This window comes from Ziziphus jujuba, chromosome 12, assembly GCF_031755915.1.
Source record: "Ziziphus jujuba cultivar Dongzao chromosome 12, ASM3175591v1".
NCBI lineage: Eukaryota > Viridiplantae > Streptophyta > Magnoliopsida > Rosales > Rhamnaceae > Ziziphus > Ziziphus jujuba.
In genome coordinates this window covers 6,689,659-6,761,747 of record NC_083390.1, presented here as the reverse complement: position 1 = coordinate 6,761,747, position 72,089 = coordinate 6,689,659, and the positions used below count along the sequence as shown (strand labels likewise).

The 72,089-nt window shown below is 30.9% G+C and overlaps 6 protein-coding genes across 12 annotated transcripts in view; 2 read left to right on the top strand and 4 right to left on the bottom strand.

Moving 5' to 3' along the window:
• Window positions 1-3,354, bottom strand: part of LOC107428744 (threonine--tRNA ligase, mitochondrial 1) — a 7,568-nt gene extending 4,214 nt beyond the window's left edge. Inside the window, exons 1-11 of the mRNA XM_016039332.4 lie at window positions 3,016-3,354; window positions 2,657-2,894; window positions 2,503-2,562; window positions 2,255-2,344; window positions 1,831-1,905; window positions 1,591-1,719; window positions 1,384-1,473; window positions 965-1,053; window positions 754-850; window positions 588-674; window positions 214-298 (exon numbers count right to left, since the gene is read on the bottom strand). Of these exons, the coding sequence (XP_015894818.3) occupies window positions 214-298; window positions 588-674; window positions 754-850; window positions 965-1,053; window positions 1,384-1,473; window positions 1,591-1,719; window positions 1,831-1,905; window positions 2,255-2,344; window positions 2,503-2,562; window positions 2,657-2,894; window positions 3,016-3,302 (1,327 nt within the window). The 5' untranslated portion in view covers window positions 3,303-3,354. The remainder of the gene's footprint in view (window positions 1-213; window positions 299-587; window positions 675-753; window positions 851-964; window positions 1,054-1,383; window positions 1,474-1,590; window positions 1,720-1,830; window positions 1,906-2,254; window positions 2,345-2,502; window positions 2,563-2,656; window positions 2,895-3,015) is intronic.
• Window positions 3,355-18,719: 15,365 nt separating this feature from the next.
• Window positions 18,720-20,845, top strand: LOC107428740 (RING-H2 finger protein ATL47). 3 transcript variants are annotated; one of them, XM_048461925.2, is made up of 2 exons: window positions 18,720-18,999; window positions 19,725-20,845. In XM_048461925.2, the coding sequence occupies exon 2, from the start codon at window positions 19,735-19,737 to the stop codon at window positions 20,617-20,619; it is 885 nt and encodes a 294-aa protein (XP_048317882.2). In that variant the 5' UTR covers window positions 18,720-18,999; window positions 19,725-19,734; the 3' UTR covers window positions 20,620-20,845. The 3 variants fall into 3 exon arrangements, with proteins under 3 accessions (XP_048317882.2, XP_048317880.2, XP_024934147.3); XM_048461923.2 differs by having other exon boundaries at window positions 18,728-18,999; window positions 19,322-20,845; XM_025078379.3 differs by having other exon boundaries at window positions 18,728-18,999; window positions 19,260-20,845.
• Window positions 20,846-26,589: 5,744 nt separating this feature from the next.
• Window positions 26,590-39,170, bottom strand: LOC107405640 (AP-1 complex subunit gamma-2). 2 transcript variants are annotated; one of them, XR_007237540.2, is made up of 19 exons: window positions 38,796-39,170; window positions 37,069-37,371; window positions 36,755-36,896; window positions 35,708-35,881; window positions 35,002-35,181; window positions 34,035-34,189; window positions 32,867-32,957; window positions 32,208-32,371; window positions 31,645-31,699; window positions 31,443-31,565; window positions 31,232-31,327; window positions 30,621-30,748; window positions 30,165-30,269; window positions 29,738-29,997; window positions 28,228-28,470; window positions 27,970-28,145; window positions 27,457-27,561; window positions 26,965-27,190; window positions 26,590-26,870 (listed from the first exon to the last, which is right to left on the bottom strand). XR_007237540.2 is itself a non-coding variant. In XM_048462466.2 (18 exons), the coding sequence occupies exons 1-18, from the start codon at window positions 38,825-38,827 to the stop codon at window positions 27,095-27,097; spliced, it is 2,628 nt and encodes an 875-aa protein (XP_048318423.2). In that variant the 5' UTR covers window positions 38,828-39,170; the 3' UTR covers window positions 26,590-27,094. The 2 variants fall into 2 exon arrangements, 1 of the variants encoding a protein (XP_048318423.2); XM_048462466.2 differs by having other exon boundaries at window positions 26,590-27,190.
• A 3,898-nt stretch (window positions 39,171-43,068) lies between these two features.
• LOC107405642 (protein SUPPRESSOR OF QUENCHING 1, chloroplastic) lies at window positions 43,069-45,089 on the top strand. 2 transcript variants are annotated; one of them, XM_016012719.4, is made up of 6 exons: window positions 43,069-43,229; window positions 43,348-43,518; window positions 43,617-43,781; window positions 43,941-44,147; window positions 44,263-44,366; window positions 44,456-45,089. In XM_016012719.4, the coding sequence occupies exons 1-6, from the start codon at window positions 43,169-43,171 to the stop codon at window positions 44,966-44,968; spliced, it is 1,221 nt and encodes a 406-aa protein (XP_015868205.3). In that variant the 5' UTR covers window positions 43,069-43,168; the 3' UTR covers window positions 44,969-45,089. The 2 variants fall into 2 exon arrangements, with proteins under 2 accessions (XP_015868205.3, XP_048319284.2); XM_048463327.2 differs by having other exon boundaries at window positions 44,452-44,709.
• A 10,031-nt stretch (window positions 45,090-55,120) lies between these two features.
• LOC107405641 (uncharacterized) lies at window positions 55,121-59,245 on the bottom strand. Its single transcript, XM_016012718.4, has 7 exons — window positions 58,765-59,245; window positions 58,573-58,653; window positions 58,285-58,461; window positions 57,247-57,417; window positions 56,826-57,038; window positions 56,590-56,678; window positions 55,121-56,066 (listed from the first exon to the last, which is right to left on the bottom strand). Exons 1-7 carry the CDS (start codon window positions 58,847-58,849, stop codon window positions 55,398-55,400), a joined length of 1,485 nt encoding a protein of 494 aa, XP_015868204.3. The 5' UTR covers window positions 58,850-59,245; the 3' UTR covers window positions 55,121-55,397.
• A 2,447-nt stretch (window positions 59,246-61,692) lies between these two features.
• LOC107405644 (probable alpha,alpha-trehalose-phosphate synthase [UDP-forming] 10) lies at window positions 61,693-66,821 on the bottom strand. 3 transcript variants are annotated; one of them, XM_016012723.4, is made up of 4 exons: window positions 66,516-66,821; window positions 62,960-64,873; window positions 62,600-62,873; window positions 61,693-62,466 (listed from the first exon to the last, which is right to left on the bottom strand). In XM_016012723.4, exons 1-4 carry the CDS (start codon window positions 66,797-66,799, stop codon window positions 62,143-62,145), a joined length of 2,796 nt encoding a protein of 931 aa, XP_015868209.2. In that variant the 5' UTR covers window positions 66,800-66,821; the 3' UTR covers window positions 61,693-62,142. The 3 variants fall into 3 exon arrangements, with proteins under 3 accessions (XP_015868209.2, XP_015868208.1, XP_015868207.1); XM_016012722.4 differs by having other exon boundaries at window positions 62,960-64,969; window positions 66,516-66,785; XM_016012721.4 differs by having other exon boundaries at window positions 62,960-65,046; window positions 66,516-66,658.
• Between the last annotated feature and the right edge of the window lie 5,268 nt (window positions 66,822-72,089).

Below are 72,089 nucleotides of genomic sequence, written 5' to 3'. Positions count from 1 at the left end.
ATAAATTTTACATGAATCAAATTGACTTAGAGTCTAGAACATTTACAAGTTTCAACTGCTCTACATTAAAGTTTGTTTCAACTTTGATGAGAAATGTTCAACTAAAATAATTAAATAGTGGCGTAGTTTTTCATAAATAACATAAGTGACTAAAGTGGAACAAATAAATAAATAAAATATTTCAGGAAAAAGGGTTGATATACTATAATTTACCTCTATAAGAACGAACTCTGTGTTGAAACATCAAACAGTGCCCTGGGCAATTCATTGGTTTCAGTCCAAATTCCTGTTTTTCAATCTGCACAGGAACTTGATATAATCATACAGAAGACCATAAAATGCAGTACCTTGAGCTTTATGGATATTTAACCAAAAATAAATGCATCTAGACATGTAATTGCCCACACATGCACATGCAGATTAGCATATTGAAAAGATTAGTATCTTATTTATATCCTTCTAATGAATTTTCTATAGTATTTTCACTCTTTCTCAATTGCCCTCCGTTGATTTCAGCTCATGAGTTAAAGGTCCTTCATTATTGAAAAGTATTTTCATATATCGTATGATACGGCTCAAAATCTCACCTCAAATAAAAACATGTTCTCCTTGTAATTCGCAGCATGACCAGATGTTTCCCATAGTTGCATATTATACATGTTTGGTGATATAACCTGCCAAGAACGTGTAAATGAGGTGCACCAAAGTTGAAATTATATCATTGCCATTACAGCTCAAAAACTGAATGCCAACCTCTTGGTATCCTCTCTCTCTATATTGATCGCGTATAAACTGCGTCAATTTGTTGTAAACTCGTGTTCCAAGTGGAAGGAAGAACCAACTTCCTGGGCTGAAATGTAAAGCAGAAACATAAAAATCAATACGGTTTGCATGAACAGGTAAGATCAGACAAGACCAGGAAAATATACATATATAAATAAATAAATAAAAAAAGACAATGCACCTAAGTGGATGGCAGAAGAAAAGCTCCTGCTTTGTACCCAACAATCTATGGTCATACTTCTTCGCTTCTTCCAGTCGTTGGATGTATTCCTGCAGAAGGGTAACATACCAACACTAAATAAGAAAATAAACCATTCAATAACAACACACAAAACATATGGAACTAACAGAATTTTCCAGTCCATGCAAGAGAAGATAAGTTGAATTCTTCATATGAATTTCACCACCAAAAACTTGGCAGTCGCATTCACAATGGTTTAGAAACATAAAATGACCTACATAAGATATATTACCATCCAAAATATATAATTTTCAGAAAATTTTAAACTCATGATAAAAAGATATGGAAAAGCAACGTCTTTTTAAACTTTGATTTGCAAGACTTAAAAGAACTTACTGCAAGTCCTAAAAGTAAATCACCTTCAAACGTTTTTGATCAGGATAAGATATTCCATAAACCCTTTGCAAACTTTCACGATCTTTATCCCCCCTCCAATAAGCTGAAGAAGCCTGGAATCATAAATGTATAAGTTATGCCTATAAGTATCACATTGCATTTGTATAAATTTTTGAAAAATAAAAGTTTTAGAAACTACAGCTCAAATAGAAAATGAAAAAACACATCACCTTCAAGCATGCAAAAGCTTTCACGAATGATGTGCTTGGTATATGGGGCCCACGACACAAATCAACCAAAGGGCCACATCTATATACTGTTATGGTTTTGTCTTCTGGAAGATCTTTAATAATTTCAACCTGATTAAATCAGTTCATAGAGAAAAATATAAGAAATATGTAATGTATACAGGATTAGGAGAAGCATCTAACACTAATTTGTCTGTGTCAAAAGTAAGCAGCTTTACTTGCCTTGAAACTATTGTCAGAAAACATCTCAAGTGCCTGTTCTCTTGACACTTCAATGCGCTCAAAGGGCTGCTTTTCCTGAATAAAAGCCATGGAGTCTCAATGTGAGAAAATAAAATTTTCAAAGTCGTTGCTTCGCTCTAACTTCACATAGAAAGATAAATGACATACTTGGTATCTTAGTGACTGTACACATGCCACATTTATGTCATACTAACCGTCTTTACTTAATCATCATGACTGGAATCACTAATCAGTATGCTAAACTAATACCAACTGGTACAGGCATGGCTCTTTAACCATAAGCAAAAGCTTATCTTTTTTCCATTTCTTTTTTTCTTTTTCTTTTTTTATTTCTTATATTTGCTTGCTTAAAAAGAAAACAACAACGCCCCCAAAAAAAGAAGACAGAGAAAATGAACAATACCGCGGCAGCCTTGCTTGCCCCTGACTCAATTCGCTTGAAATGATCTTCATTCAAGCCCAAATCACCATAAAATGCATCATAATAGAAACCCTGCCATTGCATTAGAACATTTCAAAGGCAGAAACCGACCAACTGCTTAAGTAATAGCATAAATACGTTGATACACCAAGGTGGCATTACAAACTATTCAAAGCAATCAAAGCATATGAGCATGATAACAAACACTAATCTTGTGTAATATAACCCACCTCTCCTCTGGTGGTACAGGGTCCAATGCAGAGCTTGCATCCATACTCAAGCTCAAGTGACTGCATCAATTACAAAAATCAATCCAGTTGAATCCAGAGACTTTATTTGGGGGAAAAGAAAAAAATTACGAAATGAATAAAATGGTGGTTAAACCTGTCCAAGAATGTGGGCGCTAGAATGCCAGAAAGTGTCACGCCCTTCATCAGAATCGAAAGTGAAGAGCTTGAGTTCACAATCACCCTCTAAGGGCCTAGTCATGTCCCATAAAACACCATTCACCTGAGAAATCAAAGCATTCGCGGCCAAACTCTTCGAAATCTCCTTAGCGACATCCAAAGGCGAAGTCGTCCATTTCTTCCCCTCCTTCACGGTTCCATCACGCAAAGTTATCCTTAAAAAACCAGCAAACTATCAAAAAAAGAAAAACTCCATAACCAGCAAACAATCACAAACAAAAACACGCATTTACTAATGGAAATGGAGGAAAATTAGGGATTTTTTTTTTTTTTTACTTGATGGGATCAGAAGGAAGGGACTGGTAATGAGTTTTCTGCTGAGCTTGAATGGTCTCGAAGAGCTGAATACGTTTAGGAATAACCTCTTTGAGGTAAGCCTCATCCTTGGGATGAGCCGCCGCCGCCGCCGCCATGGCGGAGTGAGATGAAGGAGGTTGTACAGAGGAGGAGGAGAATAATCGGAGGTAGGGTTTTGTGAGAGAGCGAGAAGAGGATGAAAAATGGCGGCGAAGACTGAAAGGGAAACCAGAGAAGAAGCTCTTACGACATGATAGTAATAGCATATACGCTTCTTTCTCTCTTTCTCTCTCTGTCGCGCCCTGTCGTTTTGAAAGTATTGCTTCGTTTTAGGGAACGACGCTTTTACTGTTAGCGTGGAGAGCAAGTAGATTGACCAATTCACCCTGGGCCCAAATTATTGTTTACCATTTTTATTATTTTTTATGATGGCCGGCCGTCCACAAGTGCTTCTTTATACACCACGTAAATTTCTATTCCCACTGCATTAGTATAAAATTCCTAAAATAGCCTTTAATTGAGGATTCTATGATTAATTGGGGTGACAAGTTAAATTTTTTTAACCCCCTAAGCAAGGACAAGAAATATGGTTCTCATCTCGTAGCTCATTCTGTTTTCATACATATATATATATATATATAATAAAAAATATTATTTTTATTTATTTTCATAATTTATATTGTTCTATTTGAATATAAAAAAATAAAAATAATAACAAAGTCTTAAATATATCTTTCAAAAAAAATTAAAAATTCTCAACTCCCTAATATACCGGAAATGAGGAGGGGATGGGGATGAAAAACCTCCATAGGGTAAAGAAGGCTTGATTTCTACTCCATTTCCAATTTTGGGTCTATAACTTCGTCTTTTTTTTTTTTAGGAGGGGACACTATAATTTATGATTGCTCTCATTTGAAAAAAAAAAAATAATAATAATAATAAATTATTTATTTCTCTGAATAATAATGATTAAAATATTTAAAAATAAAAAAGAAAAAGTTAGTGGGTTTTTTGGTCATTTTATGTAGAAAGCAAGTGGGAGAAGAAATTTTGGCATTGCAAAAAGAAGCACCATTTGATTTGTCATACGACTAATGGTAACATGGGCCTTTTTTTTAAACTTTTGCTGGTCTGAGTCTCAGTCCACTTAAAAATAAACTAAGGGCCTAAGTCTACATATCATAATGGGCCAAGCACGGAGAAGTCTATAAAATAAAACAAAATTGTAACCGCAGAGAAAATAAAAAAAAATGTTATGTGCACTAGGTGTTTATTACTCATATGACAAAATGAAATGTTATTAATTATATTATTTCAAAAAAATAATGTTATTAATTATTATTATTATTATTAAATTATTTTGTATTAATTTTCATTTATTATTTTAAAATTTTACTCATTCATGTTTAGTTTATATAGTAAATTTGATGGTTATGAATAATTATCTCTTATAAATCTCTCGCATATATTAAATTTGTTTATTTTATATTATAATTTTAAATCAATAAAATAATTTATCTTTCTTTTAATAAATAAAAAAGATGTTTAAATCCATTAGTTTATATTATATTTTTAAATTAATAAAATAATAATGTATCTCTTATTTTATAAATAAAAAAGACGTTTTTTGATAGTGTCATGGGCTTCGGGTCAAAATCTTATACCATGTATGGGACGATCTAAACAACTTAACGTTGTAACTCGATTGAATCTATATGTATATTATACTGAAGCGGAAGGATTTAAATTTCGATCAATGTCTTTATACCACTAAATTGTTCCTAGGGACAACTAGAAGCTATTTAGGTTGCTTTTGCTTTATTGGTGTTGTACCTGCTGGTAGTTTTCCATCCAACTATGTTATTAATCTTATTTGAATATTGCTAAATTTACGTACCTACTATTTCATTGATCAATATTTTAAATACAAATGTGACAATATATAAATACTTTACACACATTAATAAACTTTGATATATAAATAAATCATAGACAAACCATATCCTCGTTAATAAACAAATTAATGCATGTACATAGTAATATTAATCAATGTAGATTTTATTTACTAAAAAACGTGTACTATAAAATGATATAGCTTACTTTATTTGATATCTATAAGACTCACATCATCTACAGATTACGACCAATTATTATATATAAAACTTGTCTAAGCAAAATTTTATAAGATTTTGTAAGCCATTACAAATTATAGCTACAAGTTTGTAAGTGCCATGTTATTTAATTTTACGGATTACACCCTAGTATATGAGTTTGGCTTGACCTAGTGGGATGTTACAATACCAAAAGAAAATGACCCTCCAAACAAGCGCATGCAGCAAGTGGCTAGATTGGACAACCAGCCCACTAAGCTCCAATTGCCGACTTCTATTTTCTCTAATTAACCCAAAAAAAAAAAAAACTGTATTATTTATATTTCTTGCTCTTTTTTTTCTTTTTTTTTTTTTAATTCAGGCTGGAGTTTTTTCATTTGTTGCACGAAATTCGGTGAGCTTGAAAATTGTACAACAATTCCATCACTGTGGTCATGAAGGAAGACCCTTCATATGTCTCCTTTCAAGCAAACATAGAATCATGTTTCTTTACCCTTGTAGTACAAAAAAATTATGAACAGAAAACAGGTGAGAAATATTAAAATTACAGCTTTTCATTTTGCTATATCTTGTGACAAAGAAAGGATAATAAGTCAATGCCGACTTGTAGATAGAAATTCAATTTTTTGGTAAAGATAAATTTGGAGAAAAGGAAAGAAAATTAAAAAGATACCAATTTCCAAAAAGGTATATATATATATATAAGGCAGCCAAATGACCTCAAACAAAAAGTAATCACGAGCTTTTTCAGTTTGGATTTACCACTGTAAATTTTGGTTCAGTTGAATCGTACATAAGTCTTTTACATAACTAAAATATCTATTAACACAACTAATAATTGTCCCTTTGAAAAACACATATCTAATGTTTTATTCAGTTTTTATTTATCAATAATTTTAAATCTAGTTTGGAGTTATATATATTCAATTTAAAGATGCTCAATCGTAAAGTTCCATAATATGTCTAAAATACTTGGCTTAAAGAACCAAATATACTCGAATGAAAAAATTGATCATGTATAAAAGAATTTTAGTTGTCTAAACAGAAGCTTTTCTTCGTGTTGTTGATGATCAAAATTTATTTAGATTGCATAAAAGTAAATAATTATAATTCTTGGTGTCCAATACACCCTTAAAATATATATATACACTAATGTCCTTTTGGACAACAACTTATATTGAACATACATATAATTGCATGTAATTCATAAAATATATAACTTAAAACAAGTAAATATTTATATATACTTATACTATATATTAGTGTTCTAAAAGGCATGCCTTGACACTCCGAGGCTTTAGGTTTAGAGAAAGCTTCTCGTTTTGGAACAGGGTTAAATAAAAGATGGCTAACGATGTATTAATCGCCTAATATGCACCATGCCTTCATAATTCATTAGTATTTTTCATCATTTTTTTTAAATTAATTTTTAAAAAAAAGATTTTATAAGAAATTAGAAATTTTTTTTTAAAAATTGTGTTAAAAAAAAAGCAAAAAACCTATTTGACAAATTCCTGGGCACTACACTGCCTGGTTCACCGGTTCAAAAGTGAAAAAAATAAAAGAAAAATTATAAATATTAAACTGCATATTTTCAAAAGGGAATGAATTGGAGTTCGGTAAAAAGATAGATAATAAGTTCCATTATATTATATCTAAATTTTAGATTGTAGGAATTGTTAAGTAATTATAGACTTGTATTATATATGAGACTAATTTTTTTGTTATAAACTTTGAAAGCTTGAAGTTTTCATGAATCTACTATGAATAGATGTTTATTAATTTTTTGTTGGAAATTTAAAATATATTGAATTTCCATGAATTTAATATGAATAAATGTTTCTTAGTTTATGTTAATTACATGTATTATAGTAATATTTTATATGTATTTTGACTTTCAAACTATAAATTACTTTATTTATTTAATAGTTTCAAATAATAATAAAAACAACGAAACGCTTTATTACATTTAGATTTCGCTAGATTCGTAAGACATAACTACATAATGTTGTCATGTTTTATGTTTTTTAAAACCTTGTTATATATATAATTTTCCTATCTTGTCCATCAATGTTCATGTTATGATACATAAAATATATGTATTTGGTGCTGACCCTCATACCATAATGTAAAGATTGATGCATATGGAATAAAACTATATGTATATATCTAATTTTACTATAATGAATTTGCATATTTATTTTTTTATAATAGATGTCTCAAGTCTTTTCACATATGTAAAGGTGTAAAAAAAAAAAAAATAATAATGATAAAAAAATCATACATCTCTCCACATGTAAAAGGGCATGAATAATGAATAATTGTGAACCAAAAAAGTATGCAAGCTCACTAACAAACTATAACAAAACTGTATATATATATATATTTATATGGATAAAATTTTATTCTACTAGCATAGACCACATCATGTATCTTACATTGTATATATAACCCATAATAAAATATCTCATAAATTACATAATATGAAATTGAGGTTTATCAAACAACTTAAAATGCACAACATTGTCAAATAGAATATTACTGTTTATATATAAAAGGACAAAGGAAAGAATGCAAGAAAAATGAGGGGGGACCTGACAGGCAATTACTTAAGGGTTAGGGCAGCCAAAGATTGGGAACAAGTTGGGTGGATTGTGGGACTGAACGGGGTAATGTTATATCATAATACATGTGCAATCATGTGCGTTCCGTTCCCACCACTCACTTCTCACACGCCCTTATATAATTTGCTATTTCTGTTTTCAACCACACTTTTATTTATTTATTTACCTATGTCTGCAAACATTCCCTACTAATTTCATATGATCCACACATCAACACCTTCCATCACTTTGTATCTTCCATAGCAACTTATGATATTCTTCGTCATTCACATGTCTTACATTTTTTTTTTTTTTGGGTGAATTTACTTGTCTTTGAATTAAAGAATTGATATCGAAAATTATATTAATGGTTTTTTTGAGTTTACATTCACTTTATCCTTTTAATTTAGAATTCCACACTTTTAAAATAATTCATAGACTGATAAAATGTTTATCCGAATTATTTACTCATAAAAAATTACTATATGTTATATATATGTGTGTATAATTAGTGTAATTAGGACCGCTGAAATTATGATGTTGACCTAAAAAGTTTAGTTATATTTGAAAGTTCATCATAATTTTAGTGTGTTTCACGGTTTTTTGGCCAAAAAACTGATTGTAGAAAATTATATATATATATATATATATATATAAGAAAATGGAAGAACCCTCTATGAAACGTACATGTCAGAGATATCTGATACATATAAACTAAACACCAAAAAAGATAATTAAATTATAAACTGGTCAAGTAGTCCTACTGTATTTTCGTTCTTGACTACTCCCTCCACATATATAATGTCTACCTAATGAATGGTCCAGATCAGTGAGTTGGCACATATAACGTGCACGGTATGGGGTGTAAGGTGTCATGGATCCACCGTTGAATTGATTATATATATGTACTTCCTATCATCATGAAACCTAATTAGCTTATCAATAACATATATACAAGTAATATATATGCATAAATATAATATTATATTATATGGTCTATTTCTATGTGGTCATGCATTATTAAAACCCTAGTCAAACTCAACGCTCAACATGAAAATTGGCCACCACTACAACCAAAAAAAAAACTAGAATGGCTACGAATTTAATTCCTTTCTTTTCATTTCTTTTCTTCTTTGAGCAGAAATCTGCAGATGATTGCATGTATGTTTTTGTAACCAGAGAATTTATAACAGCAACTACCTGGTTTTAATAATTACAAGAACAAATAAGTAAAACTTAGAGAGAGAAACAAAAAATTAAACATCAAATAATTAAAAACACGAGCTAGCATGCAGCAGAGAATATTAAACATGTATAATTAGCGACTGGGACATCGGACAAGCCACATGCAAGCACAATCTCTTTCCCTATCGGTCCACTCTATTGTGCATTAACTCAGAAGCCCTGGAGCCATACATATATATATATATATATATGAAGAACATGTCCGCAGATACTGTATACAATAGAGCACTATGGCCATGACCATGACCATGCCATGAATGATTATCTGCATGCATTTATGTCCATGTACGTGTATATTTGTTATATATGTGCATGCGAAATTTATATATATGCATATATAGATATATGTACATCTGTCAAATGTCATCATCATCTCACATGGACTGCCTTTTATTGTCTTCACAAACCCTGGAATTTTCTGAGCTACTAAGTGGGGACCCTAATTAAGCTACCTCATCCATGTTACAACGTATTCCGCATGCATATGCCATATTTAAATTTCAAATGCGTATTTGTTATTTGTATGCAATATTATTTTCCATATTAATTATATATATTGTGGGGTTGACCCCTATATCTCTGCAGCTATACTTTCCACTCGTCTAAGTCCTAGGGTCTTTAAGATTTTTTCTTTTTGCTCAATTAATAATATATATATATATATATATATAAGCCGACATCGATTTTTATTTCAAAATTAAAAGTTTTTAAGTTAAAAATATAAATTCTAAATAGAAATGATTTATTAGGTTTCACCAACACAGGTTTTATTATGTACTATATAATATACATATATATATATTTATATAAATTCCCAATACAATCCAATAGAGATTATTTATGATATATATTGGTCTAATTAATTAAAAATTTAAAATGTTCGTAATAATATTCATGAATATTTTATTATACATGACTCACGTGTGATTGATATATGAATTTTGTGTTAATTGTTTAAGCAAAGAAAGGTTATTGATTTGACTATACTGTTATTCTACAAATAAAAGCATCCCATGTGTATTTTGCTGTATCAGCATTATTTAGAGTTCCCGATTAGCACGTTATATCATACTTGAGAAACTCATCATAAAGGAATGTTTAATTTTCTACAAAATTTTCCACACCCTCAAACTATAATTAATTAATGTATTCTTCTATGTACACACTCGATGTTTATTACTTTGTGCCTATATCCTTTACTGTTTCAACAACTTTAGTATATATGTTAAACACAAAACAAGGATTACATTTATAGCCATGGATTTAAAAAACAAACCAATCATGAATCTTTCAGTCCATGTTGGAATTTGGAACACAAAACAAAAAATTAACAAATATAAGTTTTTTTTTTTTTAACATATATTCATATATATGTATATATATATATATATAAGTTAAATTTATTAACTAAACACATCTCCTCATTATAGATTATTTAGTAAAAGATACATTTTTATATTATTACAAAATATATGGTCATGTGGTATTCCTTTTCCATTTAATTATTGAAATGTGAGACGAGTTCACTTTCTTATAATAAATAAAGTTATAGTATTAGATAAACTACTAGTCAAATATTAAATCGAACGTGATATTAGGTACTACCAAGCTCGCACATTAGAGAAAATATTTGCATCTTGTGGCAAAAAGATAAAAACAAAAACAATAAACCTTCAGATATTCATTTGCATTAGGTACAATTGATGATAACATATATCCAATAATCCAAGACATTCCTCATCAAACTATTATTTAAATTCATTTTTAGTTTTCTATTGCAATCCTTTAACTACATGCATGCTTATATTCTATTTTATATATATATATATATTAATTTGTAAGACTTAAATCAAGAGGATTTGAGAGTTTTAAGGCATTTGGATTTGCTTAATTGGATTTCTTTTTTCGGTATTATTGCTTAATTGGATTGAACTCTTTTAAAAACAAATTCAAAATAATAAAACAAGTCGTAACTTTAAAACTATAATTTGGATTGTTTTATTTGAAATTTGTTATATATATTATATAAAGAGATCTTAATGTCTTATCACGATCTTGAATTTAGTTAATAAACTATAGATCCACGTTTTTATATATATAGTAAAATGAAAGATTCTCTTATTAGAGAACTCTTTTTTTTTTTTTCTTTTTTGAATAAATCAGATTAGAGAACTCAATTGTATATATATATATATATATACACATCCAAATGCCTTGATCTCGGACTTTGTCGATGCACAATAAACGTAAGACGTATGGCATAGAAGAAATACAAAAAGAATATATGAGATCCTGCAATTGGAGTAGATATGATCCAACACTTTCCCAAAACATAATTGTATGGAACATGCATAGTACTAATGACCATCCTTCCTCATTATTATGAAGCATTGGACAACTAGGCAAAATGGTGCCCATACTCTTTACATTTCTTATGCGGTTAGTAATTATATATATATATATATAATCATAATTCTAAAATTTCAATCATTGCTTCCCCAAAGAAGAAAAATATGGTATTTCTCAAATTATATAATTATAATCTATTTAAAAATAAACAATACCATAATGGGACCAATCACATTACAAACCACTTGATCAAATTATCCACTCAAATTTTGTTACATATTCAAGTCAATCCAATATTTGCCAGCCAATAAAATGATAACCAATTATATATTTATTTATTTTTATGGAACAAATATTATAGAGCATACCCTTTTGAAGGCACTGCAAGGGTATATCACCAAGATCCAACGGTCAAGACGTTGCCCAACTTGTTAAGTGGGCCAATGTTTCCGTCCTCTCTTTTAAGATTTGATTACATCAGGCACGGTGGTGGGTGCAGCTAAGCAGTTCTCTCTCTCTCTCTCTCCTGGAACTCGGTTGGACAACACTAAAAGGAAAACCATTACATTACGACGACCACCACCACCACCACCACAACGCGCATGTGGGAAAAACCAACAGTGGCACGTGTAAACCCATAATTTCTGGTTGTGGGTCCCAAGTGAAAAATCCTCATCATAGGTTGATTCATTAAGAGCCCTATGATGTGGCGGGTTTGGATAGGAAGTGACGTAGGGGATCAGATCTGGACACGAATGGAGAGGGCAACTGTCGGGATTCGGGGATTACGAGGACAATTCATATATCATATATTATATATGTGTTTGAGAGTGAAAATTATATTTTTTTCTTTTATTAACGCCCAAAAAAAAAAAAATATATATATATATATATATTTAATGTCCTTTTTAAATCAAAAGAAAGCGTCGCAGGGGAGAAAAAAAAAAAATTATATATATATATATATATATATTTGTAACAGAAAGCATTAGTGGCTGGCGTGAGCGTGCGAGAGAGCTGTCAGACACGTGCGTGGGTCGTTTTAAAGCTAGGCAAATGAGGGGGTCCCACATTTCAACCGATGCCCCACTTAAACAAAACGACAAGTAGTTTTGTGCTCGTGAGAGAAAATTCAAACACACCACGTTAAGCCGAAAACAAACCAACCCCTCCACCATCCCCCGCGGCCCCCAACCCCCCCAAAAAAAAAAAAAAAAAAAAAAAAAATTTCAAATCGGCTCGGCTTGGCTCACATGGCCCGACCTTTCTTTGCCATAATTTATAGCCCTCCCACCTCCCCACTTATTCGTTACAACATTTGCTTGCGAACCCACTCTTCTTCAATTCTCTTTCTCTCATTTGCGAAAGAAAAAACAGAAACGACATCATCCGCAGTGTTAGTTTGGGTGTCGTACCAAGAAAAGAAAAGACTATGAACGGTTGCAATGCGGTGTCGTGCAAAGGGTCTAAGAAGATGGTGAGATGGCAGAGGAGGAGAAGGCGGACGGCACGAAAAGCATCGTCGTCGTCGTCGATGTCGACATCGACATCGACATCAACAACGAGGAGGAGCGTGGAAATGAAGGTGAAGAAGCTGCAAATGCTGATTCCGGGAGGGAAAGGGTTGAAGGCCGACCGGCTTTTCCTTCGGACCGCCGATTACATATTGCATTTGAGGTTGCAAGTTAATGTTTTGCAAGCACTTATCCAAGATTTTTAAAACCTTGAGCATATTATTCACTCTTTATTTTGTAGTTCTTTTTTTTTTTTTTAATTAATTAATTAATTACTATGTTATTTAATTTATCACCAATTATAATTATCTTAGAGACATGAATTCTACCTATATATATATATATATATATATATGTAAGTCTTTCATTTATGTGTAATATTGCAGTTGTATTGTTAATTATTTAGTTCTTCTTCTTCAATTTGCAAAAAAAAAAAAAAAAAAAAAAAAATTTCTTCTTCTTCTTCCTTTTTTTCTTTTAGATTTGCCCAAATTGTATATATTCAAAATGCCTTCTTTTTTTATTTTTATTTTTTTTAATATGGTTGGTGAATTACTGATTTGAGTATGCCTATCACAGTGTTTTATACTAATGGGGGTGTTTTAACATTTCTAGACACCACTTTTAATTTCAATTAGTTAGATTGATTAGCTATATATTGTCTTTTTCTCTTGATCTCTCTCTTATGGTGTCTCTTCAAGCTTATCTTTTACTCCAAGAAAGAATACTATATATTATAATTGCATAACTATGAAGTTCATTAAAATATGTATAATGCTTTTCGTTTTTTTTTTTTTTTTGTTTTTGCAAAAAAAAAAAAATTTGTTTTTAATGTGTCTATTTATCTATAAATATGATTAGCTTCATCTCAAATTTATTAAGGTTTAATATTTTTGCTACTCTGCTTTGGTTTGATTTCAATTGAAGCGTTCAAAATTTTCTTTTCTTGTAAATTTTCAATTTGATTCTATATGGGAAAAATTTTCAAATTGGTAACAGAACATAACTCCCACCATCATGTATCATAGCCTCTATCCGACCTCTGTTTATCATATTGTTGTCAAATATCAGGTTCATGAAGGGTTGGTTTGCAAAATCCAAGCTACCATTACCCTCGAACCAAAGATGAAGCTACACCATACACTGTCATAACCTTTATTATTTGTTGTCTTCTCCACCAATGTTAAGGTGACCTAAAATTATCAAATTAAATTGACCCTTTTGAACTTAGTTGATGGTAATGTTTGAGAAATAAAGGTTCGAGAAGGGCTATGGTGGATGGAGGAAGTTCAAATTTTAACTATAAAGCTTCAATTAATTTGGGTAACAATTTATTTACTCGGATTCACTTGCTATATATGTGTGTGTGTGTGTGTGTGTGTGTGTGTGTGTGTATGTGTGTTCGAATTATAAGAAGTAATTAGCTAGCTTCTCGTAGCCAAAGAAGACAAAAGAAAAACCCTAGATTTTCTAATTATTGACTTCAATTCAAGAATGGAACTTAATTTTGTCGGACATCTATAATATACGTAAATACTTCATCATATATAGTAATAATAGTGGGCTAATTAATATAAGAATTTTTTTTTAATTTTAATTTTTTAATACTAAAAACGTAATTACCGAAAGTGATTTTTTTTAAATAAAAATTAATGTAATTATGATATGGTGTTTCAATAATATTGGATTTTCTTTTCAAAAAATTGAAAATTTTATGCATTTCCTTTTTTATTCCTTCTATTTTTTTGCCATATCAATATCTAGCATCATAAAATATTGAAATTCCATCATATATATATATATATAATTATACACTATTTTATTTATTGAAAATATTATATTAATTAGTACTCTTGTTGTATAATATATACTTCATCATATCCTCTCAAATTTCCCCTTTATTAATTTTAGATATATGGGCAGGGTAATTAACAACCATATTCTTAGAAAGACCATTATGTTCTATTTTTAACAAGGCCAACAAGGAATATTAAAGGTTTCATTCAGGGAAATGATGAATGACAAAATACAAGATTTTCACATGTTGGACATTGTAATTCAAAACTTACAATTATTAGTTGAAGTATTACAAAACAACTTGTTTTAGCTTGGCAAGATTACTCTTTATGTCCCTCTAACACTTCATCTACACTTTTTTCTTCGCAAACACATCTATATGATGAATGCTCATGCTCAATACTTGGAGATTAAGCGTGTTTTGTGGTCTTTGGATTCTTACCTTAGTTCTATTAAAAACCACATACAAAAAACTAGTAGTTAAAACCTATATTTCTATAGATATCTCATCTTGAAATCCATCCCAAACACAACGGTTGACTGACCCAAAGAAAAAATAAAAATAAATAAAAAATAAAAATCCAAGGTACAGATTTTTAAGGCTGAGCTTTATTCTTATATTCACTCAACAAAATAATTAACCAGAAAGTAAAAAAACCTGCTACATTTATTAGATAACACATGCACATATCTTATGAAAGAACCTTGTTAACTAGTTGGATCGAAGTTGTCCTCACTCTCTCTCAAATTTAATTAAGTTGCTAGCTAGGGCTATAATAAGTTCATATACATGCAAACTATAATGGAGAATCAGAGAGATTGCAAACTATATATGTTAGGTGAGATATATGGGGAAAAAGAAAATTTTATATTGAGTCTCGTTGCATGTCAAAGCCACCATTAATATATGGCCCAAATGAAACATTCCTAAATGTTGCTCACAAAGTAGTCAGAAATTCAGAATTGTCGGTTGGAGCAATTTAATCCTATTCGTCTATGCCCACATAAGGAGTAAATATTTTGCTGGCGCTTTGCGAGAGAATTTATATATAATAACACACTTGATTATCAATATTGTAAGTCTCTTTCTGGGACACGAGTACATACGAATTTCTAACGTACAAGTATATATACATATACAGTCAATTACTTACCAATCGATCAGAATTTGATTATATTATATAACTTCATACTACGACCAGACTCAAACGTATATAACTATGATGTGGGTTACCAAAATTTTTAAGTTTTTATGGAAAATGGAATAAAAGAGGTTTTGTTTTTCTTATGTTTTAGAGAGGTGGAGTGTAGGGACCTGAAGGGTGTTTGGATGTATACAATCGATACTCCAGTTCATTACAAATTCTGCTTTATTATTGTTATTATCATTATTTTGTTTCCAGATGATGATGAAAGTAAGAAAATAAAGTAGAGGATTTGCTGAAACAGCAAAGAAAAGGGTCAAAAATTGGTCTAAATCAAAGCATTCCCTATTTGTCACATAAAATCCAAGTATGAGGTTCTCTTTAAGCCACCATATCATGGTTTGCACCAGTAAAGAAATGTTTGGTGAAAAACATAGTAGCTGCCAGACCAAAGAACGTGAACTCCATGGCCTACCATTCTCTCTACCGTCATTGCCAGCCATATATGCTCTGAATTTCCACATGTTCCACTTTCCCATTTCACTGACTAATCAAAAAAACCATTATATATATATATATATATATACACACTTTATTTTTAATTTGTATATTTATTAGTGCTGTTGTTTAGCAAATTCATACTTAGCAGGGTCAAACCAAATCATCTAAATTTGTAAATATTTGTAATTAGTCGTGTTCGAAATTATTCGAAATTATTGTTATTTTCAAAAGTTTAAGTTATTGAAAAAGATTTATCAGTATTCTGCCTCTTATGTGTATATATATATATATATATAGATAAAAGTCCAATCATTTTTTAAACTCATTTTTACATCCAATTATCGATTCAATTACATATATGTATGTTTTGCATTTGTTTTAACATAGCTAAGTCTTGGGAGGATTAATAATGGGTGGGGTTCCTTCATATGGACTGGTTGTTGTGCGTGCAGGCTATGGCTGTTTGGATAGAAGACATAAAAGAAGAGGGAAAAATTTTTAGGTATCTTGTGAAAGTTATATAAACCAAAGAGGATATGACACATCTGAGGGCCAGAAAACCATTCAGATTTAAGAAGTGGGACTATTTTTTTGATTAAATCACGAGAAAGCTTCGACTTCTAAGGCCCACGCCATATATTATATATGACATGTGAAAAATTCAATGCCAAAAAGTGACTATGCTTCTCTTACTTCTACTTTGTCTTCATCTCACAGATTTGGATATAACAGATATAAACATTGATCAGCACATGGGACTGGAGATCCTTTTATATATATATATATATATATATATGTATAACTAATTTATCTCACATTAAATTGACAAATTATTTTATCATTAGAATCTTTTTTATCAATATATCAATAAAGTGTTATATGAGAGAGTTAGAATTTAAAAATATATTAACGTTTTATATAATTTTACTGTATAGAAAGTGTGCTATATAAATCAATATAGGATTCACTTAGAATTTTAATAATTATTAAACCTATGTAAGTCATTAATACAATTTTGAATTTTAAATTTGAAGTGGTCTAAATGATCCAAAAAATTATAATAAATAAGGTCCAGATGTTAGTTAAAACTATTTGTTCTCTTTATGAAATACTACTGGATGTGTGGTGCATATGGTTGAATAGATAGAAGACATAAAGAAAGAGGGGAAATTGCAGGTATTTTGTGAAATTTGATGTAAATCGATCATAGACTACTCTATGACACATAAATTTGAAACCATTCAGATCATTGAAGAAGATGGGACCCTATTTGTTATACTATCACGAGAAACTTTAAATTCCCAAAGCCTCCGCCATATTATATAATAACATGAAAAACTCAATGCTAAAAAGTGACAACGTTTCTCTTGCTTCTGCTTTGTCTTCGTCCACAAATTTGGAAATAAGACATTTGAACGCTGATCATCATGGACCCTTATATATACATAAGCATATATGTATATATATATATATATATATACACGTACAAAATTTAACTCCAAACTTTGAACCACAGAAGCAAAGCCCTTGAAATGAATTGTTTTCTTAACTTAAAAATATTTATATAGCGTAAGTTTAATATGTATATCTCCACACTCTTCTAACGTATATAATTATTCTATTATTATAGACCTATTCATTTTAGACTCAAATTATATCTTACACAGAGGGTAATCAGCATATTTTCTTCCTTAAGTGGATTTTTTTTTTTTTAAGCACTTTGGTTACTAAAGTCAAATATCATTTGAAACTTTGTCCTTAAAATGCTAAAACATAATCAGTTTAAGGATTATTTATGTAAGTAAAATTCAATTTAAAAACTATTTATATAAGCAAAATTCAAATTCAAAGATCAAAATGCGAAAAAAAAAAATGGTTCAGAGACTGAAATGCCAAAATATATTTAGTTTAGAGGAAAGATGCACCAACTATCCCTTACACGTGTACCTCATTTAATATTGGAAATGCTGTAAACTTTCAACTTTTTTTTTTCCAATAAGAATTGACATTACTTAAAATATGTGTCTATTTTCTTTCAAAAAAAAAACAAAAAAGAAAGAAAGAAAGAAAGTGTCTGTTTACAATAATTTTAGGGCATGATAAATCTCAAGCCTAAAAATTCATTTTCAAAATAATATATTACAACTTTTGTAATTCAACGGGCCTTTCTTCAAATACAATGCAAGACTTCTTGTTGCGTGAGGAGGCCTATTGGGCTTCTCTATTTTTAAACATTCACAAAGTCCATGAACCAATTCAATTCTGGATCCAGAACAAAATGAACCGGAACCCGGAAGCTCGATCCGGGTGTTTCGGACTCAACAAAAAGTTGGAAGAAACAGCGCCTAGATTCGCACAAAAAAAAAAGTCTGGGAAAATGCACGCAGGACACTCAATCTGCCAAAAACACTGGATTCCCTGACACGTATACAAGGTGACTGCCCTTGTATTATGAAATGACAGTATTGCCCCTGACTTTGCTTTTTGTGAGCAACCATGATATTTCTCTGATATTTCTCATGGCACTTGCCTTTCCTGCCTTCCAGTATATATGCTCCCATCAAAGTGTAACAACTTGACCTTATATGTTGGGGTTATTTTTTTCACTGCAAAAAGCCTACAAGAACTAGCTCCATCCAAAACAAAAACAAAATTTGACAAATGGGCTCCATTAATGGCAGATTTTCTAGAGCTCGAGGTAGGTAAACTGCAACCTTGACATGTACAAAGTGTGTTCAGCTTCAATGTTGTTGTACAAAAACATCTTCTTTTTTTTTCTTTTTTTTTTATTCAATGTCAAAGCTTTTGAGCCAGAAAATAGATTGCATTTTGGTAACCAAGAGAGATCCTTGGTGTGTCACTGTAATTTGCAAATCTGAGTCAAAGTTTTGATTTTTATAATTTTTCCCTTGCACATTCTTGATTAAAATTAAATTTTGGGTTTCTTGTGAATGCAAGAAAGCACTGTCTTGCTTGTTTTCCTCATTATGTGAGTTGGGGTTTGGTCTCCATTGAAGCAGAAGGAAACGGTTTTCTTAAGCTTACTTGAGGTGAGAGAGGGACTGTTTTTGATCTAAGAAAAAGCTGAAAGAAAGTGATGGTGGATTCAGTATGCTATTATCCTAAAATGTCCTGGATTCAATCCCAAGCCAGGCTGAAAAATGGCTTCCTGACCAGCTCTGCTGTATCTCCTCTGCTTTCCTCTTCTCTTTCTGCTTCCAGTCCTTTACAACCATATAATAATGATTACCAAAAGCAACCAACCATGTCTTCCTTATCATCATCCTCTGGCAGTAAGATAAGCCCTGCAATTCTTTTCATCATAGTTATTCTAGCTGTTATTTTTTTCATATCCGGTCTCCTTCACTTGCTAGTTAGATTTCTTATAAAGCATAGATCTTCACCAGTTTCTGAATCTAACAGATACCCAGATATGTCTGGGTCCGATGCTGTCCAGAGACAATTACAGCAACTCTTCCATCTTCATGATTCTGGACTAGATCAAGCTTTCATAGATGCTCTTCCTGTTTTCCTCTATAAAGAGATAATGGGTCTGAAAGAACCATTTGATTGTGCAGTTTGTTTGTGTGAATTCTCAGAACAAGAGAAGTTGAGATTGCTTCCACTGTGTAGTCATGCATTTCACATTAATTGTATAGACACGTGGTTACTGTCTAATTCAACTTGCCCTCTCTGTAGAGGAACTCTATATTCACCTGGCCTTGCCATTGAAAGCCCAATTTTTGATTTTGAAGATCCCAGAGATGAAGATGGTTCTCTAGGGAATGGAGGAATTGCAGTTGTTTCTAGTCAAAAGCCTGCAGAAAGTGAAATTGTTGGCCAGAAGAGGGTATTTTCTGTCAGACTTGGCAAATTTAGAAGCATAAATGATGGTGGGGAAGGTGGAGAGGTAGGAGGACAAGAAGGAGATGAAAGAGGAAGAGGAGAGGGAGAAACCAGTAGTAGTAACTTGGATGCAAGAAGATGTTACTCAATGGGTTCCTACCAATATGTGGTTGCTGATTCAGAGTTGCAAGTGGCTTTAAGACCAAAAAGAAAAGGAGGAGGAGGAGGTGGTGGTGGTGATAGTGTAAGGCTTGTGAAAGGAAGAAGTGGACCAAATGGGAATTCCATAGTTGATGGAGATGCTGAGGGGAAGAAAATTAACATTGGAAGCAAAGGTGAAAGCTTTTCAGTTTCCAAAATCTGGCTATGGTCTAAGAAAGGAAAATTTCCAAGTTCTTCAGAAACCCATTTGGGTGGCAGTTCTTCTGTTACTGGGGTTTTACCATTGACTGATAGATCTCATAATACGTGAAGGTATTTTTCACTGTTTCTAGTTCTTTCCCTCATTGTGATAGATGACTCCATTTTTTGAAAAAAGAAAAGAAAGGAATATATGGCTTTTGCTCTCTCTCAATTATATTTCTTTACTGCAGTGCTGCTTCTAGGGTATTATGCTTCTTTCCTGTTTAACTTTATGGCAAGTGGCTATGTACTTTACCTTATCAATGGAAATTCCAAGCTCTTGTATGTTTGACAAATGCTTTTACTTTTCCCTAACATCACCAGTATTCTTAGGGGGATAATGCTTACTCCATATCCCTCAATCCCTCAGACTACATGAGCAGCGGTGATTGCTGTTTTTGTGGTGCACAAAATGAAAAAATATGGATGAAATTGAAAATGATAAGTTAAATAAATTTGAAATTTTGTTGTTTTTGAGTCTGGGACCCATCACAGCATGTGTGATTTATACATTAAACCAAATAATTAGTTAAAGGAGCTTTTTTGGCCATCAGATTTTGTTAAAGTGTGTAAGACTACAGTGAAGTCATATCAAAATGTTGCTTTTTGGCTGCTTTGGATTTCTATCGATTTTTGCTTTTCAGGTTAAAATAAATTCCTTTCCCTTCTTTTGATCTTCTGATGGATGGAATCCCCCTTTTAATGGGTTGGACATGTTGGTGGTGGGATCCCCTAAAAGGGATTCTAGAGACTCTTATGATGAAAGAGCCATGAAAGGATGGCATAGCATGAGCCAGTGGGGTCTCTTATAATTAGACTATCAACCACACTGTGCTCACTTGTTTTAGCACTGTCACATCTCCCTCATTAGCATTATCAACACCTATTTATCAGTATCCCTCCTTGAAACGTTTATCTGTCCTCAAATTTTATGTGCCACAAATTCTCCATGGAAAAAAATCAAATTCAAAATACTATAAGATAAAAAAAAATAATTAAAAAAAAAATTTGTAATTTGTATGGCCTCGCCGGTATTCAGTGGTAAAGCTAATATTTCTATGGGCAATAACTCCAATTTGAATTCTCCATCCAATTAATAAATAAATAATTAATTGTGACAAGTAAGAAAGCAACTAGAGCTCAAAATTTGATACTTTTATTATCGAAATTTCTCCATCAACAATTAAAGGATAAAATATAAAAATGTATTAATTGTTTTATGATTCCATATAGTATTCATTTTGTCTAAAAAATTTTTTAGTATTTTATTAAATTCATATTAGATTATTTATACATTTTTAAATTTAGCAATTTAATTGCTTCAAAGGTTGTGAAAAAAAGAATTTAATGTCAAAATCATCGAATCCATTTCATGTGTGTCTAATTCACAAGGAAAAATTACAATATAAACAAATTAGAGAGGCTTAGTGCTAAAGGGTTTCCATGGGTTTTGGGGAGTGATTATTTTAATGCCTAAAAATTTGGAACTGGTAGTTGATGAATTTTTGGGATCATAATAATTCCAACTCCACAAGATAAAACGCATAAAAAAAAAAGGGCTGTAAATGAAGTCAAACATGGTGAAATAATAACATCTTTTCAAAGTAGGTTTAAATAATGTTGGAGAGAGAGGAGAAAAGGGAGCGAAAGCCAAAGCATGGGGTTTGTCATTTGCCATTTGTGGGCAGGTGGGCTGGTTGAAGGGTGGAATCCAAAGTCTACCAAATATCTTTGACTGAATCTCTATGTGATTTTTGGTGATCACACTTGAAATTGCATTGTTTGTAATAATAGGAAGCACCAATAAAATAAGGAAGCTTATCTAATCGCCAGCTAATAACGTATTATGCCGGGCAAATGTTTTTGTTTCCCCAAGATATTTCCAAGTAGTTAATGTAATGTTTCTTTTTCAATATGTTCCTTGGGAATATCAAATGAATCATACAAAATTTAGTAATGAGATAGTCCTACATGCTTCTAGAAAAAAATATTAATATTTGTCATTATAAAAAATAAAAAATAAAAAGAGGGAACATTTCTCAAATTTCATATTTGAATATTATTTAGAAGTTGAAGTTTAAATTTTGATAAATTTTATTATTATTTTAGATAATTTTTTAATATAATATTGTATGATGTAGAATTACAACCTAATATCTATGACACTACTAAAAAATATTTTTTTTATTCAAAAAATAACAATAATAATAAATAAATTAATTAATTAAAAAAAAAATATAGTCCTACATACACGAACTCGATTGATTGGTTTTTGGTTAAACTTATTCCAACGAATTAGGCCATCTTTAGTATACCTCTTAAATATTATTTCTGGCTTCTAAAGTTTAAAAAGAGCTTTTAATAAGTTTTCCAAAAAATCTGTTATCTTTCTTCTTTTCTAATATTTGATTAGCCATAGAAGAATGTAAAATTTAAATGTATTAAAAAATGGAGAGTGTTCATTGTACAAAAGGATTTAATATATTTTCTTAAATATTATTTCTGACTTTTAAAGCTCAAAATGAGTTTTTAATAAGTTTTCCAAAAAAATCTTTTTTATCTCTTTTAGTATTTGATTAGTAATAGAAGAATATAAAATTAAAAAAAAATGGGGAGGTTCAATATACAAAGGGATTTGACAGTTAAAAATAATTCTAGTTTTTTTTTTTTTTAATCAAATGGTTAACAAATGTTTATCCTTATTAAATCGGTTATTTAAAAAATCAGTCTTTGAAAGTTAAAATTCATTTAATATAAAATAGTTTTCAACTGGACCCATCTAGGATTATTTGTTAAAATATTTTTCAAATCCATTTGTTCGGAAAACCAAGAGCCTAAGAAATAATAATATTAAAAATTAGGTAAAATTATTCTTAAAAAAATATCCTGAACTAATTTATCAAAAAATATGTAAAATTTTATATGAAATTTTCCAAGTAATAAGTGTCATTATATTATTGGTTCATGCTAAGAAAGTTAATATTTATTACCAATAGTGATGGTGATGGAGCAGCAATGATAGTCATAGAGCAGCAGTGAACAGTAGCAAACTCAAAGAATTTTTCCAAAGGAGGCATTATTATATATTGTCATTTGATTATTTTTAATTTATGGTGAGAAATTTAAACATACAAGATAAATTGCAACATAGCATTTTACTACGTTGTACTTTAACTAATTAGAGTATTCACAAGGAAGTAAGGATTAATTTTTTTTTCCCCAATTATTTTTCAAGAAAAATATGATTTTTAACACTTCACGGTTGTAAGAAATTGATTGCAAAATAATATATATACATATATATAAAATCGTTCAGTCAAAAATTTTAAAAAAAAAATTTGGTTATTTTAGGATTTAAACAACTAAAGGTATTGAAAACTAGGGGGGGGGGGGGGGGGGGGGAACTCTTAAACAGAAAAAATGTGCAATTAAAACAAAAAATATAGATTAGTTTCTCCAAATTAATACAAAATTTAAATAAGAAGTATATAATAAATATCTTTTATATAATAAATATTTTTGTTATTCAATAATCACACTCTTATTATATTAAAACCCTTGATTAAATAACAATTATATTGTTGAATATTATTCAGATAAATACTATAATTATATTAAATAGTTATCATCATATAATAGATATAACTAAAACCATATAAATAAGCTAGAAAAACAATGAAAAATTCAAAAAACAAATGGAAGAAAATGAAAAATCCAGAACTGAAAAATAAACGTGGCTTGGGAGAGAGGAAGGAGCAGTGAATGTATATGGGGAGGAGAGAGGGACATCCATCCATATCTAAGGTCAAAAGAGTAAATAGATAAATATAAATAATGAAAATTAAAAAAATAAAAAATTCGAGGGGACACCTGGGCCAACGTAGATCTGCCATGCCTTTGGCATTTATTTATCATTTAACAATTTAATCTATTAGATTAAAAATTATTTTTTTCTACTTGAATCTTAGTATAAAAAGTCAAAATATGATAAAATATATTAAATCAGCATCTATCTCATCATGAGTTCAGAGTTGCAATAACAAATAGAAAAATTTTAATTTTTTTAAAAAGAGTAAAATTATATATTTAATTATATTTATTTTTAAATATAAATAAAGCATGCCCACGCTATTTGGGATATGCATAGACCCAGACCAAAATGGCAAGCTGGATTACTTGTTAAATCTTAGCATACGGTCGAACTGCAGGTTACATAGTAGGCATGAGGCCATTGGACTAGATGTTTGGACGGTGTGAGTTTTGATGACCATGAAAACCTATAGATGCGGCGAGCGTTTAGGCTAAGAGCTTTGATACGGATAAGTAATTTTAGTCCCCTATGTTCGACACTCGTGAGAGTAGTTCTCATCGGTGAATTTTAAAGATATATAATTGATATTATATGGGTCGATATATGAACTCGGATAGTGAAAACGCTATCATTGATTAGAGAATTTTGGCACCGTAAAATCTATTTCCGCTGCATAAAATATAGGACCGTAACACTATGCCTTTAGCATTTATTTATTATTTAACAATTTAATCTATTAGATTAAAAATTATTTTTTTCTACTTGGATTTTAGTATAAAAAAATCAAAATATGATAAAATATATTAAATCAGCATTTATCTCATCATGAGTTCAGTGGTGCAATAACAAATAGAAAATTTTTATTTTCTTTAAAAAGAGTAAAATTATATATTTAATTATATTTATTTTTAAAAAGTTTACTTATATGGTATGTTAAAATATCAATCAATAAAATAAAATCATGTTGCCTCTCACAAATTTTAAGTGATTTTAGTAATTTCAGAATAAATCTTATTATTTGGTAATGATTATCATGTTAAATTTTAATTAAAATATTTAATTTTATTATTTTTAATATTAAAATTTTAAAAATAAATATTTAATAAAAATAATCTAAATTAACATATAACGAATAAGTCTTAATATGATTATATATGTTATAACAAATAATATTATTCTTTAAAAAATTGTAAACCATTCTTTCACAAATGGTTGGGATTCATGTATAACCTTTGTGAAGGAAGGGAATACAGCTCCCAAAAATAAAGTAGAATTTTTTCACTGTTTGATAGATAGTTTGTTTTTTAATATAGTAAAAAATTTATTATAAATAATATTTCACAGCCCATTAAATCATATAGAGCTAATAATTTTGGGTACTTATCCTTTACCCTCCCTGACCATGTCAAACCTGATCTGGTAAATATCTTGTCAGTAAGATTGATATTAGTCAATATGAAAACCACTTTGTACCTTTAACTATTCCAAACTTTGAAAACAAGTTTTCCGATGGGCCCACAGTATTTGCCTTTTTCACTTTCAACAAATAAAATTACTTAAAAACGCCTGCAGGAGGAAAATTAATTTTTAAAATTTAATTTATTAGAAATTAATTTTTGATAAATTTTTTTTTTTGTTTAGTGAATAATTTTTTTTTTGAACATTTAAATAATTAAATTTAATATTAGATAATAAATTAAAAATAAATAATATTTTAAAAAATCTAAAATTATTTTATTAAAATTTTTAAAATGATACCTTGATATGTTGAACAATTTTTCTATATTTATGGAAATTTAATTTTTTGGATTATATTTTTCCATCTTACAATAAATATTCTAAAAAAAAAAAATTATCATTTTTTTAAAAAAATTAAATCCCTACTAACTTTATTATGATCATCCAAACAGCCCATAAACAGCCATAAAGCAATTTTGTTTATCTAAAATGTTGTGAAAGGTTGAGTTCATGTAGTTGATTACTTCTTTCCAATAAAATTAAAGTAGTACTATTCTTATCTTCATAGAGATGTTAATGGGAAACTCAACAAGAAACAAACTTGTTAATTCATTAGCGTTCAAACTTGAAAACAAAAAAAAAAAAACAAAAAAAATGAAAGATTGAAAGGAATCTTTGGAGTCTACAAACAAAGAGAATTATCCTCTATTAACAAACTTTCAACCAAACAAAAATAGACTAGATATAATAGATTGGGTATCCAAGAAACAATGAAAAAATTAATAATATAACCTTACATTTCATTAACATTGAGGAGGAGAAAATGTTACATGAAATAAAATTGAATATACTATATGACTGATTTCCAATACGATTTGAATCCAACTTGGACGAACACAAGCAATAAGGCTAGAGAGCAAATCCAAACTAGAAAACAGAAAGCAGGACCTCAAAGTTCTTCATATAACACATGAGCTCTATTCCTTTTGGCCAAAATTCAAATTCCCCAAAATTCCGTACAGCAATAATTTGTAGTAATGTACATCACTCACCTAAAAGAGGAAGAAAAACAAAAAGTAAAATAAAATAAAATAAAATGCGGGCAGAAGTGTGGGAAGGTGAGAAGCCATTGGAAAGATCCCATACTCTAGAGCAAAATGAGCCCCAAGTTTCTACAAAATGCACCACCCGGCTCGACTAATCAAAAGATCACATGTCAGCCGCCAGTGTGAGAAGAAAGAACCATCGTCTTTATCGTCGATGAAGACCTCAAACCTCACAAACCACGTGGAAAATTGTTGACTTGTCCTTCCTCTAAAACATCTTTGTTGTTAATCTTGTAAGCTATCCTTATGCGCATGACAAGAGATTTCTGGAAAAATAAAAGAGTTATTGTAATCATCTTCTAACCTCTTACGAAAAGAATGTGGCAAAATAAAAAATATATGATTCTGCTTGACTAAATTAATAATGAAACCATAGACCATGTTATTAAGCAAATTTATTGTCTGGATGACTCATTGAGTAGGGAACCACTACCTTACTATACTAAAATGGCACATAGATTATAAATATGGTGTTAATTCATGATCAAGAAACAGAAGTCCACTTCTTTAACAATAGCAATGATTCATGTACCTTTCCATGTTGACTGTTAGTAACTTTCAAACTTTGCGTGACAACCCCATTACCACTTGCAGGCAGGGTATTGCTGCTAGCTGGATCTAAATGCAATTGGAGAAACTGCAAGATTAAGAGCACCAGAAGATATCAACCGTTATTTGAAGCTGAGAACAAAAATAAGCAACTACAGACAATTTCCTAGCAAGTAAAAATCAATACAGACAATTATGGAAGCTTGGGCAAACTTAAAATGGTTTTTAATCAATATGGAGAACCTTGACTGTAGCATGTGTAAATCTTCCGAGCATCAGAAGGATGAAACTTTGGGAACCTATAAAGGACTAGTTGGGCACGCAATTGATACACATTTGGAGGCTCAAGAGCCAAGTTGATCAAGTTATGTCAATACAAACAAGGAGACAAATTGAACTTGCAAATAACCACCCAGAAAATAATATTTTACTGATAAGTACATATTCAAAAATGAAACAGAACTAGATATGCCTAGTACTCTATTATAAACATTACCTTTGGAACTGCTGCCTGAAAAACGAAATCTGTGTAGTTATCAGATGACAAATTCGTAAATTCCGCCTGGACCAATGTTGTTTGGGGGTTGCCAGGTGGCTTTGAAAAGTTGAACACAATCTTCAAGGAACTGCTCTCAAAAGCTACTAGAGATGGATATGCGGAGCCATTGTCTTCTGCTTCATAGAAAAGAAGACTATCACTACATTGAAAAACAATATATATCAACCAGACATCTAATCATTGACAATATTTTACCAGGTTTTGGTGGATCAGCAGCAAAGCCACCCAACAAATCCATCACAGGAGTAACTCCAGCAGAAGTGGATTGATTGGGATATGAAGGAGATGAAAGTCCATCTAATGGTGAAACTGATGTTTTGTTATCTTGACTAGCTGACAAAATATCATGAGCTGATGGGCTGCTCTGTACAGGAGGTGAACCAATAGACAATAGATCAAGGAGGGCATCGGTGCCATTTTGTGAAACAGCATTTACACCTAAAAACATGGGGGAAAAAAAAAAGTTACAAACGATATGCATAGGATAAGCTAGATTGCCCCATCTGTGCAGGAGAATAATGCACAAGCACAATTTTCATGTGTCTAATAATGCATGTGTGCATGTACATATGAAATGTACAATTGAGGAAACTTCAAATGCATAAAATTAATCTCAATATCACCATATAATTCAAGTAAATAAAAATATAAGATTAGAATACATATATTACTTTCATCGAGGGGGTTGCACGGTTTACTCTAGAAGAAGACATATGAAATCCAGTTGAGTGAAATCTTCTTTGATGCATTCAGAATTTCTAAAAAGTAGGAAAGAAAATGATGAATTATAGAACATGCTAGTCAAATTATAGATACTGTTGCCAAAACCTTAACTCTGGAAAGAGGTCTATGTAGGTTTGTTTAAAGCTCCTAAACCTAACTGACTGGTAGCCAACCCCGAACAGATTTAACTATCATTCATAATTACACAAGGAATGGTATCAGATTTTCCTCTATTGCAAAAGCTAAATGAGTCAGGATACAAATTCAAGTTGTGTAGATTTCGTTCATCTAGATTTCACCAACCAACCTGATCTCATGCTAATGTCTACCATGATTATTAAAGAAAGAAATTGATGTGGGACGTAGGAAATACAATAGAAGAATAGAGGAGAAAAAGAAAGGGAGGAAGGAGAACGTCAGGGAGAGGTGAGAAAGGTTAGAAAAACAGGGGAGAAGTAATCTCTGAAACGAAGAAATATTCAAATCTGTAAAAAATATTCAAATCTGTCGTTTAGTGTTATTATTAACCCTATCTATAAGTAAACAATTCTAAAAAGGAAACTAATTAAAACAAAATCAATTGATACTTCTAATTAACAATAAAATCCTTAAACTACCAAACAGATATCATATGATATACTTCTCATGGTCCTCATCAGAAGAAACCTTTAAAATAAATTGAGTGTCAGTTGTTTTCATGACTTCATTAATAAAAATGTGAGATCATTAATAGAAATGAAACCATAGAGATGATAACATGACAAGAATGAAATCTCAATCACAGCCATAATTTGGAAAAATGTAAGCTCCTGCGTAATGCAATAAAAGCTAAAAGGCTCAGAAACTTTAATAGTCTGCCAACCTTATATATACATATATATATATATATATATATATATAGAGAGAGAGAGAGAGAGAGAGGGGGGGAACTTAGTTTACAAGGATTTGATTGTAAAAATATGGCAGAGTATTCAATACTAACCAGATGTTTTTGAAGATGATAGCAAATCAACACCAAGAAGATCCTGAAGAAAATCACCACCAGAAGAGCTAGGTGCTGGGGCATCATCTGAACTTAGATCAAGCAAGTCTACAAGAGGAGCTGCAGAAGGTTTGGCAATTCCATTTGGCATATTGATTGACCCCGCAGTAGGAGTTGAAACAGTAGCCGGTATAGAACCAGCCCTCTTTCCAATAAAAGTTGCCTCATCCAAAACAGGCATCCTTTCAACTAGTGCAGACCTGCACAAGCTCATTTATCAGTTTTCAACTATCTACATAAGCTTTATTAGGGGCAATATTTTCTAATCATAAAATTGAGAAGAACAAAACAAGAAAACGAAAGGAAATCAAGGAGGCGGAGGGAGAGCTGATTTTTCCTAACTAATCTTAACTTCTTAAAAACATACCTGATGTTCTGATGTTTCATTATAATAGAATTGAATTCAATGGCTCTCTGCTGCAATTCAAGCACAAGGCTTCCTTTGTAATGAACAATTATATCTTTAATCCTCCTATAGACATGATTCAAGAAACAACATAATTTAATTTCATTTGAAGAGATTACTGGTACTTACAGATTAATAAATACCCAAAAAAAAACAAAAAAAACAAAAAAACAAAAAACAAAAAAAAGAGAAAGAAAAAAGTAACGTCTGGGATAATTAAGTAAATAGAGAGAATACAAGTCATTCGTGATATTTTATAATAGAGTTCCTAGAAAAGCCATTTAACTGCCAGAATAGAGACGTAAGTTACCAAGACTTGGAATTCCTCTAACAAGCAAAGAACCATCGGAAACAAATCATCTAAAAAGTTCACAAGCATATAATCTAAAAAAGAGGTCAAGCAAAGGATTAACATACTCTGAACAAGATGGGAACCGTGAAGAAAGCTTTAGCAGAGCAACAAAAGCCATTGCTTTGGTAGTGAGATCAGATGTATGGCTCTTAATTGCGATCTCAATGACATCCACAGCATCAGATTCCGTCACCTGCTCAAAAAATAAAATTTGTGTGTAAACTGTAAACAGAAGCAATAAAAGGATGCACAAAAATAATCAGCCATGGCATCCAACTTTTGCTGCTGAGTGACATTACATTTGGATAACCCATGCACTGAAAACGAGAGAATTTTGACATTCCATTTAAACAATACAATGCCAGAAGCGATAGAGACATAAAATGTCACACCACACCAACAATCCCATCCTAAACTGGAAAACTGCTTTATTTTACTTTCAATAGACGAATATTTTAATTTAAAAGGTTAAAAGAAGAAAAAGCCTTTGCTGAAAAGATATTAAATTGAAATTATTAAGAGATTCCTGTATTCAGCATGTATTCCAACTTGTTTAACTTTTCATATCATGTAGGAGTTTTTCTTCTTAACACATTCAAAGACCAAACATACAAGTGACACACAAAGATCACCAAAGTACATAATATAATCTGATATGGAAGAAAGATGAACTCACTGTTATTGGATCCTCTATATCGAGCATGCCAACATTGTTTACCAACAAATCACCATATTCACCAATACACCAAACTGCCACTCGAACAAGGCATTCCTGAAACATTGAAACATAAGTAAACTTAGCATATGTAAGACACATGCCCAAATACTCACAATACTAGGAATTTTTTGTTGCGCATCTAACCTATCAATAATTAAATTTTGTTCACCTGTTCAGCTGAGGTTTGGAATGCTCTGTATAATGCCCTAACTGTATATCCATGAAGATCGGAAGCATTGCTTATCACAACAACAAGGGCATGCCATACTTCATCTTTCACAAAATTTCCTGCCTACTAAGCACAGCATAAAGATTAATATTTTTAATTCGCTTGGCTGAAAAACTGACAAAGTTCCATTTAGATTTTATACCTCAGAAAGAACCTTAAGCATCTGATCAATGTACCAAATTTTCTCAGGGGAAAACCTGAAGCACGAATAAGTGAATACCAATCAATTAATGATAACAATTAATATAAACTCACCAACAACATTGAACTATCTTGCAATGATTGTGCAAGTCTCAATGGAACTGATCAAGAGTATCAGTAGTAATAAGACTGAAATTAGAAACAAGCATGGACATTAATCTCATCTCAACAGATCCTATTTACACGGTGATGCACGACTGTCTTGGTTGAATGGAAAAACAACTTCTGAAGTTGCCCCTAAACACCACCAAGTAACCATATTAACCACTACTAGAGATAAGTCAAGTCAGTCGACAGCCAACTCTCACAGCTAGACACCACCAGTGCAACACTTCCTATTCCTGTTGTTAGCAGTTTGAGCACTAGCATACCAACTCTATCCTCTCAGTTTTTGGATGCAGTACTAACTTTTAACAGTACAAGATAAAACGTACAAGGAAAATCCAAACCTGAACTTTTATAGAAAAAGAAACCAATTTTAGAACCATGAACTGCAAAACTTACTTTGATACAATGGAGCAAATCTTTGCTGTAAGATCTCCTTTAAATTCTTGATCACTTACTTCCAAATAATCAACTAGCTCTTTTGTTAGAGGCTTCACATTGCTCTCATTCACAAGAAGATAAACAAGTTCAAGAGCCCTTTTCCGAATTGAAGCATCTGAATCCTGAAAAGGAAAAAAACCGCAATCTTCTCAACTTGTAGACTAGAAGATCAAGTTCTTGTCATGAATGGCATAGCAAAGTCAAAAATAATAACAGTGCCTCAAGTTTCACAATAAAACTTCCCATTTATCAAATGATAAAAGTATTACCATACATAAACAACTTAACTTCAGTACCAGCAATTTTAAAAGCAAGAAATTAAATAAGACTTCACAGCCAAATCAAAAATATCATAAAGAGAAATATCTGGTGCTGTCTACAGGTGAAATACACCTTCCATTGTACGAGCACTAAAATTATATCCAAAATTAAAAATAATTATTGAAGCACAGGAACCAAACAGATTAGTGCATAATGGGATAGAGAAAATGAAGTACTGGTGTGCAACTCAATTAGTATATATTACCTCTAAAATAATTTTTGACAAAGATCTTCCAATTATAAAATTGGCAACATACTGCTTGATGTCAAGCAAATTGGATACAACTATGCAATACCTTTACACATTCCAAAATTGTTGCTCGATGTCTCTGCACTGCTTGAGTATCTACTGTGATAGCCTTCATCAGCATGTTTAATGCAACATATCTGCGATAACAAGTGACCTTCAGTTTATTGTATAAGAGAACAGTTAATAGACAAATAGTCGAGTAAGAAAGGGACAAAGTGCATATAGTACATAAATATACACAATATATATATATATATATATATATACATACATACACATATACAAGTCCCAAACCACAACAAAGCAAGAGCATTTATTTATCTATTCTTCCAAATAACTCCAAAATTGAATTAATGTTCATGGTTGACTTTTATCAAAAACATTGAGAACTTTTGAGTTACTTGGATAGATCGTATCGGGTCTTATACAAAAACATAGTTAAATTAGACCTATGTAAATGCCTGCCAATCACTTAAGGCGAAAACTTAATGTCTACAAAGCAGTAAACTATTCCAGATGCATTCCTATAGTAACCTTATAAAGCATATATGCTTTGTTTATTAGTTAGGAAAATAGTGAACGGGTGCATACCCACAGAAAGTTATATTTATGGAGGTAGCTTACAACTATCAAGGCTATGAAATTCAGAACCTAAGTGGTGTGAACATGGGATAAGCATTATCCAATCTCCATTATCAAGCTAATTTCTGACCTCTCTTGCTGCACAAATCCTGCACATCTAGTCAAATTTCAATTCTGCAACTTCAGGTATGCAGTTCTTTACAATAATAGAGATGTATCAAGTCCATATGCTGTGATTTTCAGCTAGTATGGGCTATCAGATCTCCTGCTACAGTAGGATAAGCTAGATCTCACATATATGATAACAGCTGGTATCGAAGTTAGATTTCTTTCTGTTATATCTCAAACCCAAACTAGCTTGAATTAGATTTATGATAAATACACACATGGACCAAAGAAGAAACAGCAATTCTTAATGGATGAGATCAGATATTCACATGATAAAAACATCATAACACATTTTAAACTGAAAGACCTATCAGCATGACATATTAAGGGACAAACCATCATCAAGAGACAAGCTGAATCAAGTTAGAACCAGATATATAGAAGTACAAGACATGGCAATCAATCTTTAAAACTATCCTCCAAATATTGTTTCTTAACAGAAAAGTTAAATTATCACAAGGAACCTGATGTTGTTGTCACGGTTTGATAAGAACCTTCCCAAGATATTGATAGCCAGCACACGCAAGCCACCATTATCTTCAATGCTCATGATTGTTTCTACACATTCATAAAGAATTGCATTCCCTGCATTTTTGTTCGACTCTGTTTTGGTTGCCACCTAGACAAAAATATAACATGTCAGCAGAAAAAGAAAAAAGTGGCTAACTTTTGCAAAACTGAAAGCAGCTGCAGCTAAAAAAATAGCTGTCAGCAACTATAATCACAAGATAAACATCTAAAATAGAAAATAGGGAAAGCAAATAACTTGAGGAAAAACATCTTTATTTCCAGAAAAATAAGAATTAAAAAGATGCAAGAAAAATCTAATACCTGCAGAAAACATCATGTCAGGAAAGTATAATTGCAAGGGCCTCAAGGAGACAAATGAGAACATTGCCATGCATTCAAAATCAACTAGCCACATATGAAAATAGGCCTGAGTGATATTTGACATAATGTTGAATGGTTACGCAGCCAACTTCACTTTTCATTTTCCTTTATGTTGTGTATGTGTGTGCCTTCCCTACATTACATGCACATAACACACGAACAACCATATATCCATACATCAAGGCAATAAAATTAAAAGGCTTTAAGAGCAACTTTGTTATTGTTTATGAATCCAACTTTATTGGCACAAGCATCATTATATAGTCATCTAAAAATTATCCTACAGTGAAAATATTGCAGAATATGTTAAGGACCTTAAGGCATTACGTAATCCCCAAAAACAACTCAGGCCAGGAATGAATGCACTACGAATCTATTATTGCAACAATAACAATTTAAAAACATTCACCCTTCAAAAAGGTACAAAATTTACATGGTGAGGTAGTAGATATTGTAAACCAGTAAATCCACTGAAAGTCTACAACAACTCCAAAGAAACAACTAACAAAAGCATGAGAAATAATATGAATAACTGCTAACCTGGGCAAGTATGTCATTCATGCTATCACTAGCATCTGCATCACCTTGGCCCAAAACACGCAAAAGCCTTAGCAATCTTATATGAAGGAAGGGGTCTGTGATGCCAGCAATATCGTATTCAGGAGCATAAGGACTGTTCACCATATCCCTAAGAGTTTTGACCAAACCATCAGTGCATTTCTGCATTAACAGTTGTGACAACTTCTTGTTAGAACAAAGGACCGATCACAATAAAAAATGTATTACCACAATTCAGTGCATTTTACAAAGATGCTGTAAAGTTGTACATTTATATGCTAAACAACTCAATATCAGAACTGTTTTTATATATGACAGCTAGGGTAGTGCATACGCACTACTTGGGATTCATAAGTAAGATATCACTTTTATAAAGCAAGTACAGATCTGCATTATGATAACAACACAAAAACCTTAAATATTTATAAGGAAAAAGTTAGGTTTCGAATTTTGATCAAAGTAAAATCAACACTTCAGTGAATAAGCCCACATGTTACCTGAAAGATCCATTTGGATAGAAGCAAATATCATATCTATCATATAACAGAGGCCAATCGATAAATAAGAAACCCTAAACTTTTTTTCACACAATGACAACAACTAGATTGCATTAAAAAACTCAAAAAAAAAAAAAAATTATCTTTCTAGATTGCAACAAAGAATTATTTTATCTTTCTGATGAACTTACATTTCTAAAAAACTCAAGGGCTTCTGGACTGACTTTGCATAGATCTGTACAAAGTTGAACACCTGTGATCAACACTCCATGATGCTTTTCTTTAAGTAATGAAGCAGTGGGATTTATGAAGTTTTCTGCCAAGTCAGGGACTTTCTTTATAATCCGTATAGAGCACAATGCTGCCTAAAAATAGTGAGTATAGGTCAATGATTGACAATAAACCAACTAGCCAAATAAAATAAAACTGTCAAATTATATTCAACTTTATCTCAGAAATTTATTTAATAAAATTTCATGATAACCTTCACTCAAGAAATGATAAAGACAAGCCAACCTTCCTAAAAGAGGATTATGAATCTACATATATACCATTTTTGTACAGCTTCAAATGAATAAATTTTAAGCGCAATTTGGATGATATGAAGTAAGCTCAAATCATCTCCAAAAGCCGACAATTACAACAATAAAAATAGTATAAGAGCAAAAACACAAGTATCATTACAATTTATAACTCCAAAGTAGGAAACCCATATCATATTTTCTGCAAAAGAAAAAATGTCTATGGTATTGCTACATGTAATGAAACAGGAGCAGCATTTCTAAAGCTCTTTAGATAAGTATTCTTCAAGATTGAGACTGAATTGTAGGTTTTTTAATTATTCTCAACTGTTTCTTTGTTGGCAAATTGGAAGGGAGATATTTGAAAAATATTAAATCCATAAAAAGGCAAACAATCTTGGTATAGCTAAGCTTATGTGAAATAATTTACTCTTCAGCAGTATTCTTTTTTTGCTCTGCTTCAGCATGGTATACCATAAAGGCTTTTTTATGACTTGCATTCGCTCAATAACTAGACAGGCCATGGTCCCTCAGCTACTACTCATAAATTACTATCTTTCTCAGATCTTCCCAAATAATAATGCTATTGTAAGAATGAATGCTTATTGCCCCCATTGCCTTGCTGGTGACGTTAACATAAGTATAAAAAAGAGATGTTTTAAGAGCAACAAACTCTTCAATTAGCAGGTTATGACACAAAAAAGGGGGGAAACTTACTTTTTTCCGGATATTTGGATCTCGAAATTGCAGCAATCTTTCTACTTCCGGTGCAAGATCACGAGCCATTTCTGCTGAACAAATATTGCCTAAAGCACAAAGAGCAAGTCCCACAATATACTGGTTTGTGTGGTTGAGATCTCTAAAAATAAGTTAAGGTTGCTGCCAAATAGAATTTCCCTTTTTTGGTTCTTTTGTTTACAGCATAGCAAAAGTTCTTCATTTAAATTAGTGAAGAGGGTCTAAAACCAGAAGGGGGGGAAAAAACCCACATTTAATTTAATCAAAAGAAAAATGGACATAAAGCAGGATACTGTTTTAACGAGTTTGTAACCAACATAAGAACTTCCTGTCTTTCATCAAGAAGCAACATCAGGCCAAGATACCCTATTCTCTTCTCAGGAAAACCAGCAGATGCAATCAACTTCAGACACTCCATTTGACCAAAATGTGTGGGGTAACCAAGCATGTGGATAAACATGAGCTTAGCCAGGTTACGATGCCTATAATCTTGATCGTTTTCATTAATAGCAGCACGAATAGCCGCACACTCTTTTCTAACAACAGCACGTTCCTCTGCTGCAGTTTTGCAAGCACGTATAGCCCGAATCATATCCCTGCATCGAGATGATACATATATACAGTAAAAAATAAACAAGCTAACAAATAAAGACAGGTTCAAAGATTTAGAATTCATGAACCATAGTTTAAAGAAAATTTGTCAATGTTATGTTAAGGGTTAAAATCATTTTTTCCCCAAACTATGACACATTTTGCAATTTGCCCTCCAAAGTCCAAACTACAAAAACTCTCACATGGCCCATAAACTATTATATTCTTGTTAGTTTAGTCCAATCATGCATTGATAAAATTAACATATACAACTTATAAATAACTTTGTCTGAAAACTATTTAGTTATGTTTAGTTTCATTTGTATGCAATTTGTATGGGTTATTCATCAAATCCATCTTTCAAAAACCATGATTGGACTACACGATAAGAAAACAGTAGTTACATAGTTTGGGGGACAAAATAATGTTAACCCTTAAGTTAACCATGCATTTGATTTAACTGCAGTAACAGAAACTGAATGGAGTGACACCAAGTAAAACGAAAAAAGGGAATGAAGTTAAGCAGAGAAAGAAACTTAAGGAATCAGCAGCTATATCATACATGGAAACTAAAACAATTTATAGGGCAGGATGATGATTATTACTGTTACAAATGTAGTGTAACTAATGACTAACCAATCCCAACTTACAAAATATACAACTATATAACAATGGACCTAAAGGCCGTTAGTTTCTGCTGTCCTTTGCGTTTTACTAAGATGTCATATAACTCATTTCAAGCTTCCGTAAAGAAAACAAACATGAATTCATCTAAGATTTACTTCTGTAAAATTAACCTAAAAATTGGTGTGAGTTTGGTGTTAATGACTGCCGCTCTTAAAGCTTCCCAAAAGAAAACTTTTGACTTAATCAAGAGGATTATATGCCAACTCCAACCGCTAACCACTTTTCTGGTTGACACCCTTGACATTTCTTTACCTTGCAAACCCAAATTGAATTTGCAAGAAGTTTTCATTGGCATCTAGGAGATTTATCAAATAACGTTTCGAATGCCAGTCTCCACCCACAAGTAAGCCAGTCGATAACAATGGCAGTATGGCAGTATACTCGAATTATGCAAATCACCATATAGCCGTAGCATAACTCCAACGCATTCCAACATTCCAATTCACAAATTTGAACAAATACCCACCAAAATTCACAGAAATGGTACCCAAAAATTCATTCTTCACTAATCAAAACCAGCAGTTTCAACTACACTAATCGAAATCCAACAAGAAAATGCATACACGAACTGCTCAATTACAAACAATCTTCTTGAATTCCGAATTGGGTATCGAAAATGGGTAGAGTTGAACCCATATAGACGAGTTCGTATACATGTTGAATCTATATATATATATATATATATATGGGGTGACGATCTGCATCAAATTCAAATTCGGCGAGATATGAATAGTTAGCTTACCTCAAACGGGTACCAGACGAGAAGGGATTCATGATTGGGTCCGTGATGAAGTTCAGCAAAAGCTCGAATCAGATCCGAATAGGGAAAAAGAACAGAACGAGAGCGTTAAACACAAAACAACGATCAAATCGCAGTTGATCTCGGACTTCTGGAAGAGGGAAAAGTGGATAGTCCGAATTGTGAATCCAAGATCCAAATAAGTTATCTGGGAGATCTGGGAGAGAGAAACAGCAAGCGAATTTCGAATTGTTTTTTGGATCTGAGAAAGAAATAAAAAGAGAAAGAGAGAGAGAGAGACTGAGAAGAAAGTTTTCGCTTCAGGGTGGTCTTTTCCTTCCACTCACGATGAAAGCTCGTTTCTCTTTTTGTCTTCGTAAATTAAAAATAATTAATTAATTAATTGTGAAAATTAAATAATAATTCGGGCATCTTAATTCTCTTCTGGTACGATGGTCTCACCGTAGTTATATTTCCGTTTGGCTTCTAGTTGTCCCAGTGGCGCCATTCTATTGGTCTGTCCTTTTGGGTAATCCTGGTCCTACAATATTTTCTCAAACTCTCTCATTTCCTTTTGTAATTCTACTCCTTGTATAAAAAATTTAAAAATAAAAAATAAAACCTTTTAGATAAATTTGTCTCCCTCTGTATACCATAATTTATTTTTATATTCATTTTTTTATAGAAATTTTATATTTAGATTATTAGCAGATAAAAACAATAATTTTATTATTAAATTTTCTTTGAACAGTCAATTAATTCGTATCATTCAATTAACGTCTAAGTTAATTATATAATTTAAGAGATTTAAATTTAAAATTATTATTTAATCAACTCATTTTATATGAACAAACAAATAAAAGAAAATGAACCGGAATTTGTAGTTTTTCCAAATAAAGCAAAAGATGGAAGTAGTGGAATTTTTTGTTTGACATGTTTTGCTTTGTTAGTTCAGTCATAAATTTTAAGGCAAATCAATTCATTTTGTTTATGAATTATCTTCCATTATGGAACACTATTGACTTCAAGCTGCCAAATTGTAACAAAATAAACCAAGTACGAAATTTGCTAGATTGTCTACCACTCTAATCAGCAAATTTGAAAATTAGAATTATATACATATATATATATATATATATATACAGTCCGTCTATGGTACGGACGGTCCTCATGCAGACTATAGTATTGATGACGGTTTTTCATAGTATTGGTGACGATTTTCTAAAAAACCGTCGTTAATATTATAAAAAACTATCACTAATATTACAGTTCTCATGCGGAACGTCCTCACTATTGAATTTCCATATATATATATATATATATATTTTTTTTATATGGTGCTGTAATGTTCACATAATTTAGTGTTCGCCATTCGCAACCTTGAAGATGGCTGACAAAAAGAGTAGAGTTACCGTGTGTGTCATTGTGGTGTTTTAGTAATATTGCCATAAATTTTGTATCGTCTCATATGCCACCTGTTTAACGATTGATTTTGCTTGGTCTCCAAGAATATAATTTAAGGAATTGTAATTTAAAATTTGGAAAGAAATTAGTGACAGATTTGGTAAAGTTGTAGAGAGATTTTAGAAAGTTAGCCTTATTTTTTTTTTTTTTTTTTAAAAAGGGATTTTCTTATGGCAATCAGCCAAATAATTTCTTTGTCTTTTGTTGTTCCTCTACCTGTTTTTATCAATCCCTAACAAAAGCTTCGGAAACAATAATGGTGGTCATGTTTAGTACCAAAAAAACAATGGTAGCTAGGCATGGTGGCGGCTGATGAGAATTTGGTGAATGAAATCCTGTTGAGATTGCTAGTGAAATCCCTATTGAGATTCAACTGCATTTGCAAGTCATGGTTGTCCTTAATTACAAGCCACATTTTTATTTCCCAACATCTCATAAAAAGCAGCTATTGCAACAATATTCTTTATGTCCTCATCAATGGGCACATGATCCCTTTCAATGCCATAACTCTAATACTTTCTTACAACAACAACATAAAAAAATAATAAAAAATAAATAAATAAATAAAAAATGCATACTTTCTTACCTTACACTCCCAAGTTGTAGAAGCCCCACCATTCTTACCCCCATGCCCTCCACATCCACTTGCTCATCTTCACAATCAAACAAACTTTTGGATTGATTGTTGCAACGGTCACTTACTTGATTGTGATTACGAATTAATTATTTCCCATGGAACTTCCCAACTAGGCAAACTTAAGCGTCTTCCACCTTGCTTATCCAGAACAATGCACAGTCGGTGAGGAAAAAGAAGCAGTTGGGTTTGGTTTTGATGGCAAAGCCAATGATTACAAAGTGGTATTAATGCACCCACCATTGTTGACGCCTTCTTCCCGCTGCTTGTTCATTGTTAAGGTCTACAGCTTGAAAACAGATTGTTGGAGAATCATAACAACCTTTTTCAATGCAAGAATTAAACAATTCAAGGGATATTGACAGCTAAACACCTTGAATTTTATTGGAGTTGACACGTACATCCTAAACATTTTTTTTCTGGCATTATGCATCCCAAAACTTCTTTTTCACTTGTACCGTTAGTTTTTCTGTGAAATTATCTTATTTACTCTCACTTAAAAAAAAAAAAAAATCATATACACTCACTAAAAATTCACAATGTAATAACAACAAGAGGCACATGGTTTCACAATCCACGGACTCATATTTGAAATAAATTAAGCAAACTAAGACTTCTTTCACTTACTACTTTCGGATAATTACGATTCACAACGTATTCAAGGAAATGTCCCCAAAAAAAAAAAGGTGAAAAAAGAGAGAAATTTTAATGGCTACCGGCGAAGTAGTTGGAAGCGAAGGTCTCGAAACTGGCAAGGCAGGTATCACAGTAAAATCATCCTTGTACAATCAATGGTTTTCTGAGGGGGCGAGCAGCGAGCGCCAAAACCAGAAGAATGCATAGAGCTAGAAGCAGAACCAATTTCGCAATTGTTGAGTTCTAAGAATGTTTTTCACAACAGTAAAATTACTGATCTACTCTCGTTTGATGAGCACGGACGAAGCATTTGATCATTCAGTTATACATTTTTAGCAGAAGAATCAACGGTGCAAGCAAAAAGAAAGTTTGGGGTGTAAAATACAAAAAAAAAAATAAAAAATTAGAATGCAATATATCAACCTCGATAAATTTGGATGCTTAACCACCAATATCCCACAATAAAACCGATGCTACTGATGTTGTGTTCACTGCCACTAATGGAATGGGAATGCATTCTTGGTTATTAATGAAAGCATATATAAAAAAGGATAACAAAATTTATAGTAGTCGACCGAGTTGGTATGAGGTTGTTTCTTTTGACATGAGCAAAGAGGTTTTTGTAATGACAACATTGCCTGATGTTATTAGTGTATATATGAAGGGGAAGACAAAGGCAACATGAATCATCTATTGGTTTTTAACCGCTGCACGTCTCTTGCTGTTGTTAATTGTGTTGATGGCATTTATCCTGCCAAATTTCACGTATGGTTTTTGGGTGAATTTAGAGTTAAGGAGCCATGGAGTAGGATATCTAGTACTGGACCCATCTCCCAAAACATTATTAAACAGGTTACCATGAGACATCTTTTGACAATTGGAAGGACAATATAACAAAATGTTATTGGAAATTTGGAATCATCATATGGTGGAAGATTGTTTTTAGTATAACCAACAAACCATGAGACTTGATGAGCTTGGAGAATGTGGACTTGAAAGCAAGGTGTTTAATTACTTTGAGACTCTAGTTCAACTAAAGTAAAAATTTAAATCTAGATTTTATTTTATTTTTATTGTATATGGATTTTTACTACTTGACAATGTTAAAATATTAAATATATATTTTTTTTATAGTTAAAGTAATTGAGATTTCATTAAGATGGGTTTGATCTAATATTTGTATTAAGCTAGAAACTTTGTGCTTGATATTGGTTTATTATTTTAGAAAATAAACTTTTACTACTATGCTGACACCGCAGAGATGAACAATTTATATGCTGTGTTTTGAACCCATCTTAAAAATATTTTGTTTTATTTTGATAAACTATTTCTTGAAAATCAAGCCTCAGTTTAAATTAAGAAAAGATGCCAAGGTGTTATAAAGATATTTATAATTGGAGGTGCTTTTTAAAAGAGTATTTATTTATGATCAATTAAATAATCTTTTTTTTTTTTTTCGGTGGGTAAAAAATAATTGATTAATGACTAAGATTCTCTACGAGACTGAAACTGACTCTAACCAATGAGATGAGTCAATACAAAAGTCGTTACCTTTTTATACGATAAAGGCTGTTCAGCTTTACTTGCAATGGCAGTAAACAACAATCGAGCACTGTGAGACTCTCTGTGTGTGTGAGAGAAAATGGCTTCCCAATTCCCTAAACTCCTCGTCTTCTTCCTCTTCCATCTGTTTTCACTTCACGGTAAGAACAAAAACCCACTTCTTTTTTTATTTTTTTGGTCAATTTTTTCTGTTAGTTTTAGGGGTTTTAGTGATTATATGTATATGGATTGCTGTAATACTTTTCACATAAATTTCAGTTTTCGCAAATCTCGACCTTGAAGATGGTTACACGGTGGTTACGGTAATCGACGGCCACAAGCTCAAGATAAACCCTCATGCCGTACACTATCGTCCTGGATCGTCGGATCTGATCGTCCTTGATTCTTCCCGTAGTGCATTTTACAGCGTGAAATTCCCAATTACCCAAGGTAAAGCTAGCCTTCCCACTGAACCAGGATACATAAAAAAACGCCGCAAAAATTTTTATTTTCGTTTAATTATTTTATTAATTTATTAATAATGACAGAGAGTGTAATTGAATGGTTCTCTGGAGCCGCCGTGGAGGGTTATTCAGATGGCGAATCGGGTACGGCCCAGTTCAGAAAACCCAAGAGCTTTGATGTTGATCTGAAAGGAAATGTTTATGTTGCTGATAAATACAACCACGTTATAAGAAAGATCAGCGAATCCGGTACGAAACCCGTGTTTTCTTTCTCATTTTCAACCATAAAGATACAATTTTTTTTTTTTTTTTTTTGGGGCTTAGCAAAGAAGAAAAAAAAGAGAAAAGGATCCAAACTTGGTGTTTTATTATTATTATTATTATTAATTTTTTTGGTTCCCGTAATAGGTGTGAGTACTATAGCTGGAGGTTATACCCAGAAGACTGGGGTTCAAGATGGACCAGCACAAAACGCAACGTTTTCAGATGATTTTGAGTTGGCTTTTATTGCTGAGAGATGTGTTTTGCTGGTTTCGGATCATGGTAATCAAATGGTGCGGCAGATCAATCTGAAAGCTGAGGATTGTGGTGGTGGTGGTGGGGGTTCTTCTTCCGGTATGCTTTTAAGCTACTTTTCTTACTTTGCGTTTGATAAGAAAATGTTATGAAAATCATTAATTTGATTTGAGTTTGAAGGTTTAACATTAATTATAATGGAATTCATTGACAGCAACTCAAGGGGTTTCAATTTGGAGTGTGGTAGTGGCTGTGATACTTTCATGCTTAATTGGGATTGTTGTTGGATTAGTATCGAGGCCCTATATTAGATTTCATGTGAGTAGTCTGTTTCTTTGCATTTTGTGTTATAATTCAGAAGTTTGAATTTCCATAAATTGCCTAAAATCTGAGAACTTTGTAGACAGCAAGGCAAGGGAGTTCAAGCTTACCAAGAGACATGGAAGCGCTGCCTAATCAGTCTGGAGAGAGTAGCTCAGATTCCTTGCTTCGCCATCAGAAGCGCAGTTGTTGATTCTTACTGTGTTTGGTCACTCTTGAAGAGTCTCTTTTGGCTTAGTCTCTCTCATCTTTGTATTTTATTTAGTACTGCTAATTATCAAGTACCCCAACCCCAAGTTTCAACTAAGGATTCTGTATCTTTGCTTGATTCTGATAGCTATGGTAGTGGTAGTGAGATTACAAAATCAGATAAGTATGCCAATCAACTGAAGGATTTGATGGGTGGTTTCGATGGAAGCTGGGATATGTGTAGCCAGATGTTCGAACAGAAAGCTGAAGAAAATCCAGACAGAGACTTCCATGGGACTGGGAAGAGGATAGACAATATGATAGAGAGTAATATCATGCATCTGGCTAAAGAAAATACTTCAGTAGATAGGTCTTTGATAGCCAGCTCAGGTTTAGTGAAAAGGAGATGAAATGGTTAGAAGTTGCTAGGGAAATGGTTTCTCGTAGTTTAATGTATATAACTTTAAGAAGGCACTACGAGTAATTAAATATTTGAACTCTAAGTTTATCATATTTGGGATTTATGTTGAAGGTTGTCGTGTGCATTTTTTTTTTTTTTTTTTTTCATTTTGGCGTTTTCTATCTTCTAGAGCATTCCACTTCATTTGAATGATTTGGTAACTTTATCTGGGGGGTCATTTTGTTAAAAAAAAAAATTAGTAATGATCTATTAAAGTAAAATTATAAAACTTTTGAGTAGTTGAAATTATAGTAAGAAACTTCAATTGTTTCTTAAAATTGTTAAAAAAAAAATAGACAAAAAAAAAAGAAATGGTAAAAACACGAAAGTGCAAAAGAATTTGAAGGATCAAAGATAAATAATAATAACAAAGATCAAAATTTTGATATCGATAAAAATATAGTAAGTTCAAAATAAGAAATTTTTTATAATAATATTGAAAAATATCAAATATCGATAAAAATTTATAAAAGTAATTAAAATTTATTTTAAAAAATATAAATTTTTGTTACACTTTTTAGATATAGCTTATTTAATTAATCAATTACCAAATTAATTATAAAAATTATAAAAATATTGAATAGATATTATATTTCTCTTAATCAATTTAATTTATAGTAAGTAATAATGATAGTACATAAATTATTATTAATAAAAATATACAAAAAGTGTATATTTGATAAACATTGTTTATTAATTAAAATAAAATAATTATTACAATTATATTATATTTTATAAATATCATCTTAATACTTATAGAGTTTTTAGATGGTTAAAAATTATTAATTTCTTATTTTGAGATATAATATATAAAAAATAATTATTAAAATATATATCTCTTTAATAATTTTTTATGGAATTATTAATATATCAATCATAAGGATCTTATATTAAATATAGTATTTTGATATTTAGTATAATATATTCTATCATCTTTCAATTTTTATTTACTTAATATTATTAATTTAAATAATATCAATATTAATTATATATTATGTTGTATTTCTATTTTATTATAATTATGAGATTCTAATGAATTTATCTTATACAAAATGTATAGTAAATATATATATATATATATATACCTTATCAACAAATAGAACCTATCAATGCTATTCAATTTAATTCATTCTGTATTATTTATATTATTAAATATTTGAAATAATTAAAAGGTTAAAAAAAACTATTACTAAAGTTAATTTGGTAAAATAATTAACTAAACATCAATAATATTTATGATTTTTTTATAAAAAAAATTTTAAAAAATTTCATAGATATTTTCAAAATTTCTATGGAAATTTTTGAAATTTACATGGAAATTTCTAAAATTTTGATAAACATTGTAGATTTTTTAATCAAATTGTTAAAATTTAATATGAATATTTTGATAGAAATTTTCATGAAAATTTTCGTCAAATTTTAAAAATTTCGATAAATATTATGAAAATTCTATCTATTTCCATTTAAAATCTAAATTTCTTTTCAAGCTCTTGAAAAAACAAAAATTTCAAAAAAATTTGGACAGAAATTTCAGATATTTAAACCTTAAAAAATAATAATAAAATAAGGTATCAAAATGAAAAACCTTAAAATTAAAGGCACATAAGCGCTAAACACCTTTACATAATTGACAACCGTAGATCTACTCAGAAAATATTTGATTATTGTTTAATCAATTAGCTTTTCTCCCATTTTCACTACAAATCAATTAGCTTTTCAAAAGTTCTTTTGTAGGGGGCTATTTCTCAAAAAAATAAATAAATAAATAAATAATATTAGGAAAGGCAACCAGTTTGGATTTACCCGAATTCAAATAAATCTAATCTGACTCAATAAAAACCCATCTTAATTGATCTGGTTGTTTCACTAATTGGATTTTAGCCGATTTGGTTCGATGCCCCAACTCGGTTTGAATGTGCAAGAAATTCAAAAAAATCTATTGTATTTTTTACAAAGATATCCACATATCAAATAGTTTTTTTTTTAATCTTATTAAAATATAAAATTTGAAAAAACGAGCCGACTTGATACCTAATTAAGAATATTTATATCCGCAAGTGGATTTCCAAAAACCCGATCCAATCCGACTGAATTGCCATTTGGTTATATTTTGACACTAGTGTTGAATCCATGTGATGTACGGAAAGTGCAATCGTTATAGATGATTTCACTAATTATTAATAAAATTTAATTAAATATAATCAAATCAAATATTAAAACATTGTATTTCATAAACAAATTTTTTAATTAAAATTTATTAAATTTTAAAAATTATAAATTAATATAAGTTTTGAAACTTTTGGCACTATAAATTTAAAATATGATAATTACTTCTAGATTACCATTAATCTCGCACACAAATTTATAATATATAAATTTATTTTTTCTGAAAAAATATATATCAATAATCGTCCAATGATATATGCAAATAAAATTATAATTTAACATTTAAAATAATTATGGATGAATTAACTCCTGGCTCTGAAGTACAATATCAATAAACTTATTTGTCTTTTTACAAGATTTTTAACACTTAGCATTATCTTTAACTATAACCTCTTCAATTATATCTTCAAAAAATTGACCCAAAAAAATCAGTTATAGAAGTATAAATGATTACATAATCAATTTTATACTTACCAAACAATTTATATTCATCATGTTTTAAAATACCAGTAAACAATTTGAAGATAAAATTTTATATTAAAAAAATTCATCTATAGCATATTTAATATTAGATTTTCGCATAACAACTATACCTATGCCAATATATATATATATATATATATATATATATATATATATATATTTTTTTTTTTTTTCTCTCCATACTTTTCCTTTCTTCCTTTATTTTTTTTTTTCACTTTTTCTCTTCTTTGATTTTTTAACCTTTTTCTACTATTTTTCAATATCTTTTTCTCTTTTGGTTTCTCCCTTTATTTCTCCCTCTATTTATAGAGTTGTAGGACTTTCGATAAAACATGATCTTCAATTTCAATTTTTTTAATTCAATTTTTTATTTTTAAATTATAATTCTTGGAATTTATATTTTGAAATATAAATTTAAAATATATCTTTATATCTCCATCAAAATATAAATTTCAAATATACATTATTTCTCCATATAAAAAATTTAATTTGATTAGATAAAGATTTCAATTTAAATGGAATAATTATATTCCCCTAAATGTCTTCCATTATGTAATATATATTTTTCTTTTAGTTTTAAGGATATTTCCTTTATATATATATATATATATATATGTTTTAAAATGTTTTTAATAAAACAATTATTTTCATTAAATTTTATAGCTCATTATTTTTATTTACAACTACTTGTATCATATAAAGAATATCTTACTTTATAGATATTAGTCAAAACATGTATATTTATGATTAATAAAAACCATGCCTTGACATATTTTTCTGAAAAATCTTCAATTCTCTTTTATATTAAGTATTAGATATGAGATAAATTAATATTGAATATTAAACTTTAAAATTATAGATAATTATCAATTTGTCAATTTAAATTTAATAATTATCATTATGGTTCAAGTTTATTCACTTTTTTATATTCAAAAATATAATAATGTAATTATAAAAATAATTAAATAGTAGACTAATTATTTAATAATATTATCATTTTTGTTAATAAAATAAAATCAACATGGGATTACAATTAAAATTTGAGATTGAATAAGATCACAAAAATCAACTCAGTCATAATCACAAATTAAATTGATAGTTATTAGTTATTAGTCTTACACAATTTTTATTACATTGTATAATTACCAAAAAAAATTTACATTACATTAAAAACTAAGCCCAAAATCCAAAAGTATTCGATTATACTTTTAAATACAAAATCTATATTTTATATTGCTCCATATTATTGAAATATTATCACACACACACACACACACACACACACACACGTATGTATATATATAAGTATATTTTGAGCACTTTTTGAAAAATATTGTTAAAAATATATTTTTCACTTTTAATTTTTAATAAAGAGATCAATTTCATTATTAATTACTATATGTTAATCTTATTCTTTTATAATAAAATTCTATTTATCTCATATCCATATATAAATATGTATTAGTGTATAGAGTTTTGTGTGAAATATCTTTAATAATAAAAATATATTTTATTATATACAAGTCTTTTTACCTTATCTTTAAAAAATTCAAAAAGAAACCAAATAAGCATAAAAAAAATTCCTCTTATCAAGTTTCGTTCCATCACCAAAAATAAAATCTTCTTACCCACAAGTTATGGAAATTTTTAAAAATTAAGATCAAATTTTTTCTTCCAATTTTTATGAAGAGTGTAGAATTTTTATTTGTGGAAATAGTATTTATATAAATTATTTGTGAAAATATTTTTTATATAAATTATGTTAAAACCATTGTACACATTATTGTAAAGATTTATAATCAAATCTTGATAATACCTACACATTATGGAAATTTCCAAAAATGAAGATCAAATTATTCATTTCAAATTTTATTAAGATTGTGGAATTTCTTAAACAGTTTTATGTTTAGATTTAATATTTTGTAAATTCCTTTGGAAGGAAATAAAATAAATTTAAATATGATATATGACAATGATTTTAAGATTATAAAATTTTTAAAATAATTTTATTTTTGAATTTTAGTTTTTTTTGTAATATTGTTTAAAGGAACAGAATAAATATGATAATCAAACTATTCCTTTATTATACACGTTATTGCAAAGATTTATAGCCAAATCTTGATAGTACCCATGCATTATAGAAATTTTCAAAAATCAAGATCAAATTATTTCTTTAAAGTTTTATTAAGGTTATGGAATTTTTTAAACAATTTTATTTTTTAATTTAATATTTTGCAATGCTTTTGGAAGGAAATAAAATGAATTTAAGGATAATATATGATAATGATTTTAAGATTGTGAAAATTTTAAAATAATTTTATTATTGAATTTTTTTTTTAAACGCCTTTGGAGAGAACATAATGAATATGAGGATGATGCATGACAAAAATTTTTGCTGACTCTCTTACTTTTATATATTATATAGATTTTATTTTTCTAAAAATTAATTGTTTAAGTAAAGGCAATAAAGGGGAACAAATCAAAGGGAAGGCTTCGTAGGAGACTAAAAAATAGAGTAAATAAAATAAATGGAAGGGTTTAAACTAAGGGAGTGGTGATTTGGATTTTTTAGTATGGTATGGAATTAATGATACATATGCCAATATTTAATTATCTATTTATACCAACCCACATTCTATATTAGGAATTGAGTTAAATGTTATTTATTTTGAAAGTAAAATAAACAAATTTTATTAGTGTAAGTAGCAAAAGTAAAATTAAATATGAATGTAGATGCGGTTATGCATAAAATTGCTCCTCATGGTTTTAGCAAAAAAAATAAAAATAAAATTGCTCCTTATGGGATTAATATTGGACAGCCCAAACGTCCACGTGTCTCTTAACTACTAGAGAAGTCTCTTAACCACTAGAGAATTTAGTGTGTGTGTATATATATATATATATATATATATTATATTAAATTCAAGAGGGTTTAGTATTGAGAGTTTTATTTGTATTAATATTTGAATCATTAAATTTATTTTTATTTTAATAACATTAATGCCATTGAAAATTTTAAATATTACATAGTGGATATGAAATATCCTGAGTGAATATCATTTCTATTATTAAAAGATGCAAGAAAAGGAAAATAAAAAAAAACAACGAAAAAAAAAAAAGAATTAAAGGTTTGAGAGGGTGATAGATATGCGAGAAAAAGTAGTTAAAAAAGTGAAAAATGAAAAGTAATAAGTTTTTAAATGGTTGCTTGAGCCTTGAAGATGACCCAGGAAAAAAAAAAATGGTGGCTAAAAATTTTCAATTTTCAATTTTTAGTTTTTGTTTTTATTTTTTATGTCTAATGAAGTTTTATTTTGTAATTTCATTTGGATTTTATATCGTCCCACACATTGTAATTTACAAATCGGCTTTTATTTATTTATTTATTTATTTTATGTTTCTCTCTATGCTATGCCAAATAAAGAATCATTTTAGCATAAATTCATCCATAAAATTTGCAAAATAATCTAAATTTTTTTTATTTAAAATATGATCTTTTTCTTCATCAACAGTTAATTATTTTATTTAACCTTATAATGACATTGTTCATTACTTCCAATAAACTTCAATAGAACTAAAAGAATCTAGTTAATAATGTCCAAATTTAAATCAGTTTTTGTATCGAATCGCTCAGACAGTAAAGGCACATGCTTCCAATTTAAAGAAATTTCACATTCTTCTTTTGGGGATTAGAGAATTTGGAAAATTCTATTGATTGCAGTTTTCTCCAGATCTTCGGAAAAAGCATTAAAAAAATGCTCAAATGGTACTATTTTCCGTTATTTAAGAATATTTTTATGGCTTAAATCCATACTTTCATAGTATAGATAAAAATGTTCAACCACTAGAATTATCCTGTTCGTATGAATTGTCAAGATCTAAAACTCAAAAATAATATCAAAGAGTTTAAAGAGTAATATAAAAAATAATATTAAAACTATGTACATATTTTTTTTGTGTGTGTGGATATTTATTTAAGAGTTTATCAATATTTTGTTTTTTTTTTTTTGTGGATATTTGTTTTAAAGAGTTTATCTTATAAAATAATATTTAAAACATCACTAAATAAAAAATAAAAAAAATAAAAAGCAATAAGAAATAAAGAGTCTTAAGTATTAATTTGTTTATCGCCATATGTCATTAGATTATGGATAAAACTTGAATGGAATAAAAAGAACGGGAAAAAAGGGCCAAAATTATTGTTTTTCAGTACGTGCTCTTTTGGTATTTCTATTATTTGCTTTTGTTTTTCAGTACGTGTTCTTGTTATTTTTCCCCATTTTTGGTGTTCTTTATTTTATTTTATTTTATTTTTTAAAGTTCTGTTGTGTTTTAAGTTTCCCTGGTAATTTGCTATGTCTCTTGTGTATGTATTGATTTTATAAATTATCAATTTGGTTTATAGTAGTTTTTTGCATCGGATAATACTTTGTGAATAAGTTGCTTCACATAGCCAGTGATGGGGACTCATGGGAAAAACATGTTGGATGATGCCCTATCAACCATTCAAGATTATAGTAAAAGACCCTCGGATTAACTTAAGAATTTGCAGATTGAAAATCATCTTAACGTCGTTGGAGATGAAAGCCATTGGAAGATGCAAATGTGTCTGTAAAACCATGAAATGCATGTATAAGTGGCCCATCTTTTCGGCTCTGTTTGTTTCGATGGAAAAGGAGGGATAGAAAAGTTATGGTTATTGGATAAGGATGGAATGTTGGATGGAAAACTTTTAATCCAAACTATTCTCTCCTAAATTGGATGGATTGGTGGAAGGAAAGTTTCTCTTCCTTTTTTTATACTCTTTTGACACATGCATGTTCATGTTCATTTGTACCAAATTTAACTCATGTTTTTCACTTTCATTTTTTTTTTTTTTTTTCATCTCTTGGTTGTCCTTTTTTGTTATTTTTTTATTTTTTCCCCCTTACATATTGGTTTTATATATATAGATATATATATATATATATATATATTCTTTGATTCTTTATTTCACTTATTTTGTTCTTTTTTCTTTTCATATAAGCAACGAAATTTGCTATTACCAAAAAAAAAAAAAAAAAAAAAGGTATTACCTAAAAAAGGAATTTACAAACAGCCTAGAAGAGACGGGAATGCTTTTGTCAAATTAAACAAAAGGAGGGTAATATAAAATTTTCCATCATTGAACTTTTACATCCCTCCTAGCTCTTTCATCCTTCCTATTTTTCTTCCATTTTACTAAATGGATGCTTAATGCTAAAGAAATGGAAGGAAGTAATTGGAAACCTTATACGCTCATGACAAATAAAATTATGTGAGTTATGATCCCAACTTGTGTTATGAAGCATTGCTTAAAATCCTGCCACTACAGAATGCGAAATTGCTTCCATTAGTCTTATGTTATGAACATGATCAAGGTTCAAAATACCAGCATACATAAACATACAAAACGTTCTAAATTTCGGTAATGTCAAAGAAAAATAGTAAACTATTAATATTGATAAAATCTTATAAAAAAATTGAAAAGTTATTAAAAATATGGAATTTGTTATTGAAATCTTAAGATATTCTTATTCAATCAATACTTTATCTATTTAACTATAAAAATTGAAAAAATATTAATGAATATTACCATAATACTACCCATAAAGAGAGCATTATGGTAAATTTAAATTGGATATTACCATATAACTACCATAATACTACATGTCACATGTAGATTTAGCATTTTGAGCTCAATTCGGATTATTGTTTGTGTTCAGTAATATTTTTTAAATTTAATAAATATTAAAATTGAACATATGTTTTAAAATCATATGAAAATTATTAGGGAAATTTTAGAAATATCAATAGATTTTATAAAAATTTTGATCAAATTGTGATGGAACTAACATAAAATATATCTGAAAAATTTTATGAAAATATAAAAAATTTCGAAGAAAATGATGGAAAGATTATTATTATTTTTTTTTTGGAACCTAAGCATACAATCAACTTATTGAAAAAATAGAAATTTTAAAGAAATATTGAGCAAACGATCGATATTTTAAGCCTTATATTAATTTATAATTGAAAAACAAGTATTGGGTATTGGTTTTGATGTAAAAGAATAGGAATATAAGGTTATTTCAGCCTAGGATGTTTAAAACTGAAACATGCAAACTATGGTCGATTGAAATCTCAATTTCTCTTCAAGTATGAAATTGAGATTTACAGATTGAGAACAAAGATAAATGCTTGGTAAAGGATTAAAGCAGAAGAATCTATATTATGGTAGTTGTCATATATGCCCCAATAGTTTAATATTTTAAGAGAGAATACTCAGCAACTTTACGCGAATGTGTAATTATTATGCATTCCATCTTCTTCAATAATTTTCAATTAACATATGTGGCAATTACATAAAACTTTAATCTCCCACTAATATGGATTAATTATCTCCAAAAATAATTTTAATAAATTAAAATATTACTTTCAGAAATTAATATATGGTTTAAACTGTTTCTCTGGTGAAAATCGTAGGCACACCTTTTGAAAATTTAAAATTCTCTAATCCTGTATTTGTGTAGTTATTTAGAATGAGCAAATTGTGGGCCCCAATGGAAAGTTAAATATCACAATGTAGGAGATGGAGTAAAAAATGTGTCTTTAAAAAATATATTATTATCCTAATACAATTCAAACATTCTGAAAAATAATTCATTAGACATTATTTTATATATTTTTTTTGAAAAACTAATTTTATATATTTTTATTAGAAGACATTATTATTTTCTATTTTTATAATATTAATTAATTAAATACTTGTAACTCTTAATTATCCTAATACAATTCAAGCATTCTGAAAAATAATTCATAAGAAATTGATTTTTAATTGGTTCTTTTTAAAATTTCGTCATTTTTCAAACAGGGTCATAGGTTGAAAATCCTTTCACCCATAAATCCTCCCTTCTTGTGATTAAGCTTGACAATTCCAATATTCCGATTTGAAGTTTGGAAATTTGGATACTTTTGGTCAAATGGAATGGACCAAAAGTGTGATTGCCTAGTGTTTGATGGGATTTCAAATAATGGTAAAAAACTAAAGTTATCATCGAAACGGGGCAAACCATGATGGAGAACTACTTTTGGTGGAGCCACGAGGATGGTCATGGTCTATCCAGGTCAACAACTTCAAGAACAGTGTAACTCGACCCAGGTGTTAATTTTGTGTTGGATTTTTATTTTATTTTATTTTTTATTTTTTGAAAAATATTGTTCGAAGATTTGATAGAAGATCTGAACCGTGTTGCTTTTTTTGTTTTTTAAATGAAAACTCTTTGTTGATTGGTTTAGAACGAACTTTCATCCAAGCGAACCAAGTCAACTTTGTAATGTTGTTTTGGAATTTTTTTTTTTTTTTTTTTTTTTTTTTGGAACATTGCATTGATATATAGATAACCTTACAATTTAATTGTAAAGAGCGTAGAAATTGATTAAAAGCATTTTATATATTCTACGCACATCAATATCCCATGAATTTTCAATACCCAATTATATAAGAATTTTTAGCGACCTTTTAACATTTAGGCCAGATAAAGAAAAAACTTCACATTACAACAGGAGCTCATTTCCATCCAACACTCCATACACTTCATTCTTCATGGAATCCATGATACCATCTATAACCTAAAAATTTGGATTTATGGCAAACTCAAATGATGTCAAAACTATGAATTCCCCCATCCCCACTTATGTATTATATATGATCAAGTACCATGGGCGTAACCTCTGGAATTGAATCTAGACCGAATATTGTGATGATCAAACATGGGGTCCCCATAATTCACAGGCTTTATGATCACAGCCTCACGCCTTCCATCCTGTTCTTGAACTGCCCCGAAGACGGTCTCGTTGGTTTTCTCGCAGCTCTTCTCATAGTAAGTGTATGGGGCAGGTGAATAATACCTATGATGATGCTGCTGCTGCTGCTTGTGCTGCTGCTGCTGCTGCTGATCACCATCCCAATCATTATAGAAGACTCGACTTTGCCTTAATTGGTGCATTTTTTCAGCATCCTTGGACATGAATGCATATGTTTTCCTCGGGGTTGGGGTTCTGGTCTCAATGGAAGGAGGAGGTTCATCCTCATCTGGTATCACAAAACTTTCTTGCACAGGCCAAGCATTTGAATGCTTTTGCTGTTGTTGGCTTTGATATTGGTAGTCTAACGGTTTTCTCTTGAATCCAGGAAAGATTGCTCCCAAAATTTCCATTACAGATGCCCCAGCATTCACCAAAAGCTTCCCGAGGGATCCAAAGAACCCTTCTTCCTGCTTCTCCTGCTCATCTTCTGATGGGATTAGAGGTGGCCTGACTGATTTCAAAGACTTCTGATAAGCACTTGGTGGAATATTTGTCTTCATTGAGTCTTCATCCTTCAAAAACATAAAAAAGCTGGTAAAAATGTAGTCATATTGATTCAAGGATTACGCTTTGCAAGGAACATAAGTTAATTCTCATTCTTAAAACTGCAAAGCTGTATCCCTACTGCTTTCATATTGTTCTTACCATAGAGATGATATTAAGAGATATATATTCAACCCTATACAATGAAGTAATTTCTCTCTGAAAATTTAAAAAATAAAAATAAAAATAAAATTTTTTTTTTTTAATTTTAAATTTCAAGTTTCAAATATCCTTTTGCAACAATGAGAAAAGCAGATTTATGAAACCTTTCCCACAACCTATTCTCACATTTCCAAATACAGCCAAAGACAAAAATAATATAAAAACTCTCTTTTTTTCGAAAACAGTGCTCGAGCAAAGCCCAGGTGGAACAACCTAAAAGAATTCCGTGAAAATGATTCAAATGACAGATTAAATATCTACAACCTAGATAATGTGAAGGGTAGATCTCATGAAACACAGGCAAGTAGAAGACGAGAAAAGAGTACTCACATTCTGAGTGGAAACAATCATACCCACTCTACGCTGCAGTAGTGCTATCATGTAACCGAAAAAGCCAGCCCCAAGAAGCATTGCAATCCCTACAACATGAAAATCAATTACCTATATACTTCCAGTTTTGACAAATGAAAAAAGAGACAGACACAGCAAGAGAAAGAGAGAGAGAGAGGACACATACACAAACAAAAAAAAGAAAAAAAGAAGAGACAAAGGCTGAAGTTATATACCTAGAGGAAAGCCGTTTCCATATTGGTATGCACAGTCATCAAAATGAAGTTGGATCTCCCTGATAGCTTGATTTCCTCTGTCTATGACAAGTAAGGAGCAACTGCTTCCAATGTAAACCACATCAAAGTCATCAGAAAATTTTGCATCTTCACTTGGTCCATCAACATGGCCTCCACCACGGCCCCATTTCCCTCCAGCAATTGTTGTAACCCCTAAAAGTAGAAAATTAATTATATTAGAATTTTCTCATGTGTATAAAAAAAAATAAAAAAAATAAAAAAGCAAAGATTCTAACACAGTGGGAGTATCAAAAGAAAAACTTCCCTCACAAATAGTATGACATTGTTTCTTCTTTCAGAAAGGGAAAATTAAACTAGACTGGCATCGAAAATGCTCAAAGATATTAAATAAAGCAATTACCAGCATCACTTATCTTCCTGATTGCCATATTCATTGTGTCTGCAATATAAATGTTTCCTTTGTCATCAACTGCAAGCCCCTTGGGGTGATTCATTCTTGCATCTCTGAGTTTCCCATCTACATGTCCAGGGTGTCCATCAGCAGAACCTCCAACCAACCTCGGTCTGTTGTCTGCAGTGTTCCACAAATCAAAGTGAAAAAATCGTAGAAAGAATGTTCAGCACAAAAAGATTAATTGTATTTACAAGATTATCTTAGAGTTATGGTCTGTGAATATGTTTCACTTATATATCAATCTTGACGTAGCTCATAAAACGAACCAGAGTACAGATATACCACAACTAAGCACCACCAGGAGGATTGCAACAACCAAACTTCTATACCCTTGAATAATTTTATCACTTAGACTAACTAACCATAAAAAACCAGCATGTTTCCACCAATATTAATGCGTTTCTACTTTTATGAAATCCCAAAATTATAAAAATAAAAAAAAAATTTAAAAAAAATAATAATAAATTAAGTTGCAGCATGTGTAATAAATTTGCAGCACTCTTAAGGTTCCCAAATTCCTTCCAAGGGACTCTAATTTATTCTGTGAAAATGGAACCTGACAATAATCTTTTTGCTGGAAGGTTAAAACCATGCTATAATAATACAGAAATTGCATATGGAAGCACAATTAAAATGGTATAAAACCAATTTGAGCAACATGCGCAAACTACATAAATAGAAGATTCAACTGTCAAACAAATCTATTTGAGCTTTCAATGCATCCCACATTATAAAGAATGACTTGAATTTCATACAAGTAGATCAAACTGGTAAAAAACGAGATCATAGCGTCATGGAACCAACATGTATTGGAAACTAATTTTTCAATCTTGTAAAAGGACTGACGTTGTAGATATGCACAAACAAATCAGTGGACGGAAACTAGCAGAAAATGTTCTTCCAAAATAGGATTTCAATCTAAATGAAAAGATAAATTCTAAAAAATGGAGCAATATCCCAAGCCATTGAACAAAACCCACTTACATAAAGACAGGGAGGAAGAGATTCTGTATAGGTTACTATTAGCAGAGTCCAGAATCAGAAGCTCGCCACTGGGCAAGACCTCAACAGTGTAAGGCTCAATTCCAAGCTTGCTTCCATCAAACACCGTCTCCACAGTGTATCCACTCTCAAATTTCATCATCGGACGGCCAGTAATCGCTGCATGTATAAATCCCATAAACCCACAAAAACACATCAAAACACCATAAACCAGTAAAAGAAAAGAAAAGGCAAAAGAAGAACAATGCTGATAGTATCAGAGATCTATACCTGTTTTGGTCGTTGTTTTGAGTGACCACAGCTTCTTCATGGCAACAGACACAGCATTTGACAAAAACCCAGTGACAATCTCTGAAATACAAACAAACCCATTAGCAATCAAAAACAATAAGAAGCTTCAAAAGCAATTATAATGAAAAAAAAAAAATTGCAGATCATACAGAATAAAAGAAGGTGACTCACTTGCTGGTGCATTGCTGGAAGCTGAAGAGACAACTCCAAACAGAACCAAAAGGGTGAGACCCAATACGAGCACATTTCGACCCATTACTGGTATTTTCAGAAGGAACACCAACAACCCTTTAAACTGAGAGATTCAAGCTCATAGCATTACAAGAAACCCTAATTCCAATCTGGGTTTCCCTTAAAAGTGGTGTTGAAAAATGAAATGTATGATATGCTTAAAGGTGTGTGTGTGTGTGTGTGTGTGTGTGCGTGTTGTGTGTGTATGGGTATGGGGTATATTGGTTCTCTCAGCTAAAAACCACACTGTGTTTAAGAGTGTAGATGTGGAATGGAAGATGGGAAAGGAAGAAAGAGACAGAAAAATAAATTTTAAACAAAGACAGAAAAAAAAGGCATGGAAAAGTAAAGCTTGAGAGCTCAGTTTCAGGGGGAGCAGTGCGAGAGTGTCTAAGAGAGAGAGAAAGAATCATATGCTTTTGATTTTGCCTTAAAAAATTTGTTACATTTTTCATTTATTATTTTACCTAAATCCTCGCCGCCTATTTCTTTGTCGCTTCACTTTCATTCCTTTTACTACTATTCATATTTTTATTATTTTCTTAACTTTTTTATTTTTGTGTTGACCATAATTCAGGTGGCAATAGTCCTTAATTGAAAGTTAATTTTTAATTTATAGGGAATGTTTTAATTTTGTATTTGGACACATTCTATATAGTAATGACCACTGTTGCTTAACTTCTATTTGAGGTATTTGTATTTGAGATATTTGAGGTTTGATCATATTTTAAAGCTAAAGTAATTTATGGAGGGAACAAAAAAACAAAAACAAAAGAAAACAAACAAACATACAAAAGCTAAAGTTTAATTTAATGGAACTTTTTATACGACCTCCATCTTTTTTCTTCCTTTGTTTGTTTGGTGGGAAAGATCCCCATCCTTTTAAACCAAAGAAGGTAATAGCTTATAATTTATTTCATTTTTTTTATTTTTTTTTAATTTTTTTTTGGGTTTCACATCCCAGATTTATAAATTCAATAATGCTACACTTAATTATTATTTCTTAATAAGAAAAAAGACTTCCAGTTCTTTTTTAAAAATAAGCTGATGTTGATATATGTTAGCACATTTTCTTTAAAAACAGATAGAATAGTAAGGATTTATTTGTAAGAATTACAAAAAGATAAAAACCATGCTTCGTTAGTGAAAGACTTACTCCCTGTACAGCACAGGCGTGCCCTCATATGAAACTTTCAGAAATGGTTTTGTGGTCCAGAAGTATCCTCACTGCACTATTAAAAAAACTTTTATTTGTCCCCCCAAAACTCTACCTCAATTTCACAGTTAAAAAAATAAAAATAACTTTTTTTTAATCTAAGGCTGTAAAATTTATCATTTGGCTATTCTTTTATGTCCAAACAGTAGTAGTCTCAAATGATTTAAAAATAATGTAATTTTTATGTGGATAAATGAATAAATGAATGAAATAATAATACATTATTTTGACATATTACTGGTAACAACTAGATGCCACGATATTGTTATATGTCCAAACCCCACAACAGAGACTTCTTCTTTTTTTTTTTCTTTTTTATGTTTTTTTATGGTGGATTGCAAAAGACAAGTTTTTTACTACCAGTTAGAGAGAGAGAGAGAGAGAGAGAGAGAGAGATTGAGAGAGAGAAACACAGAGCTGCTGATGAAACCCCCAGTTGTCATTTAGATCTTGGGGTGATGGTTGGCTTAGGCTAGGCCAGGCTGGGCTGATGATGACAAGAAGTACCCCCTCAGACCAAGATCAAGTTGTCCCAATTTAATAATGCCATGTGATATAACACCACCTTACACACACATATACTTATAATTGATTTATGCATGTTTCCTTGGGAAGCCCTAAAAGACCACACCAAAAAAGCTCGACTTCTAAGCTCTTTTACTTTTTTATCTCTCTCTCTCTCTCTCTCTCTCTCTCTCTCTCTCTCTCTGTCAATCCGCATTTACGACATGAAAGTAAGAAGAATATACCTACCTCGTTTTGATAAGGCATTTTGGACCACCATTGGTTTTCAAGATTGGGTTTGGTCCATTTTTATATGATTATTGTCTTGTTTGTGTTTTGAGAAATTGAGAATCTATAATTTATCATAATTAGACTGGTACTAGCACCCATTTTAGGTTTTACTTTTGAGTGTGCAAAATCAGTAAATCATATGATTTTTAAATGCTAAATGATTTGGGTTTTGATTAATAATTTTCCACTTGATTGCTTAGAGTTGCCCTTTTGACATTGGGCTAGTAGGTCTATCTCACACTAATATTATAAAATATATAATAATTATTTTCACAATTGGATGTAAAAAGTGAGACTCACGGTTTTCCACTTTTAATCTTATGCCAATGTTTTAAAAAAAAACTTCTCCAACCTAATCTCAAACTCAAATATTGTCAACCATACAAGAAGAAAAAGAATTATTAAGATTGGTAGGAATCATCCATTCCTTTGATGTTACAGTCTCCTTTTTCTCTACTTCTTTCGAACCTTCCAACAACTATAACACTTCGTCATTTTCTTTTCCTTTTATGGATTCTCCCTGCCTTTAAATATCTATATTCCAATCCAAATCTCTTTATTTGTGCTATCAGGGGTTCTAACGAAAGCATCTTATTATCTTATGGTTGGAGCCACTCTATCGAAACTTTAGCTGCCGTTAACTAGCAACCAGAATCGAACAAAAAATCAGAAATATGTCATTTGCTAGATACCAACCATATGGTGTTCTATTTTGGTGTTCTATTTTATCTAACCAAACGTAAATAGTCCTGTCTAATACTGTAATCATAAGCGCAGTTTACTGAACAAAAAAATGTGCAGGAAAAATAAAATCCAATTAGATCTGTAAGCAAAATCAAAAAGTAAAAACTCACATATAATAACAATTGCGATATCTATAGCACCCAACTCATCAATGTAAGATGATGCTGAAATGGTAAAATCATCAGTTAGCAAGAAGCCATTGAAATCTTGGACCAAACTGGCGTTTTAACTACCGTAACAGATATTGTATCTATACAAGTTAATGGTGCCCCTAACCAAATAAGACAGCAATTATGAACATCTAAAAAACCGATCCTAGAAACAAACAACTCTTATCGGGCACCCATGAATATAAGATTGATGTCACCATATACAAGATCAAGAATACTCAACTGGATGATCAAACAAATGCACCAAAATTGTCGAATCAGATTGGCATTATCAAACTCCCTTTATGCATCAGGTTAAGACGAATAACCAAATCTTGTATTGATTTCCCTCTAACCAAAAGAAAAGGTTCACAAGTATACCAAGCCAATCAACTGCCCCAGACCCTGATCAACTCAAAAGGAACTCTCGAAAGAAACCTGAATATGAGGAAGATGCCTGGGTTTTGGGATTGAAGCAGCTGCAAGGCCTTGAAGTAGCTTTACGACATCAACAGCATCATCAAGATAATACTTAGCCTTGCTTGGCTTTCTGCCAACAGTGCAGGCAAAGATCTCTGGAGGTGCAGGCATGGATGGGCTAGACACAGTACTTAATATGCTCTCAAACATGTCTTCATCTGATCTGTCATCTCCAATGCACATCACGAAATCTGGCGCTTTCATGTCTTTGACCATTCTCAGAAGAACCTTTTCAGCAACTAACCCTTTGCTTACTCCCTGCACATGGCAATGCATTAGCATGAATTTCAAACCAAACAGTGCATGTGAGAGAGAGCAACCAGTCTGTGTGTGAGAGAAAGCATTTGATTTGCCAAAAAAGGTGTAATATGGGTAGTGCAGTAGATAATACCTGTGGTTTAACTTCAACAATATGCTGACCCCTCTTAACAACTGCTGGTTCATTGGCAAGCACATTTTCCAGATGATCCAGCAATTCTTTGGCTTGACAAGATCCAAAATCAGGGTCTGCATCTTGATGATGCCACACCAAAGCACTCTCTTTAATTTCTATGCTTGAGCCATCTGTTGCCTCTGTGTACAATCTCATTACAGGTTCAACAATTTCTTTCCATTCGAGGTCAGGAGCAACGCTACTAGTTTCCCACTCAGAAGTTGTACTCCACCTGGACCAAAAACAAAGCTAAAGTTCTTAGTTTACTTGATAAAGTATCTCAAGGGGCAAGCCAAAAGTTTAAACATACTGACATACCTTAAGAAGTACCCATGTTCAGCTGCAATTCCAAGCGTCTCACAAGGGGCAAACCACTCACCCAGAGAGCTTCTCCCCCTCCCACTAACAATAAACACAGTGTTCTTAGGATCATTGCACAGGGAATTCAGCATTGAGATAACTTCAGGACTTGGGGCCTTATTAATAGAATTTTGGGGAACAACAGTGCCATCATAGTCCAGAAAAATAGCCCTTCGGTTTGTGCTTTTGTATGCTGACACAATATGGTTAATAGACAACTTCCTAAAGCTTGGAGAAAGAGAAACTACCCTGAATCCCAAGCCCAAACCAATTCCCCAGCACCGTTTGCTGTAATGATCCCTGCATGCTCTCTCCAAATCCTGCACAAAACTGCGTGCCCAATAACCCACATCATGAGAACTAACATATCGGTAATGTTTCTCATGCCGTAGCTGCTTCTCAGAATCAGGCATGGTGAGTGCCGAATTTAAGGCATCAGCAACAGCATCAACGTCCCAAGGGTTAACCCTGATTGCTCCACTTAGAGAAGGTGAGCAACCAATAAATTCAGACACAACAAGCATGCTTGTACGTGGGGTGTCTGCTTTGATACCCATGGCTTCATTCATACATGGAGTTCCCTGCCTGCAAACAATATACTTATAAGGTACCAAGTTCATTCCATCCCGCACAGCATTCACTATGCAACATTCTGCCACAGCATAATAGGCACTCTTCTCAAAACGTGGAACAGGACGATCAATTAGAATCACTGGTTCGTAGTCAGATGAACCATAAACCTCATTAATCCTTCTGGCAGTTAAGTATGTCTCACTCCTTGCTTCCTGGACATCCTTCCCTGAGCCCCTTGCAGGATTCACAATCTGAACCAGGACTACTTTTCCCTGTAACTCAGGATTCTGCTGCAAGAGCTGTTCAACAGCTAGAAGTTTGAGGCTGATGCCTTTGAATATATCCATGTCATCAACTCCAAGTATCACCTTTTTCTGCTTAAACTGTTCTTGAATCTCCTTAATCTTTGCAGATGTAGAAGGAAGGTTCAACACTGATTCGAGCCGACCCATGTGAACACCTACAGGGAGAATTTTAATATACACAGTGCGGCCAAAATAATCAAGTCCAATATATCCTCTCTTAGATTCATAGTCCAGTCCAAGCATTCTGCTGCAGCATGAGAGGAAGTGACGTGCATAGTCAAATGTATGGAAACCAATTAAATCGCAGTTCAGCAAACCCCTCAAGATTTCATCACGAACAGGCAAAGTTCGATAGATTTCTGAGGACGGAAATGGACTATGGAGGAAAAATCCAAGCTTTACTCGATAAAATCGCTTCCTCAAAAATGTTGGAAGAATCATTAAGTGATAGTCATGAACCCAGACAAAATCATCATCAGGATTTATCACTTCCATGACCTTGTCTGCAAATATTTTGTTAGCAGATACATAGGCCTGCCACAGCAAGCGGTCAAATCTATCACCATGGTCAGGGCACATAGGCAGCATGTAATGAAAAAGAGGCCACAACTGCTGTTTGCAAAATCCTAGATAGAACTTTTTTTGGAGATCATGGGGAAGAAATGTAGGCACACAGTTAAAATCCTGCAGCAATATTTGTGCTACTTCTTCCTGTTCACTGGCATCTATTTCAGCTTTGAGTGACCCAACATAAATAACCTCAGTTTCAGAAGAAAACCCATCCTTTATATGCAATAGAAGTGAGTCCTGATCCAAACTGAAGCACCACTTGGCAGTTTCTGGATCTCTTTTCGCATGCAAAGGCAACATGTTTGCCACTATAATCTTCCTATCACGACATATCGATGAACTACTGTCTGAGTCCCCATCATTATTACTACAGCTATCCAAGTCGGAGATGATACCAGGAACAGTCATCACACGGGGAAGCGACCTAGGCGTACAAGGAATATCCAACAGGCCCCCACAGGCCAAGTCAAAAAGATTTGTGCACGATCTTGAAGCCATGACAAGTAGAAAGAAAAGTTTTCTACCAAGTCATACAGAAAAAACCAATTGGCACAAAGAAAAAAAAAAAAACTTTCCAACAGTCAGATATAGCCAAACCTACAGAAAATTAACAAAATACCAAAGTCATTAAATTGCTTCCACTACAAAACTCCATTAGCCACAAATAAACGCATGCATCAAACCCATCCACAAAAGTCATACTAACATTGATAAATAATTCCCCTCACCATGTTGTGAACCAAATAAAATCAATCTACAAGATACCAACCAGCTTAAGTAGTATGTAATGAAAGTATCAAAGTTAGTGCCTTATTTCAACTTTACAGTTAATAGAACAGCAACATGACAATAGGCTTATGATCTTGATGAATCTCACAAATCATGACGTAAATTTTTTTTTATAGTTTCCAATTCTTCATTGAGTAAATCTACTACCAACTTGGATCCCCTAATCAATTTTAACTCCACCCCATAAATCTCTTGAGAGTTGAGCCAAAATAATTCCGCTATAAAAAGTATTGTACAAACAACAATAACATAGAACATTAAAATTAAAAAAATAATCATAAAAAAATAAAAAATAAAAAAAGAAGAAGGAGAAAAGATGAAAACAAAAAACATACACATATACTAGATAGCTAGAGTTTAACAAAAGTGCTCCTGACATATTATATATACATATATGAAAGGAAGAGGAAAAACTAGCACGACAAGCAACATACATAGTGAAAACAAAAATTAAATTTCATAAAGAAAAAAAAAATACGTATACACAGGTATAATAAACGTTTTATAGAAGGCATTAAGAATAATTCCTATGGCTAAGCCATCTTCTCATGTTACAGCTATCAACAACCCAGTCAAGATAAGTCATATTGGACAATCAAATTATGAGCAGCCAGAGCCCTCACTATAAGCATCTTCTTAGATACAATTTTCTAGAAGATTATTTTCCGTAAAAACAAAAAAGAGAACCCTGAAGTTGGTATTCCCGGGGAGGAAAAGAAAAAAATTCTACACCCTAATCATATAAAGATCTAAAATATAATTAAAGATCTCAAAAGGAGCTTGGATCAGCAATCTGCTGCCAGTGCCGTCAAATATTATACAACATAACTCACAGCCGTAATGAAGAATGAAACAAATCAACTCAGGAAAAAATAAATAAATAAAAATAATAACCACTTTAACAGTCCGTTTGGTTCACGAGAAAATTACACAGAAAAATAAAATAAAATAACATATTTTAAAATTCTTTCGGTTTCATAATCATCATAATTCATCTAAACTAACCCAAGTAGTTGTAAGAAACCAAATCAGAATTGAACCCAAAAACACAAAAAGAACAGCCTAAAATCAAAACTTCCATCTCCTTCCTATCCAGTTACGACTTAAAACACTTTCTCGGCAACCAAACAGAGCACCACCAAAACAATTCAGCCAAAAAAAATATAAAAAAAAAAAATCAAGGCCAGTCAACCTCAGATCAGCTATTAACACCAAATCCAAAAAAAAATAATAATAATAAACAGAGCTTAAAGCATCAACGAACACCGGCGACCTACCTTTCCGGTAAGTTCCAGCGATCGGAGACGTTTAAGTCGGTGGAAAGACTCGGTTGGCGAATTCCACGTTGAGAGCGGTGTAGAGAGAGAGAGAGATAGAGATAGATAATATAGAGAGAGAGAGAGAGAGAGATGGGTGTGCTGCGCTGGACGTTAGAATATAAAGCACGAGAGAAAAAGATCGGAAAGAGAGACCTCCATTTCACGTTCACACTCTCCCTTTTCTTTCTCGAAATTTTTGGGATAGGGTCAATACTCCAGATCAATTTTTTTTTTTTTCCCATTATTTTATTATTATTTATTATTTTTCTCCCAAATTTTATAAATAAAAAAAAAGCTTGCTTTTCATATCTCAACTCCTCTATGGAATTACCAAATTACCCCTTTCTCAATCTAAGCATCCATTTTTAATTTCCCTTTTTTTTTTTTAATTTTTTTCTTATATTTTCCAAACCATTTAATATATATATAAACTATTATTTATCGAGTAAAAATTCATAACTTATTTTACAGTGGTTTATCAGTAATCTCAAGTAGTCTCATTTCCAATTTTTTTAATCATTAAAAATAGAAAATTTGAATCCACAATTATTGTCCAATAGAATACTTGTGTCTTGTTAATGAACTTAATCCAATATAACCAAAAATAATTATATGGTTATGCAATTTTTATTTTTTTTTTGTTACAGCTCATGAGCTGTAAATTACCTTTTATTTGTTGTAGTCTGCTTTACTGTGAAATTTTACTATTTTATATTGCAAAGTATTGTCGTGACAAAAGAGTTATTCCTCCACTAGTAATTTTGTATATTCTATTAAAACCACCTACATATAATGTGAATATTATTAAGTCAAAAAAAAAAAAGAAAAAAGGTCATGTGTGGTTGAACCAATAATATAGAAAATGCAGGGACTGAAATTAGCCAAACCAACCAATTGAATCAAACTTTAAAATTTATTCCAACCCATCGATCCCAAAAGGTGAGTAGCCAATATTATATTAACAAAAAATAAAAGAGATAGAATATTATATTAGAATCCTAATCAAATCTTGATTAAGAGATTAGCAATGAACTTGGAAAACCTAATTGTTAGTGGGTGGAAGAACTTGTGCAAATTTTTTATTCAAATAATAATTGGCACCCAAATGGTGTGTTCCTTTTTAGCTTTGTCCAATACAACTACTTTTTCTTTAATCTAATTAATTTAACTACAATTTAATAATAAAAGTAGGTCAAATTGAATATAGACTCTCTAAAATACTTTTTTTATTATTTATACATTTATTTATTTATTATTAATTTGACTCGTATCTAGCACTACTCCAACCAATTATATCCTTACCTACAAAGATAAATAATAAAAAAAATAAAAAAAATAATTGATAATGAAGAGATGGCTCTTTGCATTTGGAGCACACCATTTTTGACTTTTTCCAAATTGTGGTTATATACAAGCCAAGAGTCTTATACTGTTCTAACGACAATAGATAATGAAATACGACTTCAATTTGCCCTTTTTGGCTGTTACATTAATATTCGCACGATGCTTTTTAATTTTATGTGGATACTATCATCCCGGCAGGTTCATTGTACCTCTATAATGCTCTCTTTAATGCTAGGAGTGGCTGACTTTTTATTGTAAATATGTAATTATAAGTTAATTTTCGGTATTTTTAAAACTAATTAATTAAATTAAAACTAACATTTATGTTCTTTTTTGTTGATAAAATATATCTTATTGATGAATATTATTATAGCCATCAACTTTATTTAATTATTTTCCTTTATCAATTTATCAAAAAAAAAAAAAGTTCTTTACTAATATGTGATGTTAAATTAATAAAATTTAATTGTGAATGAATACATTAATTTTTTAAAAGATAAATATCTATAATGGTTTGTTAAAAATATTGGTAAAAAAATCTCATATTAATATACTAATAAATGTAATATAAACTAATAAAATATTATTGTATAATTTACCATATTAATTAATAACTATTTTCTTTTTATTGTAATAGGAGGTGTAGGGGACTTTTACCTGTGAAAATGATTAATCCTTGAATCTGAGAGTATAGTCTTAATGGTAGAACTACTAGGCAAAGTCTATGAGTACCAATTAATAACTAAAATTTATAAACAAGTTTTGCTTATGGTATTATCGATGCATTGATATTTTAGTACCATAATTGTAATGCATGTTTATGTTAGCTAAGTATATTTGTTCTTATATATGTTGTCACTTAGTTAAATTATTTACTTTTAATAGTATGATTTGGATTTTTATTTTGAGGTTATTGAAAATGTTATTAATCCAGTTTAGCAATTATATATTGCAAAAGGAGAAAAATTAAAAAAAATGAAGAAGTTTATCAATTATATATAGTTTTTTTATTATTATTTATTAAAAATTAACCCATCCTCCTATGAATGTGAATAGCATACAAATTAAATTGATCTCATTTAACTTATCATAGTAATTACTTTCTTGCTAATAAAACATGGAAAAATGTTGTAAACGAGGTCATCAAATTTGATCATATATATAAAGCGAAGATTCTATCAGCAAGCCCAAAAAAAAAAAAAAAAAAAAAAAAAGAAAAAAGGGCGAAGTTTCAAATATACAACCAAATCTGACCATTCTTTTGGCCATTTTTCCAAATATTTATTTAAAAGTTTTCAAAATAATATATATATAACTTTTAATACATACATATCATGCATGATTTTAAAAATTAAATTTTTAAAGCTTCGAAGTCAAGGAATATGCAGTCAATAAGAACTCAAAATCGTAGAGATCATGGACTTAGAATATTGAAGATTATCTAAATATATATTTATTATTTTTTATTAATCTAATATTTGGATCAAAGTGTTTTTTTTTTGTTTTTTAGGGGTGAAGAAAACAGAGAAGGAAAGAATATACCGACAGCAGCAAAAGAGTAAAAAAGATGCTTATTAATATTATAATTATATTACAGGGAGTGTAGTGGGGAAAAGTTGAAAAGTATAGGGGTAATTCAGAGATTTTGAGCATAATTAAATAGAGATGAGCTGTTCGTTCATAAGTGACAGCTGGGGGGGTATGCACCCGTTTGGCTCCACCAAAAAAAATTACTTTACTGTGATAGGGTGTTTTATTATTAATTAATTAATTAATTAAAATTTAATTTTTTTTTTAAAAAGGAAAATAAAATAAATAAAATTAGGGAAAATTTCTAAAAAGCTTTTCATATTTTCCTAGATATGGGAGAGACGCTTGCCTCGTTGAGCGTGACCCCAAGACAGCACGCTGCTCTCCGACCATACCACTTCATAGCTGGCTTCCGGATAAGCAATACATTCCCCTTTATGCCTTCACCCTTCTTTTTCCACTTCTTTTACGCCTTTGCCACTTTTGCCTCCACCAATTTTTTTTTTCTTTTTCTTTTTTTTCTGATGTTCCTTTTTTCCTTTTTTTTTTTTTTTTTAATTTCATTTATATTTAGATGATATTAAAATAATCAAATTTGTCTATAAAATGTTAAGTACAAAATGATATGATATTATTTGATTACAGTTTAATTTTCATAAAATTATAACTTTTTATTAATTATTAATTTCCTATTATAAAAAATTTGATGGTTTTAATATTGTTGTTCTTATTTTGATCATGAAAAAACATTTAAATTATGTTTAGTATGGTTTGTAAAATATTGTTCGTAGCTTCTAAAATTCAATATTAGTTTCTATGAATATTTAAACAATTTTTTTTAAAAAAGTTTTTTTTTTTTAAAAGCTACGCTAATAAAATTTATTTCAAACAAATCTTATTTCTTCAAAAGATGTTTCTGAACCCACGCATGTGGTTATGAAAATGACCATGCTTGGTTGTTATATCTTAATTTATGAGAATTTTAAATGTTTTAAAGTAGTACTAAGTGCTTTCCTTTCAAGGTAATTATTGAAAAAGCAAATTACACAAATGATTTTGGAATGTTGTTTCATTTTGGGTTTTACAAATAGAGTAAACATCTTTTCTAAAACCATGTTTGAAAAGTTAAAGACTCAATTTTGGTAAATCTTGTTAATTTAGAAGGAGGAAATGGAATTGGATTCAAAAGTCTTTCCAAGCCAAGTGTTAACTTAGCGGCTTCCATAAGCATGAAATTAAAAATGAAAGTGGACCTGGGTGGCATGAAAGTATTTATGTGCAAGGGCAGGAGGCATTATTTATGACCGTTGTTCGAAGTGGATAATGTTGAGGGGACAACGATTTTTCATTTAAAAAATTTTAATTTTTTAAAAATAAAAAAATACATATATATTTTTTTGTGTTAAAATTTTTTTCTACCCCCACCATTTTCCTCGTCCCACGCACTCCAAAATTCCACCAGCTTCCAGTACGGAGAGATCCCTAGACACGTGTTGCGTTCCTACACGTCCCTACCGAAGCGACCCACTTAAAATTTTTTCTTTTTGTTAAAAAAAAAGCGGGTCCCACTTATCCCCTATCCTCAACAACAACAAAAATAAAATAAAATAAAATTAAAACAAAAAGAAAACTGTCCACGTCGGAAACCTCGGGGTTATCATAAAAGGGTCACCGAGTCTCACATCCAAGACACGTGGATACCACGTGAGATCGAAAACCCGCAAAGTTGTGGGACCGCGTTTATCTGGTCGCCGCGTTTGGCGGGGATAACAAAAGGCCGTTGGTCGTCCCTATCCAAAAAACAACCCGCCCCCTCCCCCCACCTCCACATACGAAAGGTGGGACCCACGCTCTCCCCTTCCCTCCCTTATTTCCTTTTCTCTCGAATGGAATGTTCCTTGCGTATCTTTCACGCCATGTTTATTTCAATGTTCCCCTTCCCTCCCCCCCTCCCCCAAAACAAATTTTTTGAAAAATAAACAAATAAATAAATTATAAAAATTTAAATATCTCATACGTGGCTTTTCCCTCGTCTTTAACGACGCGTTTTGGTTTATGTTATGACGTGGCTGGTAGAGAGTGGATAATAATAAGCTAGCTTCCAAAACTGTACCGTTTTAATATCCGAAAGTCCAAAAAAAATTTTAAAAAATAAAATAAAATCGGTGTTTACGTGATGTTGAGTTTATCCACTCCCTACTTCTCAAGTTATCAGCCAATTCCTTTCTGCCACGTTTACAAAAAAAAAAAATTTCTTTTTCTGCACAGTAAACTGGTGTTAATCAATTATGTGATTTAGAAATTCATTGCAAATATAATTTTTATTTCCTACTTAAAGAGTTTTTTTTTTTAAATTATAATTTTCTAAAATTGACAAATTTTTTTTTTTTTGGCTGATAATGGTGTAAATTTTGATTGAGAAAACATATAAAAGTGATTTCCACAAAAAAAAATATATCGAGTTCATTCAAAATAAACATCAAAGTTATTTTGAAATTTCTTTTTTGGTCACAGACATTGTGACTTAACATGTTCAAAGATTAGTACGGGGTTATCTCAAAAAAAAAAAAAAAAAAAAAGAAAAGATATTAGTACGGGGTTTTCGCAAAATTTGCCGCGTTCCCCTATATCTTTGTCGCGTTGACATTGTTAAGATAA

Coding starts and splice junctions, on each gene's coding strand:
- LOC107405644 (XM_016012723.4), bottom strand. CDS start 66,799: ATGGGAAAAAAAAAAAAATTGATCTGGAGTATTGACCCTATCCCAAAA. Junction 64,874..66,515: donor CGCTGGAACTTACCGGAAAG/GTAGGTCGCCGG, acceptor TTGTACGCCTAG/GTCGCTTCCCCGTGTGATGA. Junction 62,467..62,599: donor TTGTTGAAGTTAAACCACAG/GTATTATCTACT, acceptor TGCCATGTGCAG/GGAGTAAGCAAAGGGTTAGT.
- LOC107428740 (XM_048461923.2), top strand. CDS start 19,399: ATGGTGGATTCAGTATGCTATTATCCTAAAATGTCCTGGATTCAATCC.
- LOC107405640 (XM_048462466.2), bottom strand. CDS start 38,827: ATGAATCCCTTCTCGTCTGGTACCCGTTTGAG. Junction 37,372..38,795: donor TCGTCTGGTACCCGTTTGAG/GTAAGCTAACTA, acceptor ATCTCGATGCAG/GGATATGATTCGGGCTATAC. Junction 31,566..31,644: donor TGCTTAAGGTTCTTTCTGAG/GTATAAAATCTA, acceptor TGTGCTTAGTAG/GCAGGAAATTTTGTGAAAGA.
- LOC107405641 (XM_016012718.4), bottom strand. CDS start 58,849: ATGGGTCGAAATGTGCTCGTATTGGGTCTCACCCTTTTGGTTCTGTTT. Junction 58,462..58,572: donor CAAAACAACGACCAAAACAG/GTATAGATCTCT, acceptor TTATACATGCAG/CGATTACTGGCCGTCCGATG. Junction 57,039..57,246: donor CAGGAAGATAAGTGATGCTG/GTAATTGCTTTA, acceptor TTCTACTTTTAG/GGGTTACAACAATTGCTGGA.
- LOC107405642 (XM_016012719.4), top strand. CDS start 43,169: ATGGCTTCCCAATTCCCTAAACTCCTCGTCTTCTTCCTCTTCCATCTG. Junction 43,230..43,347: donor CCATCTGTTTTCACTTCACG/GTAAGAACAAAA, acceptor CATAAATTTCAG/TTTTCGCAAATCTCGACCTT. Junction 44,148..44,262: donor TGGTGGGGGTTCTTCTTCCG/GTATGCTTTTAA, acceptor ATTCATTGACAG/CAACTCAAGGGGTTTCAATT.